Genomic DNA, 72,089 nt, shown 5'->3' with positions numbered 1-72,089 from the left:
GGCAGCAGGTGCCATGACAAAGAGGTACTTTTATAGCTACATAAACTTTGAGTGGTTATAAAATATGATTTACCATGGCCGTAACTCTATAACCGTGTCTATATGGTACTCATTATTTTTTTTGTCGTTAAGCATTTTCACTATCACCATGGCCATAGGATTCTTATAGACACACAATTTGACTATATGTGGCTAAAGTTTACCTTAAAGTCACATGAATTATATTTTAGCCGTGGCTTTTGTCATCAATTGGACGCACAAAATTCATTTTATCATGGCCAATTTGTAACTTAAGGCTACATTGACTTGCAGCACCATGGAGATCAATTTTCTAAAAACACACAAATTATTTTAAATGTAGCAATTGTTTACCTTTGGGACACAGAGAATTATTGAAACCATGGCAATAAATTCCTCGAGGATACATAATAGCCTTTCATTGTGGCTAGCGTGTACCTTTAAGCCACATGGAATCATTTTAACTGTGGAGATTGTTTTCTGCTGGACACGGAGAATTATTGAAACCATGGCGATAAATTCCTCAAGGACACATATTAGCCTTTCAACGTGGCTAGGGTGTACCTTTAAGCCACATGGAATCATTTTAACCATCGTTATTGCTATCATCTAAACCGGAATTAACGTGACCAATCATCTAAACCGGAATTAACGTGACCAATCGACAACTTATGGTTACAGGTAAGATTTAGCGTCCTGGCTTGAACCTCCAAATTTAAACCAAATACAGAGAAAATAAAAATGTATCTTGAACAAACGAAAATAAAATTAGAATATTGATTTTTAATACATGGAAGCATATTATTATTATTTGAATAATAAAGTGTAGTAAAGATTTACATGACAGGCCTCATGCTCCTTTAACATGAGCAAAATGCCAGGAGGACGACCATTCGTCAAGGACCATAAGGTTACAAGACCCATCAACAAACTTATAAGAATATAACTGGCAAAGACTTGAAGAAAATTTACAATCAACTATTACAAGATTGGTAGTCCACTTGGCACCAGACTGAGAACCATCGACGGATAACAGCTTCAATCTCCAATGTTTTGGATTAGTACCATCTCTCTAGCGCATATGATTCTTGCAAGAAGAACATTTAGCTTCAGCCTGTTGAGCATCTAATGTTGTGATCGGGGATGGTTTCGGAACCCCAGAAGTACCCTGCATTAGCAAGAAGAATTAAACCAATTCCAGTACTAATATTCTAATCTATATAGAAAGCATAAAAATAAACGAGGAACGAGGTGAGCATCCAGATGCAACACATTCAGAATTATAACATTTGAAAATAGAACACTGCAAGGAGATGTATTAGACTAAACTTAGAAAACAAATGTCACGAGTACACCCCTGGAAAAAAAATATACATACAAGCCATGAAACGTGTAAAGACGTATAATTAAAGAGAGTACTATTATCAAATCAAATAAAATGTTACCTTGTTGTCCATGAAAAGTATCAACCGACAATGGTGCACAAGGTCATTCTTCAACGGCTAGTGGGCACAAGGCCGAGATATATTCAGAACTTCTTTATAGCTCCAAAAGAAAATATTTCCAGAAGAGCTTTTTGAATGGACACGCAAGAACCAACCCATTTGACCACTGGCATTCACACGCTATAGGATTAATCAAGTTTAGAGTTTCCTCAAATGAATAGTTAACCTTAGAAGATGCTAATGTCAAATGCCATAGGGTAGGTCCTAGTTCACCCAACAAAAAACTCTCTCGAAATGAAATATGCTAGTCAGTAGGCACCTAACAACTACAGTTGACGGGCAAAACTAACTAACAATCATGGTAAGCACATCAACTGATTTTGATGGCTAATATTGTTACGCTGTTTAAAAAGAATGTGCCATCATTTACCAACCTACAGAATCCTACAAAAAACTAAGATAATTAGGTCTCATAATACAGAACGTAGCTCGGAAATAAGATCCACCAACATCAAATTGATGACCGGGCAAATAACCTCATAGCAATAGAAGCTAAGACAACAATATATGTGAATTAGTCAGGAAATTACAACATTTTGGACGGACACAACTCCCATACATCATTTTCAACTAGCGTCATAAATCTTTCATATCTTTCATTACTGAGTACATAACAAGGATTCATGAACTTGTGTCACTTTTATTAGTTTAAGCTAAAACTCAGTTCTAATGACTTGCACCAGAACATAGATATCCAAAAAATACAACTTCCCTTCACTATAATTATATATCAAAGAGGTGTGAAAGATACGAATTGAACAGAAAATGTAAGAAATTAGTACCAAAATCTCGAGGTTTATCTAGGAAGTGATGATAAAGAGGAATCAGAGTATTGATTAAAAACTACTTCAAAACCTTTTCTCCATTTCTCTTTCAATGAAATTCGAACAAAAAAAATACTAAATGGAAATTCAATTCAATTAAAATTCAATTCTCTTTCTTAAACACGAAGAAAAACCAAATCTTTAAAAGAATTGAGGAAGTACTAGACCTGAATCAACAACACGGATGAAAATTGACTTCGTGAAGGAAGAATAGGAACCCAATTGAATATAGAAGTTAGGGTATCATCTATTCTTCCTGTTTAGTTGTTCAAGTTTGGGCTTCTCTTATGAATCTACAAAGAGAAAACAACAGTAAAATGTAAATCCATATGGTAGTTGTAGGAGACGTGAAGAACGGTAGATAGAGAGGGAAACTAAACCTTAAGGTCGTTTGTTTGTTTGATTTGGAGGAGATGAGAAACAACTTCTAGGTAAATCAGTTCTTCCAGTTTCGCTTTGATTGGAGTTTCAGTGGATTTGGTTCTCGCGATGGGAAGGTGAGAGTTTTTGGATTCGAACTTACGAAAATGATAGGGTTTGGTTGTTAGGGTTTTTGTAAAGCTCTGCATCGATATTCACTGGAGGCGGAGGCGGAGGCGGAGGCGGAGGCAGATTTAGATGAGAAGAGAAGTCGGGGAGCATGTAGAAATTTTCATAAAGGTTTGATGTTTCCATGCATATTAGTGCATCAATCGTTTGATAACAAGCTAATAAACATGCGACACGTCAGAATGTTGATAGCTTGACTTTCTCCTCAATAATCTGAACCGTCCATTACAGGGCCATCCTAACAACCAAACGTTTGCAAAGTACACATTTGCTCTCTATCTAAAAATAATTGTTGCACTTTTTTTTTTCTTTTTTCTTGGGATATCAATTTCAGAAAAAATAGAATAAATTCAAGACACATAAAATAATTCTGGAATCGATTTTACGTAAAAAATTTAGCTCACCTAATACTAGCAAAAAAAATCCAAAGTCAGATGAATCTTTTTTGGAATCGACTGATCGAATAATTAAACTATAGTGATTTTTGAATTGATGGAGAAAAATTGAGTAAAATTTGATTCAATTTGTGGATAATTAACAAATGCGAGTATTATCTAATGATATTGATTGAATGTTGGGTACAATTGGATTGAAGTAAATGGAATTAGGTGGAACATTGGTCAAGCAATATCATGTGTGAAATCATATTTGATTAATAAGTCAAGGTATATGTGCTCTAGTGATGTTGATGGAAAACTGAGTACAATTTGAATGAATTAGATGGAGTTATATTGATCATCGGTCTTACCAATTTTGTGCATAAATTGAATTCATGAAGTAAAATTGAGTTAAATATGATCGAGTTTATGGGAAATTAGTTAATGCAAGTGTGGGTTAAATATCTCACCGGAATTCGTTTGATGCATAAATATTTAAACCAAGTAAGGTTTTTTTTTATAATTAGGGATTTCGAAGTTATGTCTATCACTGGGACTTCTTTACAAATTTATCATCTGATTCGTGATTTATATTTCGTTTTATCTTACTCAATCTCATCGAATGCTTATAGATTTACATTACTTCATTTGACATTAAATTTCGTCCGGTCTCACTTGATCCCCTTAGTTGCTTAGTCCGACTCAATGAATTTCATTCGGTGTCACTCGTTGCACATCATTGGACAATAAGGTCACAAATTTATTTGAATAACTAAATTGTTAATTCATTCACTTATGTAAAACAAATCGATCTAATATAATAACTATAAAACTGATCGGGTTATTTATACATTAGGAGATAGGATCCAAGAACAATATTATACGAAAACTATCTTATAAGATTTGCACCAAATTTTTTTAGAGTCCGATCGACTATGAATTTGGACCTAATATTTTGATGAAACGTTATTCTTATGAAACACTAAATTCTACAGAAAAAAATGAACAAAATTCGAGATACCAAACCTCACCATTTACAGATTTTAATTTTGGACGTTAATTTTCAATGGTTTATTTTCAAAAAGGCAAATGGTGGTATTATACTTCTTGGATTGTGCTTACTTGTAGGATTGTCCCGTTTTTATAAAAAAAACGTATCACCAAATTATTTCCTTCGATTTTCATTGTCTTTACACTTTAAAGAAAAAAATTGGGTCAAATCTTACAATGTAGTGTTTATATAGGATTGTCCACCGATCATCAGTATGTAAAAAAATATAGATTAAAATCATTTAGCAAATTGAAATTATAGATTAAAATCGTTTAGCAAATTGAAATTTTAGGTTAAGCACAAAAATATAATCAGCACAAAAGAAAAAGTGTTATCCATATGGTGTCTATAGGACCAATAGAAAATCAGAATCACTAATCCAACGAATATAATTGCAAACACAAAAAGGCATAGATTACCACTGGCAAAGGAGGGAAGATTGCAATCTCGAGTGGCGGGAACAACAAAATTTTGGCACATTATTTCCCCCAAAATTTCACTAAAATTTCTTTCCCCTGTGAAACCTAACCGAATATTGCGATCTCTGTTCCGCGTCTTTTTTTTTCTTTTTTCCAAGCTTGAAACCCTTCAACAAAACCCATGAATAGAACTTCACCACTTCCATTGGTCACCACCGTAAATCAATAAGAGTAACCAAATCACAAAACAACACCCCTCTGAGTGGTTAATACCCCGTAAACCAAAACCCATCTGTTTTTTTTCTTCCATATTTTATCTCATGAAGTTCTTCATTTTTTAGAGATTTTGAATATGGAAAAAAGGAAGATATGTTGATGTCTCTTGTCCCCTGTTATCGTACATCGATTTTGGGTAAGAAGATATGTGTTAATTTGAAATCTTTTCTTGTTATCTGGGGATTTTCGAAATTTTGATTTAAGTACTGATTCAAATAGGTTTATGTACTCTTATGTTGTGAGTTTTCTTATCGGTTCATGTTAAACTTCCTGTAATTTCTTAACTTCCTTCGTTGGTGCTGTTTTGCAGTTTTTATTCTGGGAAGAAGAAGAAGAAAATGATTTGACCGTAATGGACATGTTAGGGGTTTAATTGCAAATCAACTCATTTTGGTTTGTTGATAACTTCATGTCCTTTAGCTGTTTGTTGAAATGATTAACTAGAATCTGCTTGGTTTATAAATAGATGTGTGGTACCAGGAGAAACAAAATTCAGCTTTGGTTCCTTGATGCGTTTAATTATGCTATTGCAATCAAGATGGATCTTCTGAATTTGAGTATAAGAGGCCATTGATTAATTGGACTTTGATTTTGTTGAGAAGGTAAAACATTTGTTGGATTGGCATGGGGATTACCTGCATACCAAAATTTATGATTATGTTCAATTTATATGCATGTTACTATTTGTGTAGTTTGTAAAGAATGGGAAGCAGAAAGTGGTCAGGGGATAACTTACATGGGAAGGGAAAGGAGGTTTGGATTAACTTAGAAAATTTTATGAAGCAACATCCAATCAAGTGAGCTGCATACAGAAAGAATTAATTTGATGATTTCATTGTTCCATTTTTTTCTTTTTTTTTTGTGCTTTCAGCTTCTCCTTGTTTTTTTTTTGGCTGAGATTGAGTCTTGAAATGGCATGCCACTCTGCTGTAGATAAATGTAGAAAGCGTCTATTTTAATAGCCGTGAATCCCCAACATTTCTCTTCCGCACCGATAACTTATGATCTCAAACCATTGCCTATGTAAAGGTTTATATTAGTGTATCCACTTATGCAAAAAATTGTTGCAGGAATTAGATCTTATAGTTCTACAATCTCGATGAAGCTACATGTTAGTGAAAAGATGCGGCCATTGTCTATGGGGTGTTGGCAAGATCTATTAACTAGGCTTGGTACTTTTAAATAGAGATCCAAGACAATACCAGTGGGTATGTTTTTTCTCCTGTTGCTTGGATTTTGGTATTTGCTTTTCTTATACATTAAGATTTGCGGGTTTGGTTACGTTTTGTTGTTTAGATTAGTTGATGTAGTTCACATCATAACGATCTATGGAGTCCAATCCTATCAAATATTGTTGTTGTATCATGGTTGAGCTAGCATGGATTTTATTTTTGAGCAGCCGTTTTGTCATTTATCTTTTTCTTTGAATTTCAAAATTTGAGTGAATTTTGGTATATGACATATGTCTGTTCTATCAATGATAAAGCTACTGAAGATCATTTTGTTATCTTTGGGACTACTTATGTTGAGAGATAACTAGTTCTGCAAAAATCGTTACCACTGTGTTTTCGGATGTTTGCTTTGAAAAAGTACGGGGGAATGAGAAGGTCCCAGTTTTCAGCATAAAAGGGAAACTCAATATTAGTCTTCTCCTCTTCCCTGTATCGTCATTCATTTGTCTTTCCATGTTTTTGAACCTAAGTGAAATGGAAGAAAAACTTTGACATTTGTTTACTTGATGTGGATACTTATTACTTCGACTTGTTATATGTTTGACGCAGCGGCTATTGGTTGCCGAGGAGTTTTCCCAGTTGTCGCAAGCCTCCTAGCATGGCCTTTAAAGTATGCTTTGATGGTTGCCACGAGTTTGTTTGATTTTCTTTTGTATCACAGCACTGGTAAGCTTTTATACCATCCAACATTTTGTATTGCTTTAGGTTGTAAGACAAAATATGAAATACAAAAGAAAAAAAATATCGTTGAACGTCGGAAAAGAAATAATATGACCCCATTCGAAGTCCTGGATCTGTTACTGCTTGAAACCCCTGAAGGTGTTTGTGGCTCCTGGTTTTGACTTGCTGAGAAAAAAATCCCCTGCAGTGACGTTTTTTCTCTTTTCATATGAACTAATTCATCCTCATGCATGTTAATCAACAAAGGATGCATATTATGAACAAGTTATAAGTATTAAAAGTTTATAACAAATAAACTCAATCATCAATATTCATATGGAAGTTCCAGAAGCAAAATCAGCAATACATATGTGTTGGAGCATATACGGGTCTGTCCTAACTGTAGATAATTCTCGGGCATTGTAGATAAGAAGACAATGATCATGTAATCTTGCTGCTATTGTCTCTCACGCTGCTATTCCTTATGACAATTGCATCAAGTTGCCTGCATTTTCATAAAAGTAAATGTAATAGTATGCGATTGAAAATTACCCGTGTAAACATTTTTTTTCATGAAATTAATCTAAGCTCGTCTAAATTTGATGTGTCTTGGAATGGTACGATGCATTTTGTAACAGTTTCAATCTTCTAATATTTTATAAAAATCTAAGCTCGCCAATCATGTATTAGAATGAAGATGTTACCGTCTCATCAATACTTGGAAACACTTGCTTACACAGAGTAATTTTAAGACATTAATCCACTGAGTGCCGAATTGTATTTGTGTTTGTCATGTTTAAAAACTAGGGGCATATTTTATACCCTGACCCTACTGCGGATGGCCATGGAGAGTCTTTTGTCTAGATTGCAAGATGTGTCTAATGAACCACCCATTTGGACACATAAACAAATCAAAGTGGCTTAATCTGATATCTTTCTGTCACGAGTTAATATGCGTGTCTAAAGTCAACCTATGAATTCGACACGTACATAATTGTTTAATGTGGTCATATTCTCACCTATGGCTACAAGTGATGGATTTATACTTAAAACCATGACCAGAAGGTGCCTTCTGGCTACAATTGATGGGTTTAGGTTTATACACATGACCAAATGGTGCATTATGGCTACAGGGTAACACAAAACGTGGCTATAGTTATACATATGACTAGTAGCCACGCAAATAACCTGAAACGTGGCTAGGCTGTAAACCGAAAAACGTGGCCTATGTGAAGGTTTGTACTAACCGAGATCTAGACGATATCTTCGAAGATATTTGCGAAAGGATCAAAGGTTCCGCAATTGCTGAAAAGGGATGGGTTACTAAATAGGATATCATCTTAAATCAAATGTACTCCATTCACATGGTTTTAAGTTAAAGTATCGTATTTTTTAGTTTATTTTAATTTAAAGTTTCAAATATAATGTAATAGATTATCTAGGAACGAAATACAAAGAGCATTCGCAACAAATCTATAATCAATCCCGACACTATAGTCTTAATTTCTGAAGGGTTTATATAGTATCGGCATGGAAAGATGTCTTATTTACCATGCCGGTTTCCTGCAAAACTATCCGAGTTTTAAAAAAAATCATATTTCCGGCATGGAAATGTATAAATATGTCTATGCCGGCACTTTTCAAATTCTATACAGGAACTTGGTCCCTTTCATCCCTATTTTCCGGCATGTATTTATGATTACGTATCTACGCCGGCACTGTGTAAAGAAATGTAAACATGTTCAAGATACACCAAACAACTAAATTGTGCTTAAATGTTCTTTACCAGGTATCATAAACCAAAAGTAAACCAAACAACTAAAGAGTTCATCCAAAAATAAGTTCGAAATTGTTCAAAAATTAACAACCACCATCCAAATGAAGAAACACAACTAAAGAGTTCATCACTTGGTCTTTTTCTTCTTGACCATGGACACCTTCCTCGTTTTCCCGAACAAAGATTTTGCACTTGGGTCTTCCATTTTATCAAGCATTTCCTCAACTTGCTTCATTTATTCAAGGGATGGCACCTCTCCTTTCTCGTACTTGCAACCAAACATCTTGTTCAACTTGCCAAGCCGACGACGCTAGTTTTATACATCCAACATATAATTAGTATATATATATGCTAATATAAGATTATGTGTACATTAATTGACTAAGAAATTTACAATACTTACTAGCAATCCAACGGTCTTCTGGAACGGGAGGATTTTTTTGTGATGGAACTAGGACGTCGTCCGGGCGCACGACAAAAGGATGTCAGTATTCCAGGTAACTTTCCATGTAGTCGGGATGAGCTTCATCACCGTTTTCCGAAATCTCCCAATTGCTAATATCTACCAAACAACGTGGTTCCATGTCCCTCCAATGTGTTGGTTCTGGAATTGGATCATACTCTACCCTAACTTCAGCTTAGTTGAAAAGCTCAGAGAATGGTCAACTTCATACCTTTCAGGAGATTCTTCCTCAGGATGAGGTAATTGCTTATATTCTAGTTGCCGCATGGCACGTGGGGGATCAGCCATAGCGTATCCCTTTGGGTGGAACAACAGTCCATTGGAAAATGCAACGTTATTACACCTCAAAATTTGGTCGTTCTCTCTAGCCTCCTTGTAATGGTCAACCTCTTTGGTAGTCATCGCGTCCCGAGCCAATATCATGTTTGCCAATCGATGATTGTTACCGGGCTTCGGAATATTTTTGAACTCGTATCTCTTAGCTCTATGCTCCTCGGGTTCGGAAAAGTTTTTGATTTTCAAGTAAGGGTAGTCCTTGAACAATGTTGGGAAGTGTTCATAAGCCCATACATATACCAATGTGGAATGATACTTATAAGAAGCAGTAAATTTTGTTTCAAAGTTCAAAATAAGGGTACATGTGAACAATATACATAAGAACATAAGTTTAAAAACAAAATTACCTGGAGTAGAGTGAAATTCCCAACAAATTGGTTTTTAACAGCCTTAGAGGCCCTTCTCATCTCCGCCATCAAATGTGCCATTACCACGGTGCCCCAAGAATAGTTATAGACCTATTCCAATGGATCCAAGTATTGAAGGTGGTTTGCACTAACTCTGTTGCCACTAGCGTCAGGGAATACCTTAGTTCCCAAGATGAATAACAGGTACGCAGCGGCTGTATAACGAATATGTGTGAGGTCCCATCCTTCTTTCTTTTATATATTCCCGGTCCCTTGAAAGGTATCCTTAAGAAACTTCAGCTTGATTGTCTTCGTCCTACTATTCTTAGATACATAGAAGCTTTCCATAGACGTTTTGTAGTCCCAACCAAATATCTTGTGCGTCAAAGCATGCAACTTCGACCTTTCTAGGTACACTTATCTCCTTCTGCAACTGATTTGCCGGTAACATTTAAGCCTAGAATGTTCTGAGCATCATCAGGGATCAATGTCACCTCCCCAAATGGGAAGTGCATGGCATCAGTTTCATCATAATACCTTTCGACGAAGCAATTGACTGTCACAGAATCACACTTCACATAATTTTCAACCAATCAATATAGACCAGATTCCCTTACTAATATTTGGACCTCTTCACATTCCGTAGACAAATCCCAATGAGACGCGTCTTGGTTTCGACAAACACGCACAACCTTCTTATGATCCTACAATTAGGAAACAATACGATTAAGAGATTTTACATAAATACACAACAATGCATATGCACAAGATAAAAATTCTTACATAGGTTTGATAGATAGTACGAGCCCACGAGTCCTTGTAGCCAAATATCATTCTCGGATACTCAACTTCACCCCAAATTCTACCACGATCAAGGTCAGGTATCATGTCATCAGGATGAGGAAGGTGAGAACCTTTAACTTTTACTTCACCTTGTGTCGGTTGTTGACTTGGCCCAATAACTTCCTCTACAACTTCGCTTTCGGTTGCTAATTGACTTGGATCAACCTCATTATCTTCCTCCTCACTTTCCTCTTCATCTTGCTCATCGTGCTCAGTTGTTATAGTAGATTCACTGATTACGAGTCGACTACGGTCACCACCACTCTCCCATTTTTTTCCTCTTGTAGAGCCTTCCCCCAAACGCTTCTTGCGACCAAGTTCTTTCCCTCCAGGAGGAAGAGGCTGAGGAGTACGAAGATCGTTCCTCTTTCTTTTCTTAATGCCAACATATTTAGGTTTTGATTTCTTAGATTCCTTGGCTTTAGCCCTATATCAAAAGGAACACGAAATAAATATAAGACAACTCACTTTCATTTTTAATACCGGCATAGAATCATCAGTACCGGCATTGGTCGAGCCCTATGTCAACAATGCCGGGACAAAAACCGACATAGAAATGCAACAAACACACCATGACGAGACTCGATTATGGTATTGTAGGATAGGTGTCGACTATGCCGGTAGTCTTAGGTAATTCCTAGGCAGTTCCTGGATACCAAACTAGCACTGCCGGCACATACGTAAAAAATCATATATATGCCTCGATTTGGTACCGATATAGAATTTAACCTAAAATCCATGTCGGTAGTATTAGGTAATTCCTAGGAAGTTCTTGGATACCAAAACTGCTCTTCCGACAGAATCGAATAAATTTAGACCAATGTCGTAACACACTACTGGCATGGCATTCAAACTAATTTCAATGTTGGACAAAACATTCAGTTTCAAGTGATTTTAGCTTTGATGCCGGTATAGTATTCATACTAATATCGATGCCGTAACTCTCATACTGGCATTGCCTTCATCCCAATTTGAGTGCCGTAAGCTAGTACCCGCATTGTATTCATACAAATTTCAACGCCGGAACTTAATGAAACTCACTGAAACTCAACTGTTTGAGTTAGGGTTCGCGATTCTAACCTAAACCCATTTCTATAAATCGGTTCAAACTATAAAACATTTCAAAATCACTTACCTTCTCACGGAAGCCATAAAATCACCCAGTTGATCATCCGAAGCCTCTTTTTCTTCTTGTTCTTCCTCTTGAGCAATCAAATCAATCTTTTTTTCTTGTTTTTGTTGAGAAATCAATTTTGATTTCGACTTGGCATCTGATTTCTTTCGTGGAGGCATTGTTATAGATTCAGAGGGTTAATCGAAGAAGAAATTTTTGAATCGACGATTAATCGTGGATGAAGAACGATGAAGAAGAAGATGGGAGAATTTTTTTTTTTTCAAAACCTCCCTAAACGAGTGCCGGAAGAGGAAGAGGAAATGGGGGAGATGAATTTGGTTATTTGATTTTAGTTTTAGATTTTCATTTTGGGAAGGGTATAACAGTCTTTTCAGAATGATTTTTAATTAACCAAAGGGTGTTTTACTATTTTAGTCCTAAAAAACACCCCTTAACAGACACTATTGGTTGGGGAAAATAATTTGCATCCCCAATTGTTTTCATATCGCCAATTGCACGTTCTTTATTTTCCTCTCCATCAATCTTTGTATTAACCTTCCTTTCTTTCAAATTCTCTTTGAGTTCACGTTCTAATTTACTTACCTCGATCTCCTTCAAGTAGTTTTTATATCATCCTACAACAACAGGTGTTGGAAGATCAAATGGAAAACACTCTTTATTTAGTTTAAAGTCTTTTTTCCAAAAGGAAAGATTCTACTATTACAATTATACAAATGCAAGACCTTTTGACTCACGTGATCAATCTCAGAGGCATATTTTTCTGTGATCTATTTAATGATACTAAAATCATTTGCAAATTATAGTTTCATTAATGACTATATTTTGTGTTCAATATCTTTGATTAAGTTATTTGGTTAAGCTACTTGCCGGATATTTACATAACCAGTACTAGGCCTGAGCAGGTAGAGCTAGAGTGTCCAAAGACCAACAGAATTGTGGGACTAAATGTTAGTAATTCCTACTCTTAGTATAGCAATCAAAGGTCCCTCTTCCTTGTACCAAACCAGACCATCATCATCAATCTAACCAAAAAAGTTAATAAACCCGAGAGCCAATGAGGTATATAGTCAAGTCAACCCAAGGGGTCAAATGTAAAATAATTAGAAGCTAATTTGTTTTTAACAAGTGATAATTACAATTTGCTGAGTAAACTCTTCACTATAAGACCTACTAGAGATTTAGGTACAGGGAAAAAAAAATTGGACTGTAAGAACAATAAGATGAAGTTAAAAAAACAAGCTCCAGTAAAGAAAAACAAGAGTATTCGCATCAACTGAGAGGATACAAAGGTTAATAAATTGCATACGAAATGCTATGGAAGTGAGAAACAATTATAATACATATTATTATGGGCTATGACACACATTTGTTTGTCCTTCCATTTCGCCAAGCAAATATGCACGAATTAATTTACATACGAAGCTTTATTACAGATTGGTGATCAAGCACTTTCCTAGTCTACCAAGTTCGTAAAGCATACAAAGTGCTGCAGAATCCATAGAAGTCTTCTTATCAGCTTTTTGTTCACCTGCCAATTTAATAGCATCTGAGTTCGGTATGTTCAAGGTTATTGTTGACGTATAGGCATTAAAACCTGTCCGTCTTTCTGAACCTTCAACAAATATCATTTCAGTTCTGCACAAAAATTAGAAACCAGTATTAAAACCAATTGTATCTAAACAGATGTGAGGGTGAAATGCGGAGGAATTTGTTTTTACTAACTTGGACTTGTATTCTTCGAATTGGAATGTTGGCGTTGACCACTGCAAACTTTTACAGAGCTCATAAAGAGATGTTCGGGGACCTCCTTTCTTCATGTTAATTACGACATTAACTGCAAATACACCATCAAAGAAATTAACAAATTTTAATCAAAATGAAGTTGAATCAGCTGACTAAGTTTTGGTCAAAGTAAATATGTTAGCCCCGAAACTTTGTGCTGGTCAAGAACATGGTCATTCATACCTAAACAGTCCTTGGAACTGGATTGGTCTGCAGTTGGTTTCACAGGTAACGCGCCTTGTGCTGTCTTTATCTTTTTACTGACAGGGCCAGCGTGATTTTTACCATTTGACTTTTGGCAGGTGTCAATATCCATGTTAGTAGGGGAACTTTCACGGGATTGTGTTTCACGAGTCTTTTCCATATAATCATATCGTACATGGAGGATGCCTCTAGCCTGTTGCAGTAACATACATGTGAAAGTAAGTACGAAGCATCAAAAATGATTTCATTTTCACAAGGTTTGAAAAATAAAAACGGCTAAAGCTTCAGTTATGACAAACCTCCAAGTCTTTTAATAAATGAACAGCTGCCTGGCCTTTAGCAGTCTTTCTGGTTCTGTCAGATCCCTCTCGTATCAGCAGAACATCTTTTGTTTGTAAGCGAAGCTCCGCATGAACCATTTCTCCATTCTTTGTCAATGTGTCTTTTAAAGAGAACCCATAATGGCTACACAGTTCGATTAGTTCTCGATATGGAGGCAAGTCAAGTTTCTCAGGTGTAACAATCGGAGAGAGTAGTGGTTTAAATACTTTCCAGACAATATCAAGGTTAAGTTTAGTGTCCAATAGAACTGCCCCTGTTATACTCTCTAACAAGTCTCCAAGAGCCTGTTGCAGAAAAACAGAAATGATTGTTAGAACAATAAAAATAAATCGAATGATGACTTTTCATCCCACTCCACATCCAACTTGTGAAAAAGTAAAGCCGATAGTAAGATATAAACTTACTTTGGGGCATTTAATTCCTTGGGTTTTCTTAGACTTCTGGACAGACTGTGCATATGCTGTTATTTGTTCGCATAGAAGTCCAGAAGAGTGATGAAGATGTTGTTGAATATTATGCTTAACTACAGTTTGAGCAAAATTTTCGTTATTAACAGAAGCAGAACGTAAATCAGTCAACTCCCCTGGATCAACATCTGTGTGGCTTTCGAAAAGGTGCAAAGTAATAAGAACATCCAGCACAGAATCGCCGAGAAATTCAAGTCTCTGAAACACAAAATGAAAAGATAATCAGCTATTCAGCTCATCAGTAATGTAGTGTTTACAGAAAAATTTTCTGATCACCCGAAGAAGAAAGATTACGGAGACGTTATCCCAGATGTTTTTCCGTACCTGATAACAAAAGCCAACCCCAACTTCTTGCTGATAAGATGCATGTGTAATTGCTTCCAACAAAAGACCCTTGACGGAAAAGTTATACCCAAGTTTTGATTCTAACATGTTGAATTCATCCACTTTTGGCACAGGACACAGTAGATATGCTTTGTTAATGGCTTCATCAACTAATGATGGCTCAAACTTGCAAGGGATACCCAACCATTTCATCACATGGAATGCAGCGCTTAATCCACCACCAACATAGTATGCTCCTATCAGTGCTTCAACACAATCTGCTATAGTCTTAGAGCACATCCACCTGTGACCGTTATCACAAGGATTTCCAACCATAACAGAGGCATCATCAGTTTCATATCTACTGTCTAAAGGCACTTCACAAGTATCTACGCCACAAAGACAAGGGACGGGTGCGCGTATAGAACGTTGTCCTGGAGCTACCCAGCGACGTGGATCAAATGCACTGTCTCGTATATAGCCCTATGCAGAAGAAGCCAAACATTGGCATAAAAAATTTCATGAAAAATGAAAACAAGAATACACTTGTAAAATAAATTTGCAAGTATAAACTAGAAACAGAAAAAACTGGGAAAACAATTAAAACAGAACAAATAAATGCTTAACAGGTCTCCGAAGAGCATGCAAAAGAAGCAAATGCACCGATCCGAACCTACCTGTATTTTGCGGTTTGTTCCACACTTATGTAATGTTAAGTTACAAACAGCGTGGGATCTCTGGGAAGATAACTGCCCTTCATGCTTCCCCGGGTATTTGAGAAACAGATAGCAAGTAACAGCATATTTCAGTATAGAATCACCCAACAATTCCAAGCGCTCGAGAGAGAACTTTTCACAACATCTGAGTGTAGTAATTGCCTCCAGAACCTAGACGCGACAAAGGCTCTCAATAATGACCAAACATTACGTGGGGTCCTTGAAATTAAAGGTAAATATCATAGAATGAAATTGAAAGGGATGTTTTATGTGACAAACCTGAGCGCTTGATATGAGTGGACTGTCAGAAGGACTTGAAATTTCTTCTCTAAGTTGGTTCGCCAGCATTAGAGACTCCAACCGGTGCATTAAAGATGGCAGCAAGTAAAAAGATTTTAAAACGCTTACTGATACACCGACTTTAATTAGAAGCTCTGGAGGCATGTGGATAGTAAACAGTGGCTTCTCTACCATCCTATTAGAGCTACCTTTCTTTTTCTTCTTGTTCGTGGGGGCACCTGAAAACAACAAGAGATTATCGAAATAATTTGCAATTTGCTAAGGCAAATGAATACAACACGATTAAGTCATCACTAGTACAGGCAGAAATGTAAGCTCTCAGGTATCGTTAAGACACTATAATATAAATTGATCGATCAAGAAGAGAAATTGACTGACCTTCATAAGAATCCTTTGTAAGAAGAAGATTGTGTGGGTTGTGGCTTTGCTTCAATAAAAACAGAGGCTGTTCTGGATGCTTCAGCTCAATGCCATACCTGGATCAACAGGGTTAATAAGATATTAAGATGGATATGTTCGATGCAGAAGAAGTAAAAAAATAAAAGTAACAGAACAACAACAGAAAGAAAACACATAAGATCACCATCTTTTAGAGCCACCTAGGCCCTGCCTTGTCATGGTGCCTGGGCGGGAATGTTAACGGTGTCAAATTGTCCGACAGGCAATGCAAAACTCATACCAATCAACAGGAGGTCTTAAGCAGGTCTAAAAAGTGACAAATTTACACCATTCGAGTAATATGCAAGGGTCAGCAAGAAATGTAAGAAATTACTCACTTTTTACTAAAGTAATCCCTGAAGGAAGTGTAGCTTGATGGAGCCTCATCTGTGTTTCCATCAAATGAAGTCTCAGCAGATTTATCAGCCATCACCTCAAGGACAGAATAAAGTTTTCCAGTGTGAATTGCCAAGACGACCATGTCTTTTACTGAGTTTTTATCAACTGAACAATCAGCCAAATTGATGGAATCTTCTGAGCTCTTGCATTCATTCCCAAATGATAAATTATCCGTATTAGAATTGGAGGAACAGTTATTATCTTCCACAGAATGTGTCTTCATAAACTCAACTGCTGAGTTACTTGCACTAATTTCTCCCCAGTTGATTCTCAAAGATTCGTGACTTGGAACAGTTGATTCAAGCGGTAAAAGCATATACAAATTTGAATTGCTCCAGTAAGAGCTTGTGTCTTTCTTAAGTAAGAATTCTCTTTTAATTCCAGTTGATTTCGATCCAACAAAAAGCTTTCCAAATAAACCATTGAAAAAAAGTTCCTGAAAAATCTTTGCTTTCTTCACCTGTTACGTAAAAAAAATAAAATAAATGATTTCAGCTCAAGTTCATAAAGTTGATCCATAATCGCTGATAACAAAAACTTCTGAAATGGCCTGTCATTATAAAACCCAACAAGCTATTTCGCACTGTTTTGTTGTCTGTAGAAACTTGTTAGGCTGCTCAGGAAAACAGTTCAGCTCAGATATCCACAGCCTAAAAGAAGTACGTTAATAAGAAGATCAATCGCCGAATGAAATTATGTTTTCCTAGTTATAGTACCTGCTCCATGTCCAGGTGGAATTGTCCACATGGGGTCACAGAAGACTTGATGAACTTGTTAGGGATCGAAAAAAGTTCCACCTCAGCATTTGCTGCATCATCATCTAGTTTTGCCTCAAGCAAGAGAACAAAGCTAGAGTAGAATACATCAACCTGATCACAAGCAAAGTCCAATTTATATGCATGCAAAGTGACGCTATTCAAATTCTCCGCCCAAAATCCAGATAAAGCACGGACAATTGTGGTCCCATGTAGTTCTTTTCTTTTTGTTGTCCCTTCAGGAAAACAAAAAACAAAGAAGGTGAGTGAATAACAAAACATCAAATCGGAACATGCCAAAAAATGTACAGATTCTTACCAGTAGCCGAAGAATAAGGTTTATTGCTCTTGATGAGATCATTTTCCGGAGGCTCTTCAATACAAGGAAGGAGATGATCGTCAAGAGCTCCCATTTGATGCAGTTTCTTGCATGCTTCGAGACATACCAACTGCTTCGACAAGTGTGAATTTATAACACTAGGACCAACTAATCTTTTAAATGGCGCATTAGGGGGTAAAATCAATATACATTCATAGGCGCCTCCAAATAATGAAAGTTGAAAAATAGGCTTTGGAGAAAAGTACCTACATCAAAAGGAAATCAAACTGGTCATGAGAGTACCAAATAAAAAGTTAAGAAACGATAATTGAGAGATTGATAAAACAATAAAAATCTTACTTATCTCCAGGTAGCTTTTCACAGTATCTATAGATGAGACTAACACTAGAATCAACAGTCACGGATGCTCCAGTAGACACCACATAGTAAGGCTCAGTCTCTTCACCACAACATAACTTAGTAATGCCAGCATCTGGATCTCTATGTGAAGCGGCAGCTGTCATAGATTGCTCGCTCTTGATAACATCAAATAACAAGTCTCTCTGGATTGTGTTTCCCCTATATAAATGTATAATTAGACTTGCGTAACGAATATGTGACATCACTATCAAAACAGAACTAAAGACTATTTTTGAAACAAGAAAGGCTATACAGATATCAAAACTAGGAAAGCAATTCCGTCAACTTAGAAAACATGTCAACCTCAACAATACCAGATAGACTCAACAAGCAGTGCATGACTTAACGAAAATGCAAGTTTGATTCTCGGATCCCCCTTCGAGGATGGGGCCTTAAAAATATTTACCTTTCAAGCATCAAGATGTACTGGGAATCACTCTGACGAGCTCGACCACGAGACTGAACATAGCTACGAACTGTTTTAGGTAGATCAAACCTTACAACACGGGAGCAATTAGGTATATGTAGTCCCTCCTCAGCCACATCAGTAGTGAACAACAAGTTTATCTACAGAAAATGTTGTATGCAAAAACAGTTAAATTTTTGAAGTGAGCCAAGTACCAGTAAAAACTTAAGTCCAGTTGCAACTGAGAAGTAAAACGAGATTTTTACCTTCCCAGAGCGAAATGCATCCAAAGTCTCCTTTTGAACTTTTGGTTTCAGTGCATCCATCACACCATTTCCTCCAGTCAGATATGCAACTGTGAAATGAGATAGGTAACTAACTTTCCTCATAAATCTTTCAATCACTTTTGCTGTGATGATCCTTTCAACAAAGATTAGGCAAAGTAAATCTTTAATGTCCCTGCATGCACAAAGTACAATATAAAGAGCAGATTAGAAGACGTTAAATGTCAGGAGTGGATGAGCCAATGGAACTCTTCCTACCCGAAGGATTGAAATGTTTGAACGAGCCCATATAACTTGGGAGTTATATAACCCTTTTTAGATGCATCTGAAATGCTAGATTCTATATTGAAAAGCTTGTCACTACCTGGAAACAAGAAAAACAGAATTATACAGGTAAGTGTATCATAAGAAAAGACAAAAGAACATAAGCTTTTTCTTAGTAAAGATCAGATTAAATACGCTTAATAAAATCAACAAAAAAAAGCTATTCTCAACATACCAGGCGGCAGAGATTGTTCAAGTATAAGCAAAACCTCTTCAAGAAAATATCTACACTGCACAAAACATTCTTGATACAATTCGCACTCCATTGAAATGTCCGAAACACGAACACTTTCAATAGATACTTTGGCAGCCTAAAAGCAAGAATATACGGAATGGTATTAGATTTAAATATTTGAATATCAAGCACAAGCATGTCTACATGGTGGTCTGTAAAAAAGGTGTGTTTTTACAGTGACTTGGATACGCACATCATGGTAAATAAAGAATCCAATATTTTAAACATCAGTTATTAAGGCATACCTCATGTGCACATAGAAGGCCAAGATCTTCAAGGCAATATGCAATCTTCAGATAGTAACTAGACAACTTTTTTTTCAGTGCTTTAAATGTTTCATCAACATCTCTAAACTGACTTGACTTCAAATTTTGTGCTTTAACCAATAAACTGTCAAACTGCTCATGCAGAAGAACACTATAAGATGTTTACAAGCGAGCAATAGTTATAAAGAAATGGTAAGGGAGGGAGAGAGACACCGGGGATACCTTTGACCAGGAAGATTTCAGCTGTGTTTTCAAATCTTCATGAGAGAACTTGCTAGGGTCATAGTATCTTTTGATTTCTTTGGCGGAAGGAACAAATAGTTCTACTTCATTTCTGTCTTCTACTGTATAAATCTGTATAGGAGTACACCAGCAAGTTTGGGATTCAACCACATCGTTTAAACTAAACATTCAGTAAAGAATTTAAAAGATTTGCTTTCATTTGAGCAATTAAGTATAACTGACCTTGGAGTCTAAGACACTTTCTAGTGAAGCCATTTGATCATTACAGTTTTCCGCAGACGAATTACCTGAATGTAGGGGAATATTAAAGACGAATACAAGACATATAAACTGCATAATAATGGTTGAGGAAGTTTCTTGCCTTTCTTTGTAACAGGGGAAGCAGTCATCCCAAATATTTTTGGCTTGTTTGTAGACCTGTGATAGAACTCCTACAACGATAGAAAGTAATAATGATTAAGTATGTTCCAATATCACATACGCCATAAGTAATGTACTTCTCATAATATTGGATGAGACTTTTACCTTCATTATTTTTGCATAAGCATGGTTTCCAGTTGTACGATGACATTCATCAAACACCAGTAGACACACATTATCTAAACTGAGGAATGCTTTCCTCATAGCATCCAATAGAATCTGAGGGGTCATTACCATTACCTGCAATACGTTTAAAGGGAAATCATAAAATAATGGCAAAAGGCATCACCACTAAAACAAAAGAGAAAATAAAAGAATCAAACAGTTACATCATTCTTTGTTCTTTCGTTCTCCCAATGTTCTGCAGTCCACACATCAACCCCTTTAGCTCCATAGTATTCCTCCACTTTAAAGTCTGTGTTGATCCTTAAAACTTCAGCTTGCTGCAATGCAAAACCAACATTTAAACACCAATATTATGGACAACCGCATGGCGACCGAGAATCAGAGACCCATTGCAGAAACCAATTGATCCTACTGGTGGCAACGCAAAATCATTGCACCAACCACCTCCAATTAAAACATTAAAACTGCAGCAAAGGAGAAACATATGGTGACCGAGAATGAGAGACCCATTGGAGAAACCAATTGATCCTACTGATGATTAATTGGAGGTGGTTGAGGCAGAGATTCTGTATAATCATCAGTAGGATCAATTGGTTTCTCCAATTTAAACCCTAATGGTTTGATCACATATTCATTCAAATCTCTAGAATGTCTCTTGCCACTCGAAAACACAACCCAGATCACTCATTCAATTCCAATAGCCAACCAAAACCATAAAAATAAAGATCTATCCCTATAACAACTCTCGCAAACTCAAACAAAATGCACATTCAGTCCCATTAGCAACCAAAAGCATTAAAACAAAGATAAATCCCTAGAATAACTCTCGGAAACTCAAAAGAATCCCACATTTAGTCCCATTAGCACCCAATTCATAAAGACAACGGTATACCCCTATATGACTTCTCGGAAATTCACACAAATCTCAGATGCAGCCCCCAATAGTAGCCATAAAACGTAAGTGCAAAAATTTCGACCCGAAAAAAAACCAAATTAGCATGCAGAACCATCAAGAAACAACCAATTTTATTCAGAAAGAACACAAAATTCATGAATCAAGACACAAAATTAACAGAATTGAACTCACAAAAACCATCCCAATCAACCCATTTAACTCCACATTGAATCAAAACCTCAAAAATTAATACCTGGGTAACAAGATGAACAGTAGGAGCAAGAAAAATCATCAATTTCCCATCTTCATTATTCAACCCAATATGTTGAATCAACATAACAGCAATCATTGTTTTCCCGGACCCAGTATCCAATACAGCAATTGTATTCCTCTTAACAGCTACTTCAAATACCTTCCTCTGATAACTACAAATCAAAACCCCCAAAATCAAAAACATCACAAAACAAAAAAAAAAAATTAATCAGTAATAAAATTATTACCTTCTTATATCAACATCTTTGATGTTTAAATCCAAATTAAGCTCCTTTTGATCAGAATCATCACCCCCACTATTGATCAAACCATTAGGGTTTGATGATTCTTCCATGTCTTGAAATTTTCTCTTCAAAGGGTTTATCCCTGTTGAGATATCCATTGTTGATGTTGAAGAATCCATTAGAAAAACAGAACAAAGATTCAAGATTGAACCTTTTTTTTTGTGTTTAAATCAATGAGAATTTTATGATGCCCTAGAAATTTCTTTTCAAAACAAGGGGTTTCCTTTTTGGGACTGTAAAGTCCCGGGGGTTACTAGAAACTAGGAATTATTATTGCGCGGCAAATAAATAGAAAGGGCTTTTGCCGTTGGGAACTGGGATTATTTGGTACATGCAACAATTAAAGTTTTGACAATGCAAGTTGGTCCAGGTTCCGGAAAGTGTGAACAGAATCCGAGAAAGTGGGTTCAGATTCCGGGAAGTGAATTGTCGTTTTTTTTACTGACAGGAGGAAAGTGGTTTGGAAATGGTATTTATGTTGGATATCTACCACACTCCACACGTGATGATGTTACTGTGGATTAAGTTAAGGTGGATGGATTTATTAGGGTTGGGAACAATGTAGTCAATATTGGCTCTGGAGCGATACGAGAAGCAGTATATCGGCGATGTGATATTTGCCCAAAAATATCGGTCGATATGAGCCGATACGAGTTTTTTACGATAATCCGGTATTGGATTTTTTTAGTCGTTTCAGGTAAAGATCAAGGGTACTTTAGGTTTTTCATAAAAAGAAAGGGATAAATCCCTAAAACTCGATGCAAAATGAAGTGTTCTTCAGCCGAAAAACGTAAGTAAAAGAAAAACAGACCGCGTTCTTCAGAAATTTAGTTCAATAAATCATGTTCTTCTTCTCAATATCATTTTAGGTAGTGAACTTTAAAGTTATTGAAGTTACTCTTTTGTGTTTTTGATGAAATTGATGGTATTTATTATATCTAACAGAAAATGTGTGAAGAAAATGTCTGCTATAAAATTATAGTCTTAAAATTTAAAACCGATATTTCAACGATAATATCCCGGATATAAAGTTGTACCAGTGTATCGGTCTCGACCGAGATAAACCGATATCCGATATTAACTATATTGGTTGGGAAAATGTTATTAATTTCTATCATAACTTATACTTATGCGTTTGAAATTCTCCACCCAAACTGATTTTTTTTTTTATTTCTAAAAGTCAAAAAGTTATTTATAAATGCACATCCAAACGTGCTATTAATTAAATTTTGTAAATTTAACTAATTTGAATCCGGCTCAATAGCAATCAACGCAGAGTTATTATAAAAGAAATTAAAGCTCCTAAACCCAGTTAGAAATGTGCGGAACTAGTTAGGTAAGAAAGGCATTTTATTTCAATACTCAGATTTATGAACCAAGCTAGAGATCAGATAATAATCAAATAAGATAAAGTAAGATAAACCGCTGAGTTACATTCTGAGTCGAATCCAAACAATCATGGTATTAGATCAAACATTAAAATTATGACAAAGTATTTAAACTTATCGCACCTTACTCAAAGTTTTTGAATTTTCTAGAGTTATAGATATTTGCTGAGACTAGTAATGTACGTGCGTTGCAAGTCGGGTATATTTTGATTTACCTACATCTGAGTCAGATTCCGAGTCAGACATCAAGAAACACAAAATGAAAAAACAAACAGTCTCACATTTAAATCTAGACTTATGCATATTTTTAAAGTATGCCCAAGTCGGAGGATCCAATAATTTCTAGGCTCGGAATATATTCCTTCCCATTTGAAGACATAAATCATGCCCAAAGTACTTCCACTTGTTACTAGTACAACAAAACAATGAAACACATTACCAGATCTTTTCTTCTTTGTTATCTTAGTATCTTACACTGATATAGCTAGGTAATTGAGAATCAAGAACTATAAAGGATGAAAGATGATGCAAACAGGCTAGAAGAAAATTCATTGAACCACTCAAATATATGCAAAACAAAATTCATATATATGTTGATATACATTACCTGTTCTAGCTCCTTAATGATTTTTCTTTTTCTTTTTGATCAGATCGGCTCCTTGATGGCTTCTTTCTTGATTAAGTTACCGGAATCTTTCTGCTGGCATCAATCTTGATTTTGATTCTCTTAAATTGTGTATTTTGTACTTGATCTTTTTTCAGTTTGCGAGGAGATTGAAGAGAAAAAGAATCAAGTGTGTTGTTGCTTGAAAATAGTGTGAACCAAAAGTAAATAGGTAAGGGGCAACTAGTGTGTGATTAATGCTGATCCATACTCATAAATGGGTGCTTTGATTTTGAAAGGAAGAAATCACTCCAAGTATACCAAAATTCTATCAATTACCATCTCATAATTATTGCGGCGCCCAATCATCGTATGTGCTCAAGATTTTTTGCATTTAAAACCATTTAATAATAGAATTTTGCTAAAGATTCTGTTTAGGTTTTTTCCATTGTGCATGGATCGGTACCAAATTGTGCTAATATTGTAGACCAGATTGACGGAGCCCAAACTTTCACTTAAAAATGCCCTTACTATGTCAACCCTGCAATGCACAAAATGGATGAACATTTACTTGCAATATGCTTATGAGAATATCTTTGCACCATGCAATATGAACAGTTACTTGCAATATGTTTCCGTAGCGATGCAAGACAAGAGACATACGAGAGACCAGAATGACTAGCTAGAATGGTGCAGTGGATCTTTTCCGCAGGGTACTGAAGTACAAAGTTAAGGGTCTTGAGGCTAGAAGCATAGAGTATCAAACTTGTCAGTGAGGGTACTTGCTCAGAATTATTGTTTCCCATGGCGCATCCAACATAAAGAACATAATACTGAAAGTCAATATTTTGCATACAGAATTACAAACTACAAATGGCTTCACATACCAATCACAAAGATGTTTTTCATCCTTACGTCATTTGGAAAACAACGAAGATTCTAGTATAGAGATCACCCGCATGAATTAGTGGATATCTTTTCGGAGTAGGCTCTAATGCTAAACCTGTAGTACCTGGTGGATGGACCTCTTGCTAAACCTATAGGAACCATGGAGTACCAAATTTGACTCCTGAGGGTATCCTCAAATTTTCGCGTTACCAAGAATAATGTTAAGCATCAATATATTGCACCCAAAATATAGGTATTAGCAAGAGATTATTACACAACCCTTTTTTATTATCAAACTATGAAGTCATTTTCTATTAAAAATGACAATGATGCATCCATTCGGATCACAATAACGATAGAAGAATAAGAAATTATAAACCAAAATGCATCTCATGTATATATGTCCCAAGTACAAGAGCAGAGAAACTAGATTTTCAGGGTTTGTAGAAGACCACGACAGAGTGTTCAAGGTGCAGCCAAAATGTTAATCCTCTCTTCCAACTGCACATCCAGAAACAAGCACACATTAGAGGAACAAATTAATAAGATGTGTAGATCTATAAGGTGTTTGCTAAAGTCACGTCATCTGTTCAGAGAATAACGAAAGATACATATATAAGAAGATGAATATAGTTAAAATCTGGTTTGTTCTCGTATTGTATTCACGACACATGGTGATGGGTTTTAACAATGTATATTACCTCAATGATATTCTCCAATACCTCCTTTGTATCTCAGAATTCTATCATTAGTCTCAGCAACCAGACGCGACATCTTAGGAAAAATATCAACATTTAGAAAAGAGTAAGCATAGAGGAAGCAAAAGTTCTAAACTGAATGGTGAAGACAGCTGAAACAAACAGACTTAACTAACTAACTAAAATCAATGTTCTTAACATTTGTTAACATGTGAGAAACAAGGTTCGCTCTTACTCTCCATCAGATGTGCCTTCCTGTTCACTAATTTCAAGAAATCTGGCGCAAGCCAGGGCTAGCTTTTGACATCCAATACTGTGTAACACCAAATTAATCATGAAAGTAAGTTTTAAAAAGTTATTACTAGATCCAAATATATGCAATTTATGTGGAGTTTTCGTTAAAAGTTTAACGATACGTACAGCTCAGTGACTGCTTTTAAAGCTCTAATGACTGGCTTGTTAAATTCCGGTTTACTGCAAATATTAGAACAAAAATATCAGTAAACGCATAGCAGAAAGACGAGAATACGCACTATTAAAAAGTGAAAATGAATAATTACGTATACTGATTGAGCTCGTCTAGCCTTTGATCGGTCAGAGTACAAAATGTTGTTAGCGTTTCAACCATATACCAAGGGTTAAGTCCGGTACGCTGATTTTGTAATGCTTCATATTGACTTCTGTTCAAAGTTCCCTGCATCCAACCAACAAGTATAACATACATCAGTACTATATTTGCAACATTTTATGAATAACAAAATCTGTAGAATTAAAACAGTTTTCGATAGAAACGTATAAAAATAAAACAAATCATCCTAATCATAAGACTAATTAAGGACTAGATAAAAATTCTAAGGAGTTATACGTCAGAGAATTTTCTGACACAAGAACCAGTTGAGTTCTTGTTTGAGAGCGAACACTCCATTGGATATGCTCCAGAAGATAGATCTTTTTTTCTTTTTTCTTTTGTGTCCAGAAGATATATACAAGAAGAAAAGGATTGCTTTATGATACAAGCTCTTAATGGTGTCATTTATTCCTCAGCGTTATTTTCCTTAAGTACAGCACATAATAGATTTGTACGTTCCATGTGCTTGTACCAAACTTAAGTGCTGAGTGTACATTGTGTTTAAATGGAAATACTAGGAGTATTAACTTAATTCATCCATTTACTGTGTACAATGACTAGACATGACAAAATAAGAAGAAGAGAAATAAATGTCCCGGTTGTTGGTAAGGATGCATCGTTAATGTTTTTGGGGAATGACAACTCAGTGTCTAAGCATCTGGATAAGAGTTATAAAACATTGTAATCATACCTTTTGGATACACAAATTTGAAGTTTCGTACAATTTCTGAATGTCAAATTTATTTGAATTCCGATTTATGACAGAATCCAGTATACGTTAAATGCAGAATCTGATTATAACGGAATTTGAGCCACCAGGATTTTGTGCGCAATGTATACATTAGTCTAGTAAACCTACAAGGTCACAGTAACTTCGTGTAAATACCAACAAGCCAGTACCATTTTAAAATTCTTTTTCTAAAAGTGAGTGGGAGAAAGAAAAAAAAAACTAGCAAATATAATGACCAGGGTTAGAGAATGCTGTTATGTCGCAATCAACTGGAGTAGGTAACTCGGTATCTGCTGAGTTTTGGGGAGCTATGTTGGGTTTTAAGATTGCCCGTACGAGAGGATCACTCGCATTTGGTTTGAATGTGACTGAATGCAGGTTATTTGAGCGCTATCAGATCCTTCTTTGATTCCTTGGAGGTTTGTTGTTCATTGGGCAAATTGTTTCAGATTTTTATCTTCGATACAATTCAGATATTCTCATATATTAATCTTAGAAGTAAAGCAATTGAATACGGACTTGCCTTGGCAACCATATTTCCATTACATTAGGACTTTGACAACAATAAAACTCAAATAACAAACATCAACTTGGCAAAAGAAAACCAGTTGAGAAACATTTCACTTTTTGAACCAAGAAATTACATTATGTATCAGTACCCTTTTAGGACAACTAAAGAAGGGAAGACAAAAAACTGAGATCTTCAAGGTTGTCTGGGAGACGATGAACCAGTACTCTCTGTTGCGGTATCCCGAGCTTGCAGTTGAATTCGGATGATCTTACGTTCCATCTGCACGTATCCAAACAAAATTTAACCAAAAAATCAACAGATAATAAACAAAGGAAATATCCTACGTACTGATGAATGAATTGAAGAACTATGTATTATTACCTCTATAATTCCTAGGAATTCAGATTTTACGTGATCGAATTCACGTCTGAGCTGTAACAAAACCCGTTCACACCTAATGAAAAACATCGACAGTGTAAATCATTAGTGGCAAGAAAGTAGCGGAACAGAAAAATAGTAAATGAAATTGAAGTTTCATCTGTACTTGGCTGCTTTCCGCTGCTTTTTAGCTTTCATGTACTCGTTACAGGCCTCAGTTACTTTATCTGCCCCAACACTGCGACACCAAAAAAATTCAATATACAACATCTCAGTGTAACTTCGAGAGATTCGAAGATTCAGTAACAAATGCAATCGATACTAGGAAAATATTGATCTAACTCCATATATTAACTATCATGATATGTATCTTACTAGTGGCTGCTTTCTTTGATTTTCTCAATCCATTTTGGGCGGATATACGGATGCCGCATCCTGTGTTTTAGATTAGAATAAGAAGCCGAAAATTAGAATACCATTAGTTAGAATACCAAGACAAAAGGTGGTTTTTCTTTAGGATTATTACGTACATATGTTGTGTTTCAAGTTTACTAATTATTTCGTCCATATCATTGCAGAATACTGTAAGCACATTAACGATAAAGTCGAGACCAACAACACCTCGCATTCTCACGAGTTCATCGTACTGCTGTCTTATCAATGTTCCCTGCATTCATCAAACAAGTACAACATACGATGTTCACATTAACAAAACCTAACAAGATCCAGATTCCAAAAAAAAAGGAAAAAGATTAACTAGTACACTAGAGAAGAATATATCATACGATCATTGAAATTCCGAGCTAAGATTTGACCATAATCACTCCCAATAGTCATTTTCTCTAATCAGATGAGTAAAATACGAGAAGAAGAAGAACATAATTTGTTAATGTATTTGTTAATGTACGGAAAAAAAATGAAGATCTTATATAGATTATTTTACAAAGATGAAAATAATGCTGATGCGCCGTACTCATAAATGGGTGCTTTGAAAGGAAAAAATAACACCAATTACAGCAAAAAATTAAGCTCCATTATCATAATTGCAGCGAATCATTGTACGTACATAATATTTCTATATACGAAGATCCAATGAACATATGAACCAGAATGAAGTTTCTCTACATTAAATCTATCAAATCTGGCGGTCAGAAGTAGTGTTCTAATATTTTCTACAAAGAACCCGAGTTGGTGACAAAGAATTAATAATCAACGGTAGGATCTATGTTTCTACCAACTGCGTAATTGGATAAATAATGCATCAAAATGTCCAGAGTTTCCGCGTAGAATTTTCTAGCAAACAAATAACACGGCCTCTTCATCCCATTCCACATGCAAGCTCCATCCATCAGTATTTGCCTTTCATCACTAGTAAAATGTATACCCTCATCAATAGATGTAATGTTCTTCAGGAGATTATAGGTACAATCCTGAGCTCGATATGCTTTCGGATGCCACTTCCTTTCAGACCAATCCACGTATGTCACTGACCAGTTTGCTATGCCTCCAGGATCCATCATATGGAAAAGTGTCGGAAAGTAATGCTCGTCAGAGTAGCAATTCCTATTTCCCTCCATACCTGGCCTGCAGTAAAGCTTGAACTTCTCGTAGTAAAGACTATCTGACAGGACTATCATAGCGTGTTGCCGCTTCATTGTGAACCACTGAGAACCTTTCCTGAAGTCCTTGTATTCAACTTCAGGTAACATATGCTCTAAATACCTGCCAGCAGATCCATGGGGTCCTCGATCGTCATAGCAATCAATAAAGCTCATATTTATATCCATCAAATAGTTATAGACATAATCGAAATTATGAAGTGGAACACAACTGTCTGAGAGAAGTACAAAATGTTGATTATCAGGGTCTTGGAAGGCCAATCCAAGTAGTCTCCTCTCTGCATCAACCATAGAAATTTTACCCCATACCACCTTCTCACTATGAATGTCTCTGTTGGCGAAGTAACGGCTCAAATGTACCGGTCTTTCCCTAGATGCGTGTACGTAGACGGAGAATCTGCCTTCATGACCGTCAAAGAACTTATCCCATAGCGTTTCAAAAGGTAATGCGCCCGGAGTCAAGAACATGAAAGCGATTTTAGGCGTCTTTGTTTGCAAAGGAGGTGCCTGCAAGATATCTCTGATGACACCACGAGCTGCGATCTCAGCATCACTGTATTCCCTGGTCGGAGGAGTACTAGGTGGTAGCCACTCGGAGATAGACTTACAACCGATTCCAGAAAAAACATAACAAGATAAATATCCTCTTGGAGGATAGATATAAACACCAATTAGAAAGATGCTAATCAAAGAAATCAATGTAATGACCCAAACTGTCCCCTTTACAGGTTGTCTGTGGCGTTGCGCCGCTGGCATAATGTCTGGTAAATCGGAAATGCCTAGACGCTGCCACTCCTGTGATTTTTTCATTTTTTTTTGAATAACAATCTCTGGTGTAGAATTTATGTTATCCTATATATGTCTATGATTTTGTGCCCATACAAGAACTTCCATATAACAACACGTCAGTTGAAATGACCAGAAAATATTCGAGGAAGATCAGCCAGCAAAATGATCGTACATCCTGAATATGACCTGCACCCCCAGGAAAGATCTATGTTGTATGATTGATACAAAGGGTTGGAATGAATCATGGATTAATATCTAAAAGAGATCTAAGAAAGAGAGCATAATTAAGGACGTTATGATTGAAATGGATTGGTTAATTAAGAGTACTAGCTAGGAATCTATGGCAAAACTAACAAGAGACAACAGCACTTTGAAAAGAGAAGATGATGACATTGAAACCTAAAAGAGAAAGGGAATGGTGGTGGTGGAGTTTGTTTTGCAGGTGATTGAAAGAAAATTCTGCAAGTACGTATTCTTCTCAGCATTTTCATCGGATTGTGTTAATGTTAATTTGTAGACCAGGAGGATAGAGCCCATAATTAGCAAAGAGAATTTTCCTCTAATATGAACCCTCCAGTGTACAAAATGAATGCACGTGGAATTTTTTACCGTAATTTAGTGTCAAGCCAAAATGAGCAACATAAAAGGATGATTTATTATTCATATTGCTTTTTTATTGGGAATTTTAACAAAGTGCCACACTTTGGTTTTCTGGATTCATAAAGTGCCATCGTTTTTTTCAGAGTATATAAAATGCCACAACCGTTATCAATTCCGTTAAGGCCCACATGATTGGTCATTTATGGCTGACCTAGTCAATTTTTGATGATAGAATTACTTATCTATCCTCACAGTATTACAAGTTTATTATCTCTCTGGTCTCTCTGGTCTCCACCTCAAATTGAGTCGAATAAACCGAGATGAGTAAGGATTGCCGCAATAACATTCTTCTTCAATAGAATTACCACAATCACAACTGCTTCGCATCACCACCACCTGTAAAAATCTTTATGTTCTCATGTTCTTCCTGTCAATCAAGTGTATGATTTCTTAATTTATGAAATTGGGGAAAATTTTGGGGTTTACCAAAATTAGGTTTAAATCACACAGTTGAGGTGGTTTTTAGAATTTGGTTTAATTTGGTTTTCATTTTTTCCGATTTCATATGCTTAATTTTATAGAGAAGGGTCGTCGCTGCTGGTGAAGAAGGGGATATATAGCCGAAGAGATGATGAATTGGAGTTGATGGATTAAGAATACATATGAATAGAGAAGGTAAAGAAGACGCCGTTGATGGGAGAGGAATAGATTTTAGGGTTTGAATGTATGTTTTTGGTATTGTGCAGATGGTAGAACTTGTTGCGTTGATCTTTAATTAACAGAAGGAAAAACAGATTTGAAGTCCCGTTATTGTTGATTGATCAGATGGTAATTGAGCTCATTTCCATGGAATGAATGGGTCTGCGATAGAAAAGGAGTTTTGTGATTCAGAGGAATGGTACTGGTGGTGTTGTGAGATGCTTATGTGAATGGATTTGAGTTTGAATTACGCGTTGCAAAGAGGAATTTAGAGCTCAAGATAAAAAATGAATCTGTTTGTATTAGATCGAATCATTACAAGGACAAGATGTGTTTACTGGATGTTGGAGAACTGAAAAGAATGAAGCAGCAGGGAGAGTATAGATGAATGTTAGTAAATTTCCAGGGAAAAATTGCCTGAAATTTTCTTGAGAAAATCCCAGAATAGCAGAAACTCGACCTAATCCTTGTTCTGGTAGGTCAACTCGGCTCCAATGATGCCCCATTCTGGTGAGCCCGATGATTGATCCAACCAGCCAACTCAGACCAGCAATGACTCACACTGTTAAATGGGTTTGAATCAGTCCTAGTTAGATGATTTGGGGGGCTTAAATGTCTTTTCTTAGGGCTGATTAACTGCCACATAGGTACTAACGGTAGTGAACCGATTACTCAAAAAAACGGGATGGAGAAAATCAATAGTGTGGCATTTTATAAATATTAAAAAAAACGGTGGCATTTTATTAAACATAAAATTGAAAGTTTGGCACTTTGTTAAAATCCCCTTTTTTTTATTCAAATTTAAATACGACAACTTCATGATGGTTCTTGAATTAAGTACTAGACTGATTTCGCTACAGCTCTTAAGATTTTGTTATAGATTACTTCATGCTCAAGTTGGTTAGATGAGGAGGTCTCCTCATCATTGTCATCTGCTCAAACCCGTAAGCACATTCGATCAGCTTTGCTTCGGTGAACTTTAATCCACCGAAGCACATACCAATAGGCATTCCATCAGTATCATACCCTGCTGGAACACTAATCCCAGGGTGTCCTCCAATTGCAAGTACAGTTGAAAAGGCAGATCCTGGGGTGACGATCGCATCCAAATTGAACACATTCATCAGTCTCACAAATCCGTTGCTGTCAAGATTCTGCATACTCCAAAGGGCTTGCTGCCTCTCTGTCAGGTGTCCACTGTACATGTTATTAGATGTTACCAAAAGATCCTGACTGTAAACATTCGGCATTTCCTGATATACACATGATAAGACACATTAGCGAAAGTATAAATTGTACTCAAAATGGTAACTAATCATATTAGCAACTTGGAACTCACCAAATACATGTTATTGTTATTGAAGTTGATTATATCAGTTAACGACCTCACAGGAGAAGAAACTAGTCCGCTCAAGTAGACATTAATAGATTGCTTGAACTCAGATAACAAAACGCGTTGCTGACCACTTTGGTATGGATTGAGAATCGTTTGGATATTGTTGATTCCCAGATTGTCAATTACAACTGCACCTGCTTGCCTTCATTTCCACAGACAGAATAATAAATATTGGTTCAGACCAGACCCATCAACATTTCTTTAACTACCCAATTACAATCTCCAAAAAAAGAAGAAAAAAAAAGAGTTTAAAAAACCGGATACCTTAGTGTTTGGATGTGACCCTCAAAGAGTGTGGAAAGATATGATCCAGGGGGGAAATTGAAGAACGGAGCCCTCACTATTCCTAACCGTTTTCCTTGAAGGCCATTCGTCTTTAGATGTTGCTTGTAACCACCTATAGGTATGATCGCTGCTGGTGTACAAGTCACTCCATCGTTTGGATCGCAACCCGCAATTGCATCCAGTGTGTGTACTGCATCTGATACTGTTCTGCACATTGGTCTGTTCAACCCACCATTTTATTAATGTCTAGATTTGACATGATTTAGAGTATCCATATGCTTATAGAAGATGATCAAAAATTTTGCACAAATTAAAGAAGACGGCCACAATTACATACCCCACTGTATCCTGTGTAGGTGAGACTGGAAGAATTCCGGCTCTACTGGTGAGTCCGACTGTAGGTTTGATTGCGACAACTGAGTTAGAACTTGCTGGACAGAGCATTGATCCATCAGTTTCCTGTCCCAAAGACACTGTTGCCAAATTTGCAGCAACTGATATAGCTGATCCACTGCTAGAACCACATGGGCTCCTCCAAAGAGCATACGGATTCTGCACCACATACATAATCGTCATCAACAACAACATTGATTACATGACGCCAACAACAGAAGCACCCAGTACATTTGGAATTAAAAGCATGAATATACGAGAATGTAAAGCAATATTCCAAATTATTCTCGCACGTACCCTGGCCTGTCCAGTTCTTCCACACCATCCAGGGGAAACACCGGTGCCACGGAAACCAGACCACTCACTGCAGCTGGCCTTCCCCAAAATCACCGCTCCAGCATTTCTCAACCTTGTCACCACTCCAGCGTCTCGTGGGACCACAGAGCTCAATAGTGCATATGATCCATCTGTAGTGTTAAGTTTGTCTTGGGTTGCTATGTCGTCCTTGAGGAGGATTGGTATCCCGTGTAATCCTCCCAGTGGAGTGGGACTAGATCTTCTCTCCCTGTCGCAACTGTCAGCAATACTCAGGGCGTCTGGATTCACCTCAATAACTGCACGGAGAGCTGTGTTGAGAGTTTGAATCTCCTGGAGGTAAAACTCAACGAGTTGCCTAGATGTCAAGGTGTTATCCTTGAATCCTTGTTGACAATCTTCTACAGTGGCATCTCTTATGGAGAAACCATGACAGTTAACAATGAATAAGCTTGAACAGATAATACCAATGATTAATAACAGTAACTGAGAAAAAGGAACGGCCATTGTATAGCCTTGGCTAAAAAAACTAACTCTCTAGCAGTGACTGACTACTCGAGATTGAGAATGAAATGGGATGATGAGAAGAAAAGCTAATCATGGCTTCTTTATATAGAAGAAACCATGTGAACCATGCTATTCAAATTCTATCACTTATCTTCCCCTTACGTGGAATCGACGATGTATGTATAATAGAAAAATAGTTATGGTAGTGAACAAGATAAGCATTCCGTTCTCTACACTCATGCATGTTTTGCACGTTGCTTTGCACGATTTTAGATCGACCTCGATCATCTAGTCTGGCTAACATGTGATGCATATATATATACGGATTTACCGCTGATCTGATCTATCTAAATCGGGGAGAAATCAATAAAAATCATTATCTGGTGTCGTGGGGAAATGAGATGATTAAGTAATGACATCGTTATCGCATCTACTTCGGTACTAAACCATTCATAACTCCCAGTTATTAACAACCTTAGACAGACAGAGACGACATTTATTGACATTGTATATGCTGCATAGTTGCGTAATATGTTATATTAGCCTGAATCCAACCAAATTATATACACTCTCATTACCAAGGCCAAGTGCAGATGCCCGACAAAACCGATTCCTACTATGCAAGTCCCAAGCATCTTCGTTATTGCACCCTTCAAAACAGTATTCTTTTATAGTCTTCTGTAGAAATACCATTCATACCTTTCTAAAATACTCTCTAGAGGTGGTTAGTGAAACTTAAGGTGTTTAGTGAAACTTAAATAGTAGTAGTACTTGTACTTGTGTGTAGTCCAACGTCTTTCGGTGGCTGAATTGACTAACTGCTAACAAAAACTAGATCCTAAGGCTAAAACCTATTAGACTTCGGTGCAATAAATCAGTAAGATGAGCTAGGAATTGAACTTTTTTAGGGAGACTAAATTTTTATTTTTTGGTGGATTTTGGGAATTTGGAGATTGCGGGAGCAACCCCAGTCACCCCCTAGTTCCCTCCCTGTCCTTGAAATTGCACCAAACTTATTCTGGAAATTAGTCTCAAATTAGGTATCTACCAGAGTTGGGGATATTTTATCAACGTGGAATCTTTTTTCTTTGTCAACTAAAAAGAGTTTTGGAAGCTCAGGTATCAAGAAGATTATGGATCGAAAAAAAGATATCAAGAAGATTAGAATAGGAATTGCTAGTATTACTGGACCCATGTGTAGCACACACACTATACATTTTTGTGCAAAATCTTTTGTCAATGCCTAATCCTCCGCTAACTTATTATAGGGGCGCCTGTATCGACACCTTTCATGGATCTGTAATGAATAAAAATTAATTGATAGACCACGAGGTGAGCACTTTCTCACACAAACCACTCCTCTTTTTTTCTTTAATTTTTCTTTCTTTTTTTTATAAAAGAGAAATTGGTGCTATCAGTTCGCACGACTTGCAACTACCAACATTCACAAAGCAACCTCTGTATGTGTATGATCTTACATACGAACTACTTTCTTAATTATTTATAAGACGGGAGAAATGGATTAGAAAGAAAGAATATACCATAGGAAATTAAGGAAGCCAGCTTAGAGAATAAGCTTAGCAAATGTTTATCTTACATACGAACTACATATATGTTCTACGCAATGAAAACTATTCATGAGATGATATTTGGAGCAAATTCATGTTCAAATTCAACTTTCACAAACTGTGCATGTGTACACCAACTTTTACCGGGAATGTCAGATAACCATCAGAAAAATGGCCAAGTAGTTTGACACTCACCTCACAAATTGGAGGACCAGGGTTTTATTTTCCCTGATGGTGGATGGAGACGGCCATGGTTTTCACCTATCCCAGGGATTATAGGGACTCTCACAATAAATATTTAATCCATGTGGATGGTGAAGTCCATACTTCTGACCTCGTAGGTGTAAAATATCTCACACTTTATTATTAAGCGAAATAGTCGTTTTACCATCAAGCGAAGACGAACGTATAAAGCATATCAAAGATTATTTCCCAATATTCACTACAAAACAGAAGGTTTCTTGGGACAGCCAAAAAACGTCCCAAGAAGACAAAAAACCGTCCCAAGAGATATTAGGGACGGTTTATGTACCGTCCCCTGTTCCACCGTCACTAATACTATTTGACCATGTTTTCTTTTTCGGACGGACATATTTTAGCCTTGATTTAAATATTTTATGACTATTAGCGACGGTCAGGCCATCACCGTCCCAAATATCCTTCTTTAGGGACGGTTTTTTCAAAACAGCCGTCCCTATAAGCTACTTGTTTTGTAGTGATCTGAGGTTTTATAACGTTGCATTTTACAATGGGCCTTTGTTCCACCCAAAGGAATACGTTATGGCTGATCCTCGAAGTGTGATGCGGCAACTACAAGCAACTACCCTCCTTCATGACAGCCTCTACTGAAAGGTATCAGCTTGACCTTTCTGTGTCCATGACAAATTCCACAAGGTTGAGGGTAGAGTATGATCCAATTCCAGAACCAACACATTGGAGGGATAGAGAACCACGTCGTTTGGTAGATACTAGTAATTGGGAGCTTGCGATCAACGTTGATGAAGCCGATCCCGCCTACATTGGTAATTACTTGGAATGGTCACATCCTTTTGTCGTGCACCCGGAAGACGTCGAAGTTCCACCCCAAAAAACTTTCCCGTTCCAACTCCTATAGAGGCACCACCTAGGATGACCCAACTTAATAAGACCGTTGGATTGCTAGTAAGTATTGTTAATTGCTTACTCGTTTAATGTACACATAATTTTATATTAGCATATATAAACTAATTATGTGTTGTATGTATGAGACCAATAAAGATATTCAAACTCTTTTCATATATATCCTAGGTAAGAGACCAATAAACTTTCTCCCAATCCTTTAGAAATTCCAACCACTTTTTATGATTTTCATCGTGTTCTTTGTCCACTCGCTCTTTAATCTTTCCTCTTTCATCCTCTTCTTCTTCGGATGATAGTTTCTTCTTGCGAACATCTTCCTCTAGTTGAGCAACCATTCTCTTCAAGCCGGTAATGTATGCCGGCGTTGTCCGTAATTAATATACCACGCCGGAATCAGGTACCGGCGTGCTCGATAATTTATATAGCACGTCGGTATATTACTAGCAAAGTGGCTAACTTCCGGATGTTTTTCTAGTGGTACCGGTATTCTAGATATGTAAGGTTCCAAGCCGGTATTTCGTTCCGGCTTGGTCCGTAATTTATATACCACGCTGATATTAGTTTCCGGCGTGCTCGATAATTTGTATAAGACGCTGGTATTTAAGTTCAAATTTTTTTAACTCCTGGATGTTTTTCTGTGGTACCGGCATGGAAAGTTAGGAGGGAACCATGCCGGTTTTGATATTCCATGGAATATTCGGTGGTAGGTAAAAAGTTAACTGCGTGCCGACATGGTTTTTTTGGTTGAAGACCACACAGGAATTTTTTTCAAAATGGGGGATATTTTTCGCCGGCATGGAAATAGTATGAATACCGTGCAGGTTCTGGTGGTGCCGGCGTGGTATTCATACTATGGGTATGCCAGCACCAAGGTTTTTCAGAGAAAAAATGGCGGTTTCAAAAAAAAAAATAATCAAATTTTCGACCTCTTAGCACTTGAACTTGTTTACTTTCTTGGGTTGGTTCTTCAAAAAACACTTGATGCTCACGAAAATCATGATACAAGGGTGTTGGTTCATCATGTAATTCCAATTGTGAGTTGTTATCATTAACCAAAGACTGAATATATGATTGTTGTTGTAGTTGAGCTAAAGATTCAGCATCTGCAATTCTCTCCTCACAATCATCTTCCATTTTTACAAAAAAAATTCCACTCAAAAATATTTTTCCCTTCTTCTACTCTCACCTCCCTCACACAAATTCAAATAAAAATACACACTAATCTATCCACCAAATACTCAATATTTTACTAATTATTATTAACCACTAAACCAGATTAGTGAGGGCTAGATTAGGAATTAAAAAAATAATTGCATAAGGGGTGATCTAGATTTGATATTTGGATACCTATTTTGTCATGTTGTTATTTCCCCCAATTAGTTTCCATATCCCCCAATTGTGCGTTCAAAAACAGTTAGGGAAAAAAAAACTTTCGGGAGGGAAAACCTAGCCGAAACAGGTACTTTTGGCTGGGAAAACCTAGCTGAATGTAGATTTTTTTTTGAATCGTATAACTAAGATGATGATTAAAACCTAGCCGAAATAGGTAATTATTTCTACTCATTATCTTTTGGTGGATTCCTGTGGAACCCGCGGAGGATAACAGGGAAACTAATAATTTCTAGATAGAGGGCAACACAAATACCGAAAATGGACTTGTCCTTACTACAAAGGCAACACAAGGAACAAAAAAGCAACAAAATTTAAATGTGGATAGGGGGACCTAAAACTATATGAAAAGCAAAATTTACCCTTACCCATAAATAAATCATAATTTAACAATTCAATGAAAAAAAAAAAACTAAATTTATTCTTCTTCTCCGTCTCTTCTTCTTAATTAATCATGATGAAGATGATCATCATAATTTCATCGTGATAAAAATGATGATCATGAAAAAAACCTAATTTTTTTTATTCCTCTCTTATTCTTTCTCTCCATCGCATCATGATGAAGATAATAATTATATATAAAAAAAAACTAAATTTGTTATTCTTCTTCTTCTCCAACCCATCGTGATTCTCCATCACATCGCGATGAAGATGACGATTATAAAAAATAAAAAATATATAAATAAACTAAGAAAATCCATTATTTATTTCTCTTTTTTATTGGCTAAAAAATTCGATTTGTTTTTAAAAAACGAGTTTGTAAAACTGTTTACGGTTGGGAGTTCTTACTTTTCCAACCATAAGTCATATATTACGGATAGGAAGGTATAAATTTAGCCGTAAAGTAGGTACACAGTTTAATAATTCTCAGCCGTAAGTAGGTACATACGTTTAAGATTTTCCAGTCGTGAGTAATTCTGATCAAAAAAAAAATCTACATTCAGCTAGGTTTTCCCAGCCAAAAGTACCTGTTTCGGCTAGGTTTTCCCTCCCGAAAGTTTTTTTTTCCCTAACTGATTTTGAACGCGCAATTGGGGGATATGGAAACTAATTGGGGGATATAACAACATGACAAAATAGGTATCCAAATATCAAATCTAGATCACCCCTTATGCAATTATTTTTTTAATTCCTAATCTAGCCCTCACTAATCGGGTTTAGTGGTTAATAATAATTAGTAAAATATTGAGTATTTGGTGGATAGATTAGTGTGTATTTTTATTTGAATTTGTGTGAGGGAGGTGAGAGTAGAAGGAGGGAAAAATATTTTTGAGTGGAATTTTTTTTGTGAAAATGGAAGATGATTGTGAGGAGAGAATTGCAGCTGCTGAATCTTTAGCTCAACTACAACAACAATCATATATTCAGTCTTTGGTTAATGATAAAAACTCACAATTGGAATTACATGATGAACCAACACCCTTGGATCATGATTTTCGTGAGCATCAAGTGTTTTTTTGAAGAAACAGGCATTTTAGTTAATTAAAAGTAGAAATAAATAAATGGTGTATTTCTTAGTTTTTTTATTTTTTATAATCATCATCTTCATCACGATGGGATGGAGAAGAAGAAGAATAAAGGAAGAAGAATAACAAATTTAGGTTTTTTTTATACGATTAACATCTTTATCATGACGCGACGGAGAATAATAATAAGAGAGGAATAATAATAATAATAAATTTAGGTTTTTATATGATCATCGATTCATCGTCATGATAAGATTATGATGATCATCTTCATCATAATTAATTAAGGAGAAGAGAAGAAGCAGAAGAATACATTTAGTTTTTTTTTTCATGAATTGTTAAATTATGATTTATTTATGGGATAAGGGTAATTTTGACTTTTCATATACTTTAGGTCTCCCTATCCACATTTAGGATACTAGAATCGTATGAAGTTCCCAAACCAAAAAGGTTTCATCTCCAAAAAAATTTCATATATTTTGGGTTCCCAAAGTAGGCCATAGTTACTAAGTGCATTTGTCAAAGGTTTTATTATTTTTCACTCGTCGATCTATACTGAAGGATATGGTTACAGAAGTAATTTATCCAGTATTGATATAGCTAATAGAGATATCCGTCTCAAAAACAACGGAAAAATAAACACAATTTTTTCGAACCATTTTATAACCTTGGGAAAATGTTAAAATATCATTTCAGGTTCGAATAATATGATAGACGTCTCTGGAAGAGCATGTATCTTTCTGGTGGTTTAAAAGTTACTACTATTGAAGCCTTATATTATTACGGATTCCTGAATAATTTTCCGAGGAATATCTGTGGAATTTTGAAAATATTCAGTATAACTACCATTGATCATTTGATGAAGTATTTATTACTACATTTATTTTGTGTCAGAAGTACGTTGTAAAGAAGCTTAAGGATGTCTTTTATGTGGTGTACCATAGAGAATTTGAACGATCGATTCTCATGTTGGGATTAACCAGAAGTTTAATGGCCTTGGATTATTCATGCTTAGGCATGGTCGGCTCGGACACCAAAGTTCTACCAAGATGAGTAGATGATACAAAATTCTCATGGATATCATATACAGAACCTGAAGTGTCTATTGCAGAATGATGTAAATTTTTGTTGTATGTTCCTTTAGCATTTTTGGTTATAAAACCATCATTAACCAAATCATCGTGATGACACATAATTATTAATTACCAATATTCTTTCAAAAGTTTCATGGTGCCATTTATAAGGCTTATTTATCCTAAAAGGTTCATGGCATTTCCAGGAACCAGCCATTGGCATAACAACATGTTACCAGAAGTTGGCGCTAGTAAGGATGATTATCTTTGTGGTTCTCCTACTCTAATCATGGAAAGAAAATTTCATCACATATTACCATGATTTTGTTTGGAAAAATATATGTTTAAATTAGTGGTGAAATATCCAATTTCAATCTAATGGACCAATACGATATTTATCTATTTATTAATTGGTTGAGTTGATGCACTTTTTTGCTTGTAAGATTTGAATAAATTCATTTCTTCAACTATCTCATATTGCAAAGCATATGGAAACACAAGTTGACTATGGTCTAAAAGACATAATCATAGTACTTTTACAAGTATTAAAATACGTTAAGAACACAACATAATTGGAATTGAGTTGTGTCAATGGTAGTTTTTCAATAAAATACTAAATTGCTTCTCACAAAAGAGAACTTAGAGTTCAAACTCAAAATATATGTCATACTCTTTGCTACAAGAGGATAATTTTTACAGCATTAAACGTCTCCGACACAATAATTGATCAGTACCAATCAAGAAGAATTTCTCGTTCAAGTTTTGGTAGACGTACCAATACAAGATCTTATAATTATCATATATTATAAATACTAATCAGGGTGCACACTGATAAAAGATACGCTGTCAATTTTTACTGACATATATGAGCATGGGTGACTTAAAATTATTAATTATAATATTATGATGAACAATCCCGTGAATTTCTTTTTTTCGGATGACCTAGTTGGATCCAAGGTCACTCTCTTATAAAAGATTTCACATGAATACAATCTTATATGATGATACTTCCCGCTGTTAGGGGGAGGAAAGCAGTCGTTTTAAGAACGTCATGAATTCGTTTCATCATAATTCTTGCACCTATTCGGTATAAGGTGGAGAAGTTTTTCATGTCACTATGATATCTTGAAGAATTTTATTCTTACAAGAAGAATAATAAAATTTCATATGTTGTTGCATGTATTTTGGCATTAGTTTATGTCCCTGCATGGCGTGCCATGAGTTAACAATAATTGAATCATCTACAATTCATCTGAATTGATGATGAAAAGAAATATATTACTTGATAGAGGAAACCAATCACGCTGAATCAAAATAATGCTCTTGGGGAGGCTATTGATAATTTTCTCAATGAGACTATCTAACTACGATCTTTAATTACTGAACCATATATATGTCTCCTAAAGAGTAATTCATCCCTAAGTGGACAAGTGGTGTCGATATTAAAGAATTATTTTTATACACGTACATAATCGTAGTTATTGTCGAACATATATTCAGAGTAGCTATTGAAGTCATCAAATAGTGATTATAGACAAAATCCTTTTTCGCAGAGAAACTGTCCTAAGTATCGACAATATGTATGGTTGGCTAATATGGGTGAAAGGCATCCATATTTGGTCGTCCTCTCACTAATAAACATTTTTGGACATAAATACAAATTGTGAACCCAGAAGGTTACAAGTTTGATGTTTAATTAGTTTACATGAAAGTGTGACGAGAGGAACAAAGACGCTAATTGCCCAGCGCCACTCGTGGCATCTAGTTTCTACAAACACTTGTGATCTGTAAAATTACATCATCTACTCTTCAATGATTCGAATATTCCCAATACTTTGGTAAGTATTGTGTATCCCGTTGATAGATGAATTGTAAGATCTGATATAATTGTTTGTTATCGAAGACAACGTTCTTCTAAACTTCTAAAAGATTACCACATGTTATATTTCTTATTGAAAGAATTCAAGATAAAAGATCTTGGAATCATGTATCAAACTTTTTAAGCATTATAATGGTCCATGATTTTGTCAACTTTAGAAAGTTTTGACATGTTTACATGGATAAGTATGTAATCTCCTAATAAAATTTTTATAATAGCAATCTACTTTCATCTCGGTAACGGGTATGTAACACTCTTTATGGTTCGTATTACGTACTAATTATAAGTTGTTTTTGTGCTTGATTTTATGTATAACTTTATACGTTATACTTGAAATTGTTTGGTAGTGAATTTGTTTGCCAAACTTAATTAGTACTAATATGGAGACATTGTGTATATTGGTTTCGTAGTACCTATAACATTTGGTCTTTTCTTTGACGGTTTATCCAAGGTCTCATAAGTAATGAATTACAGATAATCAGTTTCCATTTTCCAAATTTTTAGACGATACAACATCCTTTTTGCAGCAGCAATGCTGATCATTTATTATTGTTTGAAAGGAATCGAAGAATAAAAGATATATCAGATCCTACAAATCAACCGTTGGGAATTTGAGAAAGACAATTCAACTTGAGATTTGATATTAAGTGATGGAAACATAAAGGTCTCCATTACCAACAAAAAAAATTTTGAGCTGAAGATGGTTGTGAATTATCTAGCTACTTGTGGTACTGTATCGTCAAACCAATCAACTGATTCTTTCTGTTGGAGGATATATTGGACTTTACGAGTTGTAATCTTTTCCTTAGTCAAGGTTTTTTTCCCGCTGGGTTTTCCTTCTCAATGTTTTAACGAGGCAACATATATATATGTCCAACTCCTTTTATTAATATATATGCAATTGTACTCTTTTTCCTTAGTCAAGGTTTTGATGAAGCAACGAACTTGAATAAATTTGATTAAAGAGATATTCGAAGACATTATTGAAGACAGACTTATATCTTATTTTGAAAAAATATGGCCGGTAATTCTACTTGAAGATCAACATTATGTAACAAGTATTTCGATGCTTCTATGGGTGCACATCATCAGGAAGAGAACATCAGTATTGTGTGATGGACATTTATGTGTGTTGTACTCTTTTTCCTTCGCTTGGTTTTATCCCAATGGGTTTTCCTAGCAGGGTTTTAATTAGGAAATATTTGACGCTCCAACACCATGATATGATTTGTACTTTTTTTTCTCCGTTTAGGTTTTGTCCCTTTTAGATTTTCCTGGCGAGGCAATATCATAATATAGTGGTGTCATCCAAGGGGGAGTGTTGTAAATTAATTCTTTGGTGGATATCCACCACTCTTACACCACCACCTTTTCATCTCCCCTTCCATCTCTTCACATTCTTTATTTCTTGGTAACCCCCACATTTAGTGTAATCACTTAGGTTTAATACATTAGTTACGAATGCATTTCATTTCTTCATAATGTTAATGCTATCTTTATTAGAACGCGCAATTGGGGGATATTAAAACTAATTGAGGATATAGAAAAAAGACAAAATGGGATTTAAATAGTAAATCAAGGTCACCCCCTATCCGGATAATTTATATAATTCCTAATATACCATTTACTAATCATGTTTAATGGTTAAATATAATTTGCTAAGCTAATAGATTAGTTTGATAATCATTAGAATAAATCATTATTATTGAATCTGTTGATGCAACAACATTAAATCAAGATATTTATGATGATGAAGGTTTAGGTGAAGAACCAACCCAGGAAAGTAAACAAGCTAAATACACAAGTGCTCCAATTAGTCATATATATGTATTAATGTATTGAAATTTTATTTATTTTTCATTGAATCCACCATTGTTACGCATGAAAAATTCAGTGACGGCATGGTAAAAGTATGAATACCATGCCGACAGAGACCAAATCAGCATGGTATTTATACTTTCACCATGCCTATACACAAGAACCCCCAATTTTGAAATTGTAAGTACACTACCGGCACAAAAAGTTCATTATCGAGCTTGCCGGTAGTGGTGCTTGCATGGTCGATTCCCAAGTGAACCGTGCCGGTTTGAGGACAAAGACATACAAAAAAAATTTGTCTGAAATAGCAAGTTTCGGCATGGTATTCATCCTGAAATACCATGCCAACACTCAGTATCGGCATGGTATTCATCCTAAAATCCATGCAGTCACTCAGTATCGGCATGGTATTCATCCTAAAATCCATGCCGACACTCAGTATCAGCATGGTATTCATCCTAAAATCTATGCCGTCACTCAGTATCAACATAGTCTTCATCACTACCGGCATGGTCTTCATCCCTACCGAATGTAAAAAAAAAATTCAAAGTGAGGAGCCGGTAGAGAAGGAGAAGGGAATTTGAAAGGGAGTGGGAATGTTTAGAATTTAAAAGGGAGTAGGGTATTTTTATGTTTGATTTAACTTTTATTTTTTTAAAGGGTAGTTTCGTATTTTTGCCACCAAAAAACACCCTTAGCAGACACTATTAGATGGGGATAGTAATCCATATCCTCCAGTAATATAAGTATCCCTCGATTGCGGATTCCTTTATTATCCTCTCTTGTATTAGCCTATAAATTGAGGCTCATTTTTTTGTAATGGATACCTATATCTAGTAATGTGAAATTCTCTCTTCTTCTCTTTATATTTCTTTTCTGCAATAGTTCATTTTTTCATTTAGTTTATATCATAAAAACCTTTTTTCTCTTTTATTTTGTCTTTTATTCAAGTGGTATACATTTTGTTATCTTGTTTTTAACTTTCTCCTTCTCCAGTAGTCTCTCTTCTTTACATAAAAAAAAAAAAAAAACCCTTTAAAACTAGATACTCCCTCCCTTTCAAAAAGGCTGTCGCTTTGACTTTGTCAAAATAATAAGAAAAACATAGTAATTTAATTGACTATCATTAATTATTTACCTATTTTACTTTAATAAAAATGGTATTATTAAAAACTACCTAAAATTGTTAGGAGGATTGTAAATAGGAAATAAAAAAGTAAAATCAAAAGATATCGAATTTATTAAGTATAAACTTTATAAGGAATTTGATTTTTGGAGCCAAATATACCGTCTCTTAAAACTAATGAATGATATATATGTTACCTTAATTATACAAATTTCTTTAGTATTTTAGATTAGGTCCCATTAAAATATGAATATAAAAAAATTTAAGGTTAATTAGGAACGCGCGATTGGGGATATCAAAACTAATTGGGGGATATGAATTACTTCCCCAACCAAAGGTGTCTGCTAAGAGGTGTTTTGGGGGGGAATAATACTAAAATACCCTTCCCTCAAAATAAAAATTAAAAAAACTTAAAATCAAAAAACAAAAACATATCCCCCATTTCCATCTTCACCTCTTATTAATCTCTTTTAGGGTTAGGGCTTTAAACCCTAATTATTCCCCACTCCCTTTCAAATTATCTTCTCCTTCTCTGCCGGCTCCTCACTTTGAAAACGATTTTTTTTTTAATATTCGGAAGTGATGAAGACCATGCCGGAAGTGATGAAGACCATGTCGGAAGTGATGAATACCATGTCGAAAGTGTTGAAGACCATGCCGGTAGTGATGAATACCATGTCTGAAATAAATTATTTTTACATCGTTGGAAGTGATGAATACCATGCCGGAATAAGGTGCCGGCATGCTTGGTAACTAACATTCATTTCCGTTACTAAGTGCCGGCATGCTCGATAGAAATTTATCAGTTCCGGCAGTCAAGTGGAAAAAAATTTCAAGTTTCTGGATACTTTACATCATGTGCCAGCAAAGAAATTCAAGCAACATACCATGCCGGTAGCAGTACCGGCATGCTCGATAATTATGAAACTGTGCCGGTAATGGACTCAAAACCAGGTCGATCACCGAAAATTCTGCGTAGTGGCAAACATTTATGAAAATTTCCAACAAATTCCGGCATGGTTTTTTGGTTGAATACAATGCCGGCACCGAGCTTTTTCAGCTGCAAAAATGGTGGATTCAAAGAAAAAAAAATCAATTTTTAACCTCTTAGCTACAATTCTCTCTTCACAATCATCCTTCATTTTCAACAAAAAAAAGTTCCCTCTCAAATATTTTTTTCCCTCCTTCTACTCTCACCTTACTCACCCAAATTCAAATAAAAATACACACAAATCATTTAACAAATACTTAAGATTTTTACTAATTTTAATTAACCACTAAATCTGATTAGTGAGGGATGAATTAGGATTTGGAAAAATATTTAGATAAGGGGTGACCCTGATTGGATATTTGGATCCAGTTTTTGTCCTTTTCCTCTATCCCACAATTAGTTTTGATATCCCACATCGCGCATTCTTAATTAGAAGGTTCATTGGAAAAATATGCCTATAAAAAACACATTTTGAAACTGACAAAAATAAAATAGAGGACAGTCTTTTTGAAATATAGGGAGTATCTCTCAAAATATTAGTCGAAAATTTAAAAAAATTATATATACTTTGAAAGGTCTCGACGACATATACAATACAGTACACAACTAGTACCCATTGTGCTGTATTTGGTGACCTACCCAACTAGTACTCATTGTGCTATATTACGAAATTTCAACGAATGACCTGGGGCCGAGACACCCGGGCCGAGACACGCAGGAATCCCAAATTGACATTGGTCTCATATGAGAATGATGAAATCGGCCATAGCTGACTTGGCATTAGTAAAATAAAGGTAAAAAATTTGTATAGGTTATTACGCTGTAGATTAATAATAAAGTGACATCGAATTTTTTATTGAAACGCAAGTTTGCAGGTCTAGACTAGAGAGAAGCACAAAGACAAGGAACATCCCCTTACCGGATAAAAAATAAAAATCATAAAATTGGTTAAAAAGATCAAAATCAATAATTTCTGGATGAAAAAGATATCTATATTTTGATACTATTTAAATGGACAAAAAATATAAAAATAACCTAGATGTAAACATTTTCATTCTACCCATCCTCGCTATTTTTTAAGTTTAAGCCAGAATGAATCCAGTTTCATCCTTACTATTTTTTTGGTGTCCATTTCACCCATTCTAATTTTTACTCGTCCATTAGAACCATGTTTTAAAAATATTTGGACAAATAACTCATTTTCCGAATAAAAATTTGTTCAATGGTAAAGAAGTCGAAACCGCAAGAGACATGAATAATGTCAGCATGATATTCCACGGGCTACAACAGATTCCACCCATAAGCAAGAGCTAGCTGCAAGCGTTGGCGTAAATTCATGTGTATATCAACCCTTACCGGCAATAGTAGTTTGTCAAAAAAAAATTCAGAATCAATTATGTATTAAGGTTCAATAGATTGTAACAAACAAAAATGGCAGAGTTTTTGAAAAAAGTATCACTTGTTCTATCATGTCAATGGAGCCTTGCTCGATTAGCAGTCCAACAAACATTAAGTTCCTCTCTTTTCCCTCTTAGATAATGGACACATAGATGCAGTCACAAATGGAGGCTTAATAAACTTTCTTCTTTCAACTCATCCAAGACATATTCAAAGAAATATTCTTGACAACTTTTAGGGCAGGGCTGAAACACCATTCGGCTGGAAACACCTCCCAGCCACCCCTAACTAGTGTCCTCACTAGATGCATCAATTGCAAGTAATATTATTTAGTACACACATATATCTTAGATTCTTAAGGCAACAAATACATCTTGACACAACAAGCATAGTATGGGATTCAACTGTTTTTAATCGCATACATTATTCAGGATGTTGCTCTTACTAATCTTGTGTAGGGTAGAATCCATTTACTGTAAAGCCACCATCAACACAAATAACTTGTCCAGTGATTTATGAAGCACCAGGTAGGCATAAGAAGGCCACAAGAGGTGAAACCTCGTTCGGGTCAGCCATGCGCCTCATCGGAGTTCCAGCTTTTAAATAGTCTACAAACCTTTCTTCTTGCACAACCTCTTCTACGAGATTGGTTTTAATATACCATGGTGCAACACTATTTACGCGTATCTTGTCTTTGGCCCATTCACAAGCAAAGTTCTTCGTAATTTGATTAATAGCTCCTGATTCAGATAAAATTCAAATAATTTTTTTTAACAGAATCAAGCTTCTAGCTATGGCTTCTACCTAGTAATCAAAAATTTGATACCTATACACGCTGAATAATTGGAGAGATGGGGTATAGAAACAACGCCAGCAACAGATGAAATAAAGACAACGCTTCCTGTACCAGAGGCTTTTAAGAGAGGGTGTGCTAGTATAGATAGACGGTATCCGGAGTCGAAGGTAGTAGCCATATCTTTTGCGTGATCCTCATCTATGTAGTCCAAACTATCTTTGAACACGGTTGTTCCGACGTTGTTAATCTATGATATAGACTCACTATTTCAGCAGTACATATAAGAAACGAACTCATGGAAAAGCAATCACAAACCGAACAAAAGAATCTATAAACGCACTTACAAGGATGTTGAGTTTGCCCTCAAAAACAGATGAAATAGTTTCGATTAACGTCTCCCTATCAGCTGGAACTGAAGCATCACAGACGGAACCAGTTACTTTGTAACCTTTTTCTTTCCAGTTTTTCAAGCACTGCTGGATATCATTTTCATTTCGAGCAGTCATATGAACAGCTGCACCAAGACCAGCTAACTCCTCCACTATAGCGTGCCCAATCCCTTTGGTGGCACCAGTTACAAGGGCAGTCTTTCCCATAAGAGACTATCTCAGACTAATTAGATCAGTAGAGTCGCCCATGGTTTTACAATTATTTATTTTTTTCACTGGAAATTCTTATAGATTTATATCGACAACTGTGAATCGCAATGAGTTTATATAGGCATTATGTTGGGTAAAGTACTAATAATGTAACTGAGAAGAAGATACTTAGCTCAAAATAATGTTGCTGATGTTGCTGCACAGAAAATGTAGAGGCACGTAAACTACTCTGTCCTAAAGGCAATATCGCCTGCCACTCCTCTGAGATGTTACAGCAGTTGGCGAGTCACCTCCAGGATACAACTACAGTTAGTACCCCTCAATGTAGAATACAATGAGGGTACCCTTAGAGCTTGGCAGAACTTAAAACAGTAGAAGAGATGTTTACAGAAAAACAGAGGGAGAGTAGAAGAGATGTTTCTCTGTGGTGTGTCAAATGAGCTCAAGACTCCTCCCTTATATAGTGTTTAACACGTTACAAACGAGAGGAAAAATGCATGCAACCAAACCATGCGTATGACAGAAATACTGGTAATGTTGGGTTAAAAACAGTGTTGCTTTTGTCAGGCTTAGAGCAGTGTGTTGTCAAGAAGCCAAGCCAAACATGTACGGACAAGAAACCCAAAACAAATACGTACAGACAAGAAAGCCAGGACAAAGACAAGGAAAGCAAGCCAAACACGTACATACAAAGAAGAAGATTCTTCTACATGTGTGTAAAACACGTACCAAAATTTTCAGCAAAAAGATAGGATGTAATGAACCCACACCCGAACCCGAACCCGAACCCGACCCGACCGACCGGACGGACGGCGGCGGCGTGCGTGCTTCTGTGCGAAGCACCGCGCGTACGGGAAAGGCAACCTTGCCCTAGTCTAAGCCTTCCCTCCAAGCACAAATGTCTAATGACCCAAGGGCCATGCCCTTATAGCCAATTCTATGGTATTTATGTCTAAAACTCTTTAAATTTTAGTCAATGTGGGACTATAGTTTTATCTATTCAAAAGAAAAAACAATTAATGGGCAATAGGTCTAGGGATCAAAACATAGTCCATGGAAAAATTGGTAATTTTAAAGCGTTTTTTCTAACAATCCCCCACATGAATGATAAAACATATCGACGAAATACGAGAAAACATAATACATCAATATTAGGCTAAGGTGTCCCAGAGATTGAACCTTAACATAGTGAGAGGTTACCGGAACTGCTTGTTGTTTCGGTGAACACAATGTCTTGAACCGTCAACAGTGAGTGCAATTCAGAAATAACAACCACACTTTGATGTCTCAAAGAAAAAACAAAGCTGCCAAGCTCTTGCCGTTGTGCCCGTTTTGGCCGTGGGCTAAATCCCGGACTTAATGAATGTCTCTAGAGAAAAAGCTCAAATTCTCATAGGAAGCGGCCCCACTTCTAACATCCACATAGGTGAGTCCATTAAGAGTGTCCTGCCACACTCCGCTTTAAGCAAAGCCATGGAATTCATTAAGATCTTGACAGATCATCCTAAAACATGCAGGCAGCACTATCATACGGTTACACCATAGGGAGGGACAAAGATAGTGCTTTTTCTCGACATCACCAAAAATTAGTTATCTCATTGAACCTTGATCTTGGAGCTCCATTCACAAGGTTGAGTGTCCTTCATGGCGATTTATTCTATGAGCTTGAGTCCCATCCCCTTCGATGTGGATCTAACTACCTCTCTAGATAACCCTTTCGTCAAAGGATCTGCAATATTCTCTTTAGACCTTACAAAGTCTATAGAGATGATGCCAGTAGAGAGTAGTTGTTTCACTGTCTTGTGTCTTCTTCGAAGATGTATAGACTTTCCGTTGTATACACTATTCTTTGCGCATCCAATAGCATCTTGACTGTCACAGTGGATTGCGATCGAAGACACAGGCTTGGGCCAGAGTGGAATTCCACCTAAGAAACCTCGTATCCATTCAGCTTCCTCTCCAGCTTTCTCCAAGGCTATAAACTCAGACTCCATGGTTGATCGGGCTATACATGTCTGTTTGGTAGACTTCCATGACACAGACGCACCACCAAGTGTGAAGATGTACCCACTAGTGGATTTGCACTCATCTGAGTCTGATATCCAGTTAGCATCACAATACCCTTCTAGCACAGCAGGATACTTCCCAAAACTTAAGCAATAGTTTGAAGTTCCTCTCAGGTACCGTAGAACTCTGTAGAGAGCATTCCAGTGATCCTGCCCAGGGTTGCAAGTGTACCTGCTTAATCTACTCACAGTATAGGCAATATCAGGTCTTGTACAGTTCATTAAATACATAAGACTGCCAATAACACGAGAATACTCAAGTTGATAAATACCCTCACCCTTGTTCTTTTTCAATTTGCAATTGGGATCATAAGGAGTAGTTGCAGGTTTAGCATTTTCATGATTAAATCTCTTAAGCACAGTTTCAACATAATGAGATTGACTAAGACTATATCCATCAGACATCTTTCTGATTTTCATCCCTAAGATTACATCAGCAGGGCCTAAGTCTTTCATGTCAAAGTTTTCGTTAAGCATGCTTTTAGTGGTATTAATACTATCAAGGTTACTACCTAATATGAGCATATCATCAACATATAGGCACACAATAACATGAGAATCATCCACAGATTTAATGTAAACACATTTATCAGATTCATTAACCTTGAAGCCATTAGATATCATTACATGATTAAATTTTTCATGCCACTGTTTAGGTGCTTGTTTTAAACCATACAAAGATTTTTTCAGTTTGCATACTTTATCTTCAAAACCTTTCACAACAAAACCTTCAGGTTGGTCCATATAAATTTCTTCATTCAATTCACCATATAAAAAAGCAGTTTTAACATCCATCTGATGTATATGCAAATCATAAATAGAAGCAATAGCAATCAGCATCCGGATAGAAGTGATTCTAGTGACCGGTGAATAGGTATCAAAGAAATCTAATCCTTCCTGTTGTCTGTACCCCTTAGCTACCAACCTAGCTTTGTGTTTTTCTATAGTTCCATCTGTTCTAAGTTTCCTTTTGAAGACCCACTTGCAACCTATGGTTTTACTACCAGGAGGTAAGTCTACAAGCTCCCAAGTTTCATTTTGTTGAATGGAATCCCACTCATTATTTGAAGCTTCTTCCCAGAAGGGAGCTTCCGGAGAAGTCATAGCTTCCTTATAGGTTTGGGGTTCAGACTCTACCGTAAGAGTCACAAAATCTGGACCGAAACCTTTCTCGGTTCTGACCCTCTTACTTCTTCTAGGTTCGGTTTCAGCATCTAGAGACGGGGGTTGACTAGTCGAAGGAACATCTGAGAGATCATCGCGGACCCTTTTATGAGGTCCAGACCCTAAAGGGAAAATGTGTTCGAAAAACACTGCATCTCTGGATTCCATTATGGTGTTCTCACCAATTACCATGAACCTATAAGCACTAGTGTGCTCAGGATATCCTAGGAAAACACAATCTACAGTTTTAGGTCCTAGTTTGGTTTTCTTGGAACGAGGAGTGGCCACCTTGGCCAAACACCCCCACACTTTAAAGTATGCATAGGACGGTTGTCTTCCTTTCCATAACTCATATGGAGTTTTGTCGGATTTCTTAAATGGAACTCGGTTCAAGATATAGCAAGCAGAGAGAATTGCTTCCCCCCACAGGTTCGAAGGTAGCCCTGAACTAGCTAACATAGCGTTCACCATATCTATGAGTGTTCGGTTTTTCCTTTCAGCTACTCCATTCGACTCAGGTGAAGAAGGTGCAGTAGTTTCATGAATGATGCCATTAAGTTTGCAGAATTCTCCTATAGGTATCACATACTCACCGCCTCGGTCCGACCTAAGAGTTTTAATAGTAACACCTCTTTGGTTTTCTACTTCAAGTTTATATAATTTGAAAGCGTCTAAGGCTTCATCTTTACTTCTAAGAAGATAAACCTGACAGTATCTTGAGTGATCATCTATAAAAGTGATGTACCATTTTTTACCTCCTCTAGTTGGTGTTGATTTCAAATCTCCCAAATCTGAGTGGATTAGTTCTAGGGGAGTTGTACTACGTTCAACCTTTTTGTTAAAGGGTTTTCTAGCATATTTAGATTCAACACAAATTTCACATTTATGACCTCTGTCAAAGTTTATTTTAGGAATGCAGCCTAATTTAGCAAGTCTTTCAATAGATTTGAAATTAACATGTCCTAGTCTATCATGCCAAACATGTGAGGAGTCACAAACATAAGCAGAAGAAGATGCATTATCATTCAAGTTCAAAGAAAGTACACTAAGCTTAATCATGTTATCAGTGACATATCCTTTTCCTACGAAATCACCACCTTTAGAGATTACAACCTTGTTAGACTCAGCTACAAATTTAAAACCTTTCCCAAGTAAGATGGTTTCTGAGATAAGATTCTTGCATATGTCCGGGACGTGATACACGTCATTCAATGCGAGAGTTTTTCCTGAAGTGAGTTTCAATTCAACCTTGCCTTTTCCCACCACTTTAGAGGTAGAAGAGTTTCCCATAAACAATTTCTCATCGTCTCCTACTTTGTTATAGGAGGAGAAAGCATTTCTGAATTACAGACATGCCTAGTGGCTCCAGAATCAAGCCACCAGTCTCTCACATTGGTCACATTAGAGACAAGGTTGACTTCAGACACCATGCCAGTAAAATATCCAGAATCATCTACTACGTTTGCCTTATTTTTCTGTTTAGGATCATTTTTGGTCTTTTTAGGTGCCCTGCAATCTTTGGCCATATGACCAGTTTTCCCACAGTTATAGCAGTCGCCTTTGATGGTGTTTTTGGAGACACCACCCTTTGGCTTAAGATGGTTACCTTTGGAGTTACGTTGTTTGTTACGTTTACCATTTTTGCTGGATTCTCCGTGCCTTTTCTTTGACGCAGCATTATCGTCCAGGACATGAGCTTTGTTTGACATGTCTTTGCTCAGCATCAGGCTCTTGTCCTTGCAGCACAGAAGTTCCTCCACCTGGATTTTTCCCCAGCTCCACCATGGTGATTTCACGATTCTTGTGTCGCAGCCTCCTCTTGTACTCGTTCCATGAGGGTGGTAGCTTTTCAATCACTGCAGATACTTGTAGAGATTCATCAATATGCATGCCTTCAGCAAGAATTTCGTTGATGAGTAGCTGGAGTTCGACGAATTGTTCTACAACAGGCTTTTCATCAGTCATCTTATATTCCAGGAACCTAGCCACCAAGAACTTCTTGCTTCCAGCAGCTTCAGCAAGATATTTTTCTTCTAGGGCTTCCCATAAATCAAAAGCAGTAAAATTCTCTTTTGCATTATAAAAGTCGTACAAGGAGTCATCCAGACAGTTAAGAATATGGTTTTTGCACATGTAATTTTTCCTAGTCCACCTATCCAGTCTATCTTCATAACCACGGTCATGAAGCCTTCTTGAGGGTCTTTCTAAGGCAACTTCATCTAGCCTTTGGTCTTTTAAGAAGAATAACATTTTGGACTGCCATCGTTTAAAGTCTTTGCCACTAAACTTTGGGGGTTTGTCTACAGTACTCTTTCCCATGTTGTTACAAAATATAGTAAAGAGGATATTGCCTTTAGATTGTTGGAGAAAGTACTAATAATGTAACTGAGAAGAAGATACTTAGCTCAAAATAATGTTGCTGATGTTGCTGCACAGAAAATGTAGAGGCACTAAACTACTCTGTCCTAAAGGCAATATCGCTGCCACTCCTCTGAGATGCTACAGCAGTTGGCGAGTCACCTCCAGGATACATACTACAGTTAGTACCCCTCAATGTAGCATACAATGAGGGTACCCTTAGAGCTTGGCAGAACTTAAAACAGTAGAAGAGATGTTTACAGAAAAACAGAGGGAGAGTAGAAGAGATGTTTCTCTGTGGTGTGTCAAATGAGCTCAAGACTCCTCCCTTATATAGTGTTTAACACGTTACAAACGAGAGGAAAAATGCATGCAACCAAACCATGCGTATGACAAAAATACTGGTAATGTTGGGTTAAAAACAGTGTTGCTTTTGTCAGGCTTAGAGCAGTGTGTTGTCAAGAAGCCAAGCCAAACATGTACGGACAAGAAACCCAAAACAAATACGTACAGACAAGAAAGCCAGGACAAACATGTGCAGACAAGGAAAGCAAGACAAACACGTACAGACAAAGAAGAAGATTCTTCTACATGTGTGTAAAACACGTACAAAAAGATAGGATCTAATGAACCCACACCAACACCCGACCGGACGGCGTGCTTCTATGCGAAGCACCGCGCGTACGGGAAAGGCAACCTTGCCCTAGTCTAAGCCTTCCCTCCAAGCACAAAAGTCTAATGACCCAAGGGCCATGCCCTTATAGCCAATTCTATGGTATTTATGTCTAAAACTCTTTAGATTTTAGTCAATGTGGGACTATTGTTTTATCTATTCAAAAGAAAAAACAATTAATGGGCAATAGGTCTAGGGATCAAAACATAGTCCATGGAAAAATTGGTAATTTTAAAGCGTTTTTTCTAACACATTATCTTGTAGTCGGACAATCAAATTGAAATGAGAAAAACATGATAGCTTGTCTGGTACAATAATGCGTGCATCTGGAAGGATATATCAAAATGAAATGAGAGAAACGTGATTGTTTATAAGTTCAGTTTTTTTTTCCTTAACTAAGAATGAGGGAGACTGAGATAGCTAATTAGTATAAGAAGATAAGGGACTGTATCAGTAGTATCTATCCTCGAGAACTATCAAAAAAAAAAATATCTTGAATTTTGAGTCGCAAACTACTCTATCGCAGTAGGTTCCCGTCATTTTCTTATCTCAAAACCATGTGATTAGTAATGTCGGTGGGGGCGGGAGTTTGAGTTTGAGATGAACTCAAACTCTTTCACTTGTTCCTACAACTTCATCTTTTCTGTATTGGGTTTTATATGTTGTTTGATCACTCCGGATCGGGTACTCCAGTCTCCAGATATACATCCATTTAATTTCAAATTGCCAATTCATGTTTAAATTAATTTCTACCAATTTTGCATGTGTCGACTAATATTTATTTGAAGGCAACAAATGTAAGAAAAAAAATGTAACGCAAGCCACATTTATTTGTTTGTCAAATTGTTTCAACATCTAGTTTTTTTAAAGGTTTTGGTGCATGGCTATAGAAGGCAACCAATGTACGTGACAGTAAAATATTATTTAAGAAAATATTTTAAACATGTCAATAGAACCTTGCTGATCAACTATAGTTCCGGAACTATATAAAAGAAAACTATAGGATCCTCTGAAATGGTAACCCCACGTGAAATTTGGTATCCCCACATCAATGATGCGGTAACTTACCATTCATTTATACCATAAGTAACGCTTATGAAATGGCCAAAAAAGGAGTCCTTTTTGATTCATGATAAGTGTTTATCCATTTTGAAAAATTTAACACCCACCTTTCTAAATATAGTACAACAAAACCCCATATTAATTCTCTGTTCACTGAGCTATCTATTTTTCTTAATGGCATCTGTGGGTCTTCTTTAGCTGTTGGTGGAATGTGAATGTTGCATCGAGGGGTAGTGATAGAAATTCAGTCAAATAAACTACCTACAATTTAGGATTCCTTTTACTGTTATTTTTTCTTTATTTTTTTTTAGATGAAATAATTCCTTTAACTGTTTCCTTTCCTAGTATTTCACGTTTTCAAAAATTGTTGCTTAATTGTAGGTGTTATTAGTTGTTTACCGGGTCTGGCATTGAGTTTGTTAGCCAGAGTTTACGAGTTGTAAGCCATTTTCATCTGAATACCGTTAAATTTTTGCCTCTCCACTGCTAAGTTCTTTCCTAACATTCAGATTGACGTTCTGGTGAGTTCGGAGTCCCTTTCACTTGAACACTATATCAAATTTCTTGGGAACTCTTTTATTGGAAGCAGCATTGTGTGCAAGTAAGTATTTTATATTCTTTGTGTTTCCTTTCTCTTGGTTCCCTAGTTACTACCTTATTGATGGTGATAATCAGCTTGCTTTGAAATCCTAGTTTAGTGGATTCAGGACTATGCATTCTTGTTGTAGATAGTAATAGCATTACTGAGTTTGTTTACTGCAAAAACTCAGTCTTAGTCATTAAGAAATTACTATCGGCTTGGTAATTTTTCAAAAAGAAAATCAGATTATTTCCTTTAGTAATAAGAATAACTTGATAGTTAGTTATGTTTATATCCGTTAATCATGTCTTTTTATAAAAATATTTTCTATACAATCTTTAGTTTGAGATTATTCAACTTCCAATTTATGTTACATTATACTCATACATAAGGGTAAAAGAATAATTAATATCCATCATTTTCTCTTTGTTTACTCAAAAATAATGTTTCATAATACTTGTTTAGAGAATGACTCAAGATCCATAAGCATTATTACGGTTTCGTGTTTGTTTGTTTACCTGACAGTATTCAAAGAGAATTATGACGATGAATGGTGGAGGCAGAATGCTGCACATAGTCATGTATCCTTGGTTTGCAATGGGTCATCTAACTGCTTTCCTTCACGCTTCCAACAAACTCGCAGCGAAAGGCCATAAAGTTTCTTTTATAATACCCACCAAAACACAATCCAAACTCAACTCGTTCAACCTTCATCCGAACCTCATCAGTTTCATTCCCTTAAATGTCCCATGCATTGATGGCCTCCCATCTGATGCAGAAACCACTGCAGACGTTACATACCCTTTGCAAACTCACCTTATGACAGCCATGGATCATACTGAGACCACCGTTGAATCCATCTTACTTGACCTTAAACCTGACTTCGTTTTCTTTGATTTTACTCATTGGATCCCAGCCCTAGCTCGTCGACTTGGTATCAAATCTATCCATTACTGCACAGCCAGTCCAGCAAGTATAGCTTACACATTGTCCCCAGAACGAGGGCATGAATCCACACCGAACCTGGAAGTTCCGCCTTTGGGCTTCCCACCCTCGGCTGTGAAGCTCCGCTCTTACGAAGCTAACGCAAGTGCTTCCTTTCGGAAGAAAGAGTTTGGTAGCGGTGTGTCGTTCCACGATCGTATGATGGCATCATTTAGCGATTGTGAGGCCATGGCTTTCAAAGCTTGTAAGGAGATGGAAGGACCCTTTTGTGACTATCTAGAAAGACAATTCAGAAAACCCGTTCTTCTAGCTGGACCTTTAATTCCCGAAACACCCACTTCCACTTTAGATGAGAAGTGGGACAAGTGGTTAGGTGGATTCAAGAAAGGATCAGTTGTCTATTGTGCACTTGGAAGTCAATCGGACTTGAATAAACATCAGTTCCTGGAAGTGGTTTTGGGTTTGGAACTTACTGGCTTACCGTTTCTGGCTGCACTGAAACCACCAACCGGAAATAATTCAGTCGAGGAAGCGCTTCCAGAAGGGTTTACAGACAGAGTTAAAGGGAGAGGAATTGTTGAGGGGAGATGGATTCAGCAGCAACTGATACTGAGTCACCCTTCCGTCGGTTGTTTTGTAACCCATTGTGGATCAGGCTCGATAACGGAGGCATTGGTTAATGACTGCCAGATTGTATTATTTCCACAGTTCGGCGACCAAATAATGAACGCGAGGTTGATGGCAGGGGATTTAAAAGTTGGAGTTGAGATTGAGAGAGGAGAGGAAGATGGTTGGTTTACCAAAGACAGTATCTGCAATTCTATCAAGTTAGTGATGGATGAAAATGGCGAAGTTTCTAACGAAGTTAGACTCCAACATGCTAAATGGAAAGAGTTTTTGCTAAAAGAAAATCTTGAATCCTCTTACACAGATGAATTCATCACCAAGCTTAAAGATCTGCTACAGTGACTGTCAGTGAGTGAGTTCTCACAAGTCGTAACAGATGATTCCTAGTATTATATTAGTACCGTCTTTGTGATTCTGTGTTTTATTAACTTTGTTGAATCAATAACAAGTGAACAAACATGTTCATTTCCATGAAAACGTGTTTGTAAGTGAAATAGAGCCGTGAAACTTTCTTCTACTTTTAAGTTCTTTCATTCGTTGTATGTGTGTACTACCTCAGTGTAACGTTATCCTTGTGATGCTCTTTCACAATCTCCAACATACACTACGAGGTTATAGAAAGGGAGCAATTGTGCCTCTATCTTCTTAGGTGTTGTCTCTTAGGCTCTTAGCTAACAGATTTCCGAGGAGTATGATTTCATATCTGTGTTTGGAAATGACAATAACGAGGAATGTAATTTTCCTAGTTTCTGTGGCGATTTTATTGAAAAAATCCGGGTGAAAAAAAGATATAAGCCTGTTTTTTTCGTGGGTTACAATTATATGTCCGTTTTTTTTTGAACATTGCAAATCTAGATTTTATTGAAAAAACGTTATCTACTTTTGGTGCCGTTAGTGTGGGGATAAAAAGACCTTTAAATCCTTCAACTCCTTGATACTTATTTAGCTCGTTGATTTTCTTCTTAACTCGGTGTACACGTCACCACCTGTACATCACCATTTGTTTGACACATGTCACTCTGGACTGGCCCCCACCACTTGTACTCCAGACCCTTACTCGACCGATCTAACCCATTATCATAAAACAAAAAATGAAAATGCGTGATAGAAGAAAACCCACTGTTGCAAACCTATAAACACACTTAAACCTATTCAATTCCACTGTGATGCGGTTCATAAAATAGTTCCCGAACTTCTCCATAAGCATTTTCATTTAGTATTGGGAGTAGCCAAACAGAACAGAGAGCCTTACCTTGCTATAGCCATTGAGTCAACAACTTGTAACCATCACCATTCACAATCTCTTTCGCCAGCACAAACACAATAGATCCTTCCAACAACAATTCTGATAGGTATCCATGTTGGCAAATAAGCTCATGAACAGATTTCATATAGAATTTATCCACCCAAAAGTAAAAGTATTCTCGAATATATTCTGCCAACTAGAACACCAGCTGCAACATCCATTCTGCATTCCATGCAAATTCTTCTCAGTAATGCTAATATGCGCCAACAAGCATATCATCTCCATCTAAGCCATACACCACCATTCCATTTTATTCAGCTCCTACGTCTGTTACATGACTTCAACTTAACTGCAATCAACTTCCTCCGCAGAACCCAGCTCACAACAACACTTCCAAATACCCATACTGTCATGTCTTCTCAGCTTAATTCAATTGTACCAAGTTTAAATCTACCAGTGACACAGACAAGCATCAAACCATTTAACACCTGAAGCAACAACATCACCAACACTTCTTTATCAGCTTGAACAGACCTACAATCTGTAATGTCAGCTCAAATCCCAGCAAACTGTTGGAGAAAATTACTAATAATGTAACTGAGAAGAAGATACTTAGCTCAAAATAATGTTGTTGATGTTGCTGCACAGAAAATGTAGAGGCACGTAAACTACGCTGTCCTAAAGGCAATATCGCCTGCCACTCCTCTGAGATGCTACAGCAGTTGGCGAGTCACCTCCAGGATACAACTACAGTTAGTACCCCTCAATGTAGCATACAATGAGGGTACCCTTAGAGCTTGGCAGAACTTAAAACAGTAGAAGAGATGTTTACAGAAAAACAGAGGGAGAGTAGAAGAGATGTTTCTCTGTGGTGTGTCAAATGAGTTCAAGACTCCTCCCTTATATAGTGTTTAACACGTTACAAACGAGAGGAAAAATGCATGCAACCAAACCATGCGTATGACAGAATTACTGGTAATGTTGGGTTAAAAACAGTGTTTCTTTTGTCAGGCTTAGAGCAGTGTGTTGTCAAGAAGCCAAGCCAAACATGTACGGACAAGAAAACCAAAACAAATACGTACAGAAAAGAAAGACAGGACAAACATGTGCAGACAAGGAAAGCAAGACAAAAACGTACAGACAAGATAGGATCTAATGAACCCACACCCGAACCCGAACCCGACCCGACCGACCGGACGGACGGCGGCGGCGTGCGTGCTTCTGTGCGAAGCACCGCGCGTACGGGAAAGGCAACCTTGCCCTAGTCTAAGCCTTTCCTCCAAGCACAAAAGTCTAATGACCCAAGGGCCATGCCCTTATAGACAATTCTATGGTATTTATGTCTAAAACTCTTTAGATTTTAGTCAATGTGGGACTATTGTTTTATCTATTCAAAAGAAAAAACAATTAATGGGCAATAGGTCTAGGGATCAAAACATAGTCCATGGAAAAATTGGTAATTTTAAAGCGTTTTTTCTAACAATCCCCCACATGAATGATAAAACATATCGACGAAATACGAGAAAACATAATACATCAATATTAGGCTAAGGTGTCCCAGAGATTGAACCTTAACATAGTGAGAGGTTACCGGAACTGCTTGTTGTTTCGGTGAACACAATGTCTTGCACCGTCAACAGTGAGTGCAATTCAGAAATAACAACCACACTTTGATGTCTCAAAAAAAAAAAAAAGCTGCCAAGCTCTTGCCGTTGTGCCCCTTTTGGCCGTGGGCTAAATCCCGGACTTAATGATGTCTCTAGAGAAAAAGCTCAAATTCTCATAGGAAGCGGCCCCACTTCCAACATCCACATAGGTGAGTCCATTAAGAGTGTCTTGCCACACTTCGCTTTAAGCAAAGCCATGGAACTCATTAAGATCTTGACAGATCATCCTAAAACATGCAGGAAGCACTATCATACGGTTACACCATAGGGAGGGACAAAGATAGTGCTTTCTCCCGACATCACCAAAAATTAGTTATCTCATTGAACCTTGATCTTGGAGATCCATTCACAAGGTTGAGTGTCCTTCATGGCGATTTATTCTATGAGCTTGAGTCCCATCCCCTTCGATGTGGATCTAACTACCTCTCTAGATAACCCTTTCGTCAAAGGATCTGCAATATTCTCTTTAGACCTTACAAAGTCTATAGAGATGATGCCAGTAGAGAGTAGTTGTTTCACTGTCTTGTGTCTTCTTCGAAGATGTATCGACTTTCCGTTGTATACACTATTCTTTGCGCATCCAATAGCAGCTTGACTGTCACAGTGGATTGCGATCGAAGACATAGGCTTGGGCCAGAGTGAAATTCCACCTAAGAAACCTCGTATCCATTCAGCTTCCTCTCCATCTTTCTCCAAGGCTATAAACTCATACTCCATGGTGGATCGGGCTATACATGTCTGTTTGGTAGACTTCCATGACACAGACGCACCACCAAGTGTGAAGATGTACCCACTAGTGGATTTGCACTCATCTGAGTCCGATATCTAGTTAGCATCACCATACCCTTCTAGCACAGCAGGATACTTCCCAAAACTTAAGCAATAGTTTGAAGTTCCTCTCAGGTACCGTAGAACTCTGTAGAGAGCATTCCAGTGATCCTGCCCAGGGTTGCAAGTGTACCTGCTTAATCTACTCATAGTATAGGCAATATCAGGTCTTGTACAGTTCATTAAATACATAAGACTGCCAATAACACGAGAATACTCAAGTTGATAAATACCCTCACCCTTGTTCTTTTTCAATTTGCAATTGGGATCATAAGGAGTAGTTGCAGGTTTAGCATTTTCATGATTAAATCTCTTAAGCACAGTTTCAAGATAATGAGATTGACTAAGACTATATCCATCAGACATCTTTCTGATTTTCATTCCTAAGATTACATCAGCAGGGCCTAAGTCTTTCATTTTAAAGTTTTCGTTAAGCATGCTTTTAGTGGTATTAATACTATCAAGGTTACTACCTAATATGAGCATATCATCAACATATAGGCACACAATAACATGAGAATCATCCACAGATTTAATGTAAACACATTTATCAGATTCATTAACCTTGAAGCCATTAGATATCATTACATGATTAAATTTTTCATGCCACTGTTTAGGTGCTTGTTTTAAACCATACAAAGATTTTTTCAGTTTGCATACTTTATCTTCAAAACCTTTCACAACAAAACCTTCAGGTTGGTCCATATAAATTTCTTCATTCAATTCACCATATAAAAAAGCAGTTTTAACATCCATCTGATGTATATGAAAATCATAAATAGAAGCAATAGAATTCAGCATCCGGATAGAAGTGATTCTAATGACCGGTGAATAGGTATCAAAGAAATCTAATCCTTCCTGTTGTCTGTACCCCTTAGCTACCAACCTAGCTTTGTGTTTTTCTATAGTTCCATCTGTTCTAAGTTTCCTTTTGAAGACCCACTTGCAACCTATGGTTTTACTACCAGGAGGTAAGTCTACAAGCTCCCAAGTTTCATTTTTTTGAATGGAATCCCACTCATTATTTGAAGCTTCTTCCCAGAAGGGAGCTTCCGGAGAAGTCATAGCTTCCTTATAGGTTTGGGGTTCATACTCTACCGTAAGAGTCACAAAATCTGGACCGAAACCTTTCTCGGTTCTGACCCTCTTACTTCTTCTAGGTTCGGTTTCAGCATCTAGAGACGGGGGTTGACTAGTCGAAGGAACATCTAAGAGATCATCGCGGACCCTTTTATGAGGTCCAGACCCTAAAGGGAAAATGTGTTCGAAAAACACTGCATCTCTGGATTCCATTATGGTGTTCTCACCAATTACCATGAACCTATAAGCACTAGTTTGCTCAGGATATCCTAGGAAAACACAATCTACAGTTTTAGGTCATAGTTTGGTTTTCTTGGAACGAGGAGTGGCCACCTTGGCCAAACACCCCCACACTTTAAAGTATGCATAGGACGGTTGTCTTCCTTTCCATAACTCATATGGAGTTTTGTCGGATTTCTTAAATGGAACTCGGTTCAAGATATAGCAAGCAGAGAGAATTGCTTCCCCCCACAGGTTCGAAGGTAGCCCTGAACTAGCTAACATAGCGTTCACCATATCTATGAGTGTTCGGTTTTTACTTTCAGCTACTCCATTCGACTCAGGTGAAGAAGGTGCAGTAGTTTCATGAATGATGCCATTAAGTTTGCAGAATTCTCCTATAGGTATCACATACTCACCGCCTCGGTCCGACCTAAGAGTTTTAATAGTAACACCTCTTTGGTTTTCTACTTCAAGTTTATATAATTTGAAAGCGTCTAAGGCTTCATCTTTACTTCTAAGAAGATAAACCTGACAGTATCTTGAGTGATCATCTATAAAAGTGATGTACCATTTTTTACCTCCTCTAGTTGGTGTTGATTTCAAATCTCCCAAATCTGAGTGGATTAGTTCTAGGGGAGTTGTACTACGTTCAACCTTTTTGTTAAAGGGTTTTCTAGCATATTTAGATTCAACACAAATTTCACATTTATGACCTCTGTCAAAGTTTATTTTAGGAATGCAGTCTAATTTAGCAATTCTTTCAATAGATTTGAAATTAACATGTCCTAGTCTATCATGCCAAACATGTGAGGAGTCACAAACATAAGCAGAAGAAGATGCATTATCATTCAATTTCAAAGAAAGTACACTAAGCTTAATCATGTTATCAGTGACATATCCTTTTCCTACGAAATCACCACCTTTAGAGATTACAACCTTGTTAGACTCAGCTACAAATTTAAAACCTTTCCCAAGTAAGATGGTTTCTGAGATAAGATTCTTGCATATGTCCGGGACGTGATACACGTCATTCAATGCGAGAGTTTTTCCTGAAGTGAGTTTCAATTCAACCTTGCCTTTTCCCACCACTTTAGAGGTAGAAGAGTTTCCCATAAACAATTTCTCATCGTCTCCTACTTTGTTATAGGAGGAGAAAGCATTTCAGAATTTACAGACATGCCTAGTGGCTCCAGAATCAAGCCACCAGTCTCTCACATTGGTCACATTAGAGACAAGGTTGACTTCAGACACCATGACAGTAAAATATCCAGAATCATCTACTACGTTTGCCTTATTTTTCTGTTTAGGATCATTTTTGGTCTTTTTAGGTGCCCTGCAATCTTTGGCCATATGACCAGTTTTCCCACAGTTATAGCAGTCGCCTTTGATGGTGTTTTTGGAGACACCACCCTTTGGCTTAAGATGGTTACCTTTGGAGTTACGTTGTTTGTTACGTTTACCAGTTTTGCTGGATTCTCCTTGCCTTTTCTTTGACGCAGCATTATCGTCCAGGACATGAGCTTTGTTGGACATGTCTTTGCTCAGCATCAGGATTTTGTCCTTGCAGCACAGAAGTTCCTCCACCTGGATCTTTTTCCCCAGCTCCACCATGGTGATTTCGCGATTCTTGTGTCGCAGCCTCCTCTTGTACTCGTTCCATGAGGGTGGTAGCTTTTCAATCACTGCAGATACTTGTAGAGATTCATCAATATGCATGCCTTCAACAAGAATTTCGTTGATGAGTAGCTGGAGTTCGACGAATTGTTCTATAACAGGCTTTTCATCAGTCATCTTATATTCCAGGAACCTAGCCACCAAGAACTTCTTGCTTCCAGCAGCTTCAGCAAGATATTTTTCTTCTTGGGCTTCCCATAAATCAAAAGCAGTAAAATTCTATTTTGCACATGTAATTTTTCCTAGTCCACCTATCCAGTCTATCTTCATAACCACGGTCATGAAGCCTTCTTGAGGGTCTTTCTAAGGCAACTTCATCTAGCCTTTGGTCTTTTAAGAAGAATAACATTTTGGACTGCCATCGTTTAAAGTATTTGCCACTAAACTTTGGGGGTTTGTCTATAGTACTCTTTCCCATGTTGTTACAAAAGAGGATATTGCCTTTAGATTGTTGGAGAAAATTACTAATAATGTAACTGAGAAGAAGATACTTAGCTCAAAATAATGTTGCTGATGTTGCTGCACAGAAAATGTAGAGGCACGTAAACTACGTTGTCTTAAAGGAAATATCGCCTGCCACTCCTCTGAGATGCTACAGCAGTTGGCGAGTCACCTCCAGGATACAACTACAGTTAGTACCCCTCAATGTAGCATACAATGAGGGTACCCTTAGAGCTTGGCAGAACTTAAAACAGTAGAAGAGATGTTACAGAAAAACAGAGGGAGAGTAGAAGAGATGTTTCTCTGTGGTGTGTCAAATGAGCTCAAGACTCCTCCCTTATATAGTGTTTAAGACGTTACAAACGAGAGGAAAAATGCATGCAACCAAACCATGCGTATGACAGAATTACTGGTAATGTTGGGTTAAAAACAGTGTTTCTTTTGTCAGGCTTAGAGCAGTGTGTTGTCAAGAAGCCAAGCCAAACATGTACGGACAAGAAACCCAAAACAAATACTGACAAGAAAGCCAGGACAAACATGTGCAGACAAGGAAAGCAAGACAAACACGTACAGACAAGAAAGCCAATACAAACATGTGCAGACAAAGAAGAAGATTCTTCTACATGTGTGCAAAACACGTACCAAAAGTTTCAGCAAAAAGATAGGATCTAATGAACCCGCACCCGCACCCGAGCCCTAGCCCGACCCGACCCGACCGACCGGACGGACGGACGGTGGCGGCGTGCTTTTGTGCGAAGCACCGCGCGTACGGGAAAGGCAACCTTGCCCTAGTCTAAGCCTTCCCTCCAAGCACAAAAGTCTAATGACCCAAGGGCCATGCCCTTATAGCCAATTCTATGGTATTTATGTCTAAAACTCTTTAGATTTTAGTCAATGTGGGACTATTGTTTTATCTATTCAAAAGAAAAAACAATTAATGGGCAATAGGTCTAGGGATCAAAACATAGTCCATGGAAAAATTGGTAATTTTAAAGCGTTTTTTCTAACACCAACAACCATCCAGTTCCACCCGCAATCAATATTGTGAACATCAAAACCTATCTCGCTTCTTCAATCACCAACAGTACCACCAATATCCATGTAAAACATCTCATATAAACCAATTTCATCCACCAATACCATCAATTATTCAACCACTCTATAAATCCATACTCCTTCTGCAATCCTTGTGCAAGCATCAAATTCTTCTCATCTTCCTACACAGAGACAATCACAACCACGACCCGTGTCTTACCATTTTCAATTTTAAATCAACAGAGAACCTTAAATCGAACCAACTCATTCTTTGTTCATCCATTTGTAGGACAACAGTAACATCAATTCTTCCTAAACACCCAAGAAATCACAACATAAATTACTCAATTTCATCACAGATTCGAAAAAATCTTCATTTCAGCTGTACCACTATCAATATATTTCTTCTTCTTTACCTGAATTCCATCAGGACCCTTCGAGCACATCTGCAAACTTGAATCTAACCTCAACCCGACCTTCTATTCTTCAATACTAGCAACCAATAGTAAACCCATCACCAGATTTTAGCAGAAAACCTAAATCAACTTCAGATCACCTTCTTCTTATCGATTTGCTTCATTTCTAACACCAACAACTTGAATTTCTTCTTGTGATCTCAGTGACTTTAACGAACACAATCCAAGCTTCTCAATCACTTAAATCGATCAAATTTAACTCAAACAAATCTGATCAAATTCAACTTCAATTCAATAATAAACAATACTGATCATTGAAAAAAATTAACTGAATAGATAATCAAATTCGGAGATCAAGTCAACGAAGAAGTTGAATTATATACCTTATAAAGTCATAGTTTTTCGGGTTTTTTTTTTTTTTTTCCTGTTTCTCAGAGTCGTAAAGAAAGAAGGGAATTTTAATAAAGTGCCACACTTCCTATTTCATGTTTAAGAAAATGCCACCGTTTTTTTCAAAGTTTATTAAATGCCACACTCTTGACTTTTTCCTCACGTTTTTTTGAGAAAACAGTTAACTGGCGTTAGTATCCGTTAGTGCATATGTGGCATTAAATCAGCAGCGTAAAATGACATTAAAGCCCCTGAATCAGTAACTGGAACGAGTTAGCCAATGATTGAGCAGAGAGTTAACTCGCGACTCGGTGCAGTGAAGAAAACGGGTTAACCTGGAACGAGTTAGCCGCTGCATAAACAAGAATGCTACAAAGAACAATGCAAATCAGAAATGCATCTGAGAATATGTAAAAATTAACTTGAAAAGACAATTAACATGTAATCTGAAAATTAGTTCTAACTAATATCATTTTCATTCATAAAGCAAGATTATCCCATCAAAATAAAACTGATTTCCGGTACATATACATGTCCATACCAGAATCAGTGTCTAAAGCAACCAAAAAAACTAACCATCAATTAGATACTTGTCCACAAAATATCTAAAACAAACAATAAAGCACACACACTTCTACTTCCTAGTCTTCTTAGCCTTGGTTTGCTTTCCCTTTGTGACAGAAAGATGTTGACTGACAGATCCAATACCAGCAAAATTCTGACTGAAATTTTGATTATCTTGTGTAGATCCATGAGTGTTAGGTCCTGCTACTGGTCTTCCTTGAGTGCTAGGTCCTGCAGATGACTCACCAACAAAAAATGATGTACCTCTGGATCTGTTCACCTTGGCTTTACCCCTTGCAGTGCTACTTTTAGGCTGATCTCTCTGTGTGAAGGTGCAGTTTGCAGCATCATACTCAGTGCTTGGCTTGAATCCAGTTTGGTTTTTACCAACATCACCACCAGCACAGGTTCTCTTGTTGTGGCCATCAATAGATCCACATTTTCCACACTTCCTTTTTTTCACCACAGTTTCAGGTTCATCATAACTTCTCTTTCTCTTCTTTGCTGTCTTCCAGTTTTTCTCTGATAAGGAGGAGGGTTTACGTTGACGTTCATGGTTGCCTGCCAGAAGAAGAGAAAACAAATGAGAAAGTTAAAGTAATGAAACCCTAAAGGGTTTGATTCTTAAATAGGGAAAAGAGAAAAATAAATAACTAATATCTTGAAAAGTAAATGCACCACATTCAATAAAGTTTATAAATTTACCTTATCTTCCCATAACCTTTCAGTTATGTCTTCTAAGGGTGTGACAGCATTTGCATATGTGGTCCTATAATACTCCACAGAATAGTAAGGAGCACAATAACTGTTCAATCAATAAAACAAAGGTGTGTCAGTGTACAAGGAACAATAAATAATACAAACCACTTACAAAAACAAAAGTAAATGAATGATACAAAAAAAGTAATTGAATAATACAAACCACTTACTCTTTCCAGTTTGGCCTCAGCAGTTTCAATGCACATACAACATGTTGACAAGGGAATCCCCTTAGCTGCCGTTGCAAACAAGTGCATTGTTTGTCTATAATATTCACTGTGAATATTTTCTTGGTGATCACATTAGTTACCAAATAAACTTTTCCAACCACACTGCCTTCTGTATCAAACTTTCCAACCAAGTCAAGCATCTTATTTATCAATTTAACAGCAGCAGGGACCAAACCATTTTCATTCCACTTAGCAGATTCTTCCCTTCTCTTAAATAACAAACCCATGACTAACTGACCATACATCATGCCTAGTTGGATTATAGGTTTATCTCTCATATTAGAAGCCATGGAATTAAAAGATTCAGAGAAGTTGTTATTCATATGCTCACAACAGCTAAGGGGATCAAAATAGGCCCTAGACCAAGTACTTGGATCTTCTTTCCTAAGATATCCACCAGCATCAGCATTTTCTTTGCATATACTGTCAAAGTGCTCCTAATTGCAAAACAATCACAATTTTATATATAACCTACAAACTAACAATCAAGAAACATAGGGGATTTTAACAAAAGAGGCACAAACCTGAAAATGCTTTACTTTGTATGCTTTGCATGCATTCCACAATGAGCTGTGCAAGGTTGGTGCCTTGTAGTATTTCTTGAAGTTCTTGTATAAGTGCCTGCATATGCAAATAAAGAGTTAGTACTTCTTCAAGTTCTTGAACCAATAGAAAAACACATACACAATGTAAACTACTGTAAAAAAACAAGGGACTAAACTTAATTACCTGAAACAATATCTAACTCTTGCACCGGGGAAAACCTTAGGAACAGCTTCCAACAAGCCTTTCTGCCTATCGGAAATAAAGGTAATTCTGCCAGCATGATGTGCATTGATTGCTGGAGCCAAATCCTTGAGGAACCCAGTCCAGTTCTCCTTAGTTTCACTCTGACAGACCTTAATGCCTAAAGGCACAAGATTATTCTGACCATCAAGTGCTGTTGCAGCCATTAGAACACCACCACGCTTTCTAGTTATATGGCATGCATCTAACCCTATGACTGGTCTTCCCGCTTTCTGAAATCCTCTCATTGGTGCAGCAAATGAAATAGTCATGCTCATGAATTCCTTATCTGCACTTTAAGTAACCAAACTATGTAACTAACTGAGCATAACTTACAAATAAATAAAGGGAAGAGCATAAATAAGATGTACTGAACATAATGTTACCTTTTTTTCGATAACTGTATTTAGCAACTGACCCTGGATTAGTATGAGCCACCATTGCACAAAAGATGGGTACATCCTTGTAGCTGTCATCATAATTACCAAACAGATCTTCTAAAAGAAGATTTCTTGCTTTCCATGCACAAATATATGGTATATCTATGTTATGAGTAACAAAAAAGTCTCTTGCTATATGTCTAGGCTTTGGAATTAAGGCCCCACCTGTCTCCTTTAACTTCTCATGTACCACTTCTTTTACAAACTCAGGATTGGCAGATCTGTTAAAACTCTTTGGATTTCCAACACAAGTATGTTCTAGATTAACCTTCCTAACAATTAAAGTAGGCTCATGCCTTTTTATGCTAGCATTTACAAACCACTGACATCATACTCTTCCCTAAACCTACATCTGACTCTTAATCTAGATTTGTCACTCTTGTAAACAGTGTACTGATAATTATTTTTTACACAGTAACTCCTAAGATGTTTCTTAAATGCCTTCTTGTTATTAAAAGCATACTTTACCTCAATCTTTGTAGGATCAACATGAGCCACCTCTTCTTCTACAGGGAATAAGGGTTCTTCTTCTTCATCACTGTGCATATTGAAGTCTTCTTTCTAGTTCTTGTAATCAAACTTCGCTTTCACATCTTTATCATTTATTGCTTCAAGACAATCATTATTATCATTACTCCCACCATCATTAGAAACTGCAATTAACAAACAACATCAAAGTGTTAGTACATTTAAAGAAAGGGGAAATAGACAATAAGTTATAAACATGAAAGGGTTAATACTTCAATACCTTCTTCATCATCTTCTTCACCGCTGCTTGAATCACTACTTTCATCTCCAACTTTATATGTCTTGACAATATCTTCATAATCAATATCATCCTCTTCATCACTGTCATATATTGGTGGAGCATTTGGGTCTTCAATGGGGTAACATTCATCCACAGTAGTGTTCTCTAACACCACATTCTCCTCATCATCATCACTGATGACCCCTGCATCATTGTTGTTCACTGCATCAATCTGGTTCACTGCATCAGTATTCTTGACTGCATCAACCCAGTAATCATGGTTAAAGTTTTCAGTCACTTGAATTGGTACACTGCTAGAACCCACAACACTGGCTTGACTAACGAAAGAATAACCCTGAGATTCCATTTCATTTAACAGATCCACAAACAATTTCCTAGATACT

General features: G+C 36.8%; 5 protein-coding genes and 3 long non-coding RNA genes across 9 annotated transcripts; 2 read left to right on the top strand and 6 right to left on the bottom strand.

Moving 5' to 3' along the window:
• Positions 1–799: 799 nt before the first annotated feature.
• Positions 800–2,948, bottom strand: LOC113326092. 2 transcript variants are annotated; one of them, XR_003348285.1, is made up of 4 exons: positions 2,728–2,948; positions 2,515–2,640; positions 1,464–1,643; positions 800–1,186 (listed from the first exon to the last, which is right to left on the bottom strand). It is a non-coding gene; the product is annotated as an uncharacterized LOC113326092 (long non-coding RNA). The 2 variants fall into 2 exon arrangements; XR_003348286.1 differs by having other exon boundaries at positions 1,464–1,629.
• A 1,816-nt stretch (positions 2,949–4,764) lies between these two features.
• Positions 4,765–7,424, top strand: LOC113326106. The gene is made up of 5 exons (XR_003348299.1): positions 4,765–5,155; positions 5,330–5,621; positions 5,712–5,816; positions 6,090–6,227; positions 6,801–7,424. It is a non-coding gene; the product is annotated as an uncharacterized LOC113326106 (long non-coding RNA).
• Positions 7,425–13,036: 5,612 nt separating this feature from the next.
• Positions 13,037–22,276, bottom strand: LOC113326747 (endoribonuclease Dicer homolog 3a-like). The gene is made up of 25 exons (XM_026574403.1): positions 21,978–22,276; positions 21,731–21,902; positions 20,786–20,899; positions 20,562–20,696; positions 20,398–20,467; positions 20,259–20,323; positions 20,016–20,147; positions 19,773–19,925; positions 19,468–19,603; positions 19,227–19,332; positions 18,951–19,143; positions 18,685–18,845; positions 18,219–18,437; positions 17,859–18,124; positions 17,501–17,775; positions 16,724–17,244; positions 16,326–16,423; positions 15,927–16,165; positions 15,609–15,818; positions 14,932–15,414; positions 14,545–14,805; positions 14,098–14,424; positions 13,778–13,991; positions 13,535–13,646; positions 13,037–13,447 (listed from the first exon to the last, which is right to left on the bottom strand). Exons 1-25 carry the CDS (start codon positions 22,151–22,153, stop codon positions 13,240–13,242), a joined length of 5,046 nt encoding a protein of 1,681 aa, XP_026430188.1. The 5' UTR covers positions 22,154–22,276; the 3' UTR covers positions 13,037–13,239.
• Positions 22,277–28,751: 6,475 nt separating this feature from the next.
• On the bottom strand, positions 28,752–30,744 carry LOC113326634. Its single transcript, XM_026574335.1, has one exon. It carries the CDS (start codon positions 30,286–30,288, stop codon positions 29,062–29,064), a length of 1,227 nt encoding a protein of 408 aa, XP_026430120.1. The 5' UTR covers positions 30,289–30,744; the 3' UTR covers positions 28,752–29,061.
• A 335-nt stretch (positions 30,745–31,079) lies between these two features.
• LOC113326942 (probable amidase At4g34880) lies at positions 31,080–34,599 on the bottom strand. Its single transcript, XM_026574597.1, has 5 exons — positions 33,938–34,599; positions 33,585–33,799; positions 33,227–33,466; positions 32,906–33,104; positions 31,080–32,819 (listed from the first exon to the last, which is right to left on the bottom strand). The coding sequence occupies exons 1-5, from the start codon at positions 34,460–34,462 to the stop codon at positions 32,448–32,450; spliced, it is 1,551 nt and encodes a 516-aa protein (XP_026430382.1). The 5' UTR covers positions 34,463–34,599; the 3' UTR covers positions 31,080–32,447.
• Positions 34,600–48,467: 13,868 nt separating this feature from the next.
• LOC113326943 (tropinone reductase homolog At5g06060-like) lies at positions 48,468–49,810 on the bottom strand. Its single transcript, XM_026574598.1, has 3 exons — positions 49,430–49,810; positions 49,116–49,332; positions 48,468–49,029 (listed from the first exon to the last, which is right to left on the bottom strand). The coding sequence occupies exons 1-3, from the start codon at positions 49,679–49,681 to the stop codon at positions 48,803–48,805; spliced, it is 696 nt and encodes a 231-aa protein (XP_026430383.1). The 5' UTR covers positions 49,682–49,810; the 3' UTR covers positions 48,468–48,802.
• Positions 49,811–56,977: 7,167 nt separating this feature from the next.
• LOC113326650 (UDP-glycosyltransferase 79B30-like) lies at positions 56,978–59,910 on the top strand. Its single transcript, XM_026574346.1, has 3 exons — positions 56,978–57,237; positions 57,517–57,608; positions 58,113–59,910. The coding sequence occupies exon 3, from the start codon at positions 58,128–58,130 to the stop codon at positions 59,499–59,501; it is 1,374 nt and encodes a 457-aa protein (XP_026430131.1). The 5' UTR covers positions 56,978–57,237; positions 57,517–57,608; positions 58,113–58,127; the 3' UTR covers positions 59,502–59,910.
• A 10,195-nt stretch (positions 59,911–70,105) lies between these two features.
• On the bottom strand, positions 70,106–70,463 carry LOC113326696. Its single transcript, XR_003348483.1, has 3 exons — positions 70,441–70,463; positions 70,236–70,332; positions 70,106–70,148 (listed from the first exon to the last, which is right to left on the bottom strand). It is a non-coding gene; the product is annotated as an uncharacterized LOC113326696 (long non-coding RNA).
• Between the last annotated feature and the right edge of the window lie 1,626 nt (positions 70,464–72,089).

This window comes from Papaver somniferum, unplaced genomic scaffold (assembly GCF_003573695.1).
Source record: "Papaver somniferum cultivar HN1 unplaced genomic scaffold, ASM357369v1 unplaced-scaffold_10, whole genome shotgun sequence".
In the NCBI taxonomy this organism is placed as follows: Eukaryota; Viridiplantae; Streptophyta; class Magnoliopsida; order Ranunculales; family Papaveraceae; genus Papaver; species Papaver somniferum.
This window is presented reverse-complemented; position numbering and strand designations above follow the sequence as displayed.

Bases quoted from the DNA above. Each gene is read 5' to 3' on its own strand.
- LOC113326747 (XM_026574403.1), bottom strand. From the start codon at position 22,153: ATGGATTCTTCAACATCAACAATGGATATCTCAACAGGGATAAACCCT. The intron at 18,438-18,684 runs GTAAATATTTTT...ACATTTATATAG, and splicing joins TACATCTTGATGCTTGAAAG to GGGAAACACAATCCAGAGAG. The intron at 17,245-17,500 runs GTACTATAACTA...TTTACGTAACAG, and splicing joins TCCACCTGGACATGGAGCAG to GTGAAGAAAGCAAAGATTTT.
- LOC113326634 (XM_026574335.1), bottom strand. From the start codon at position 30,288: ATGAAAAAATCACAGGAGTGGCAGCGTCTAGGCATTTCCGATTTACCA.
- LOC113326942 (XM_026574597.1), bottom strand. From the start codon at position 34,462: ATGGCCGTTCCTTTTTCTCAGTTACTGTTATTAATCATTGGTATTATC. The intron at 33,800-33,937 runs GTACGTGCGAGA...TATGTGGTGCAG, and splicing joins GAAGAACTGGACAGGCCAGG to AATCCGTATGCTCTTTGGAG. The intron at 33,467-33,584 runs GTATGTAATTGT...TGGGTTGAACAG, and splicing joins CCTACACAGGATACAGTGGG to ACCAATGTGCAGAACAGTAT.
- LOC113326943 (XM_026574598.1), bottom strand. From the start codon at position 49,681: ATGGGAAAGACTGCCCTTGTAACTGGTGCCACCAAAGGGATTGGGCAC. The intron at 49,333-49,429 runs GTAAGTGCGTTT...TCTATATCATAG, and splicing joins AGGGCAAACTCAACATCCTT to ATTAACAACGTCGGAACAAC. The intron at 49,030-49,115 runs GTATCAAATTTT...TATCTGAATCAG, and splicing joins CAATTATTCAGCGTGTATAG to GAGCTATTAATCAAATTACG.
- LOC113326650 (XM_026574346.1), top strand. From the start codon at position 58,128: ATGACGATGAATGGTGGAGGCAGAATGCTGCACATAGTCATGTATCCT.